At 36.5% G+C, this 61857-nt stretch overlaps 8 protein-coding genes and 1 long non-coding RNA gene across 12 annotated transcripts; 5 read left to right on the plus strand and 4 right to left on the minus strand.

Annotated features, from left to right (window-relative positions):
• The first annotated feature begins 8779 nt into the window (after window positions 1-8779).
• On the plus strand, window positions 8780-11186 carry LOC110841797. Its single transcript, XM_022087494.2, has 9 exons — window positions 8780-8930; window positions 9004-9085; window positions 9177-9251; window positions 9460-9500; window positions 9628-9907; window positions 9981-10134; window positions 10210-10307; window positions 10380-10587; window positions 10812-11186. The coding sequence occupies exons 1-9, from the start codon at window positions 8897-8899 to the stop codon at window positions 10932-10934; spliced, it is 1095 nt and encodes a 364-aa protein (XP_021943186.1). The 5' UTR covers window positions 8780-8896; the 3' UTR covers window positions 10935-11186.
• LOC118434060 lies at window positions 11019-12924 on the minus strand. The gene is made up of 3 exons (XM_035846786.1): window positions 12520-12924; window positions 11770-12126; window positions 11019-11333 (listed from the first exon to the last, which is right to left on the minus strand). Exons 1-3 carry the CDS (start codon window positions 12808-12810, stop codon window positions 11205-11207), a joined length of 777 nt encoding a protein of 258 aa, XP_035702679.1. The 5' UTR covers window positions 12811-12924; the 3' UTR covers window positions 11019-11204.
• A 10466-nt stretch (window positions 12925-23390) lies between these two features.
• Window positions 23391-25329, minus strand: LOC110841902. Its single transcript, XM_022087602.2, has 3 exons — window positions 25173-25329; window positions 24370-24592; window positions 23391-23631 (listed from the first exon to the last, which is right to left on the minus strand). The coding sequence occupies exons 1-3, from the start codon at window positions 25256-25258 to the stop codon at window positions 23428-23430; spliced, it is 513 nt and encodes a 170-aa protein (XP_021943294.1). The 5' UTR covers window positions 25259-25329; the 3' UTR covers window positions 23391-23427.
• A 7999-nt stretch (window positions 25330-33328) lies between these two features.
• On the minus strand, window positions 33329-33700 carry LOC118434085. Its single transcript, XR_004833762.1, has 3 exons — window positions 33627-33700; window positions 33465-33558; window positions 33329-33375 (listed from the first exon to the last, which is right to left on the minus strand). It is a non-coding gene; the product is annotated as an uncharacterized LOC118434085 (long non-coding RNA).
• Window positions 33701-38222: 4522 nt separating this feature from the next.
• Window positions 38223-39708, plus strand: LOC110841882. Its single transcript, XM_022087581.2, has 3 exons — window positions 38223-38576; window positions 38652-38925; window positions 39063-39708. Exons 1-3 carry the CDS (start codon window positions 38359-38361, stop codon window positions 39453-39455), a joined length of 885 nt encoding a protein of 294 aa, XP_021943273.1. The 5' UTR covers window positions 38223-38358; the 3' UTR covers window positions 39456-39708.
• A 318-nt stretch (window positions 39709-40026) lies between these two features.
• Window positions 40027-41573, plus strand: LOC118433830. The gene is made up of 2 exons (XM_035846142.1): window positions 40027-40869; window positions 41024-41573. Exons 1-2 carry the CDS (start codon window positions 40621-40623, stop codon window positions 41399-41401), a joined length of 627 nt encoding a protein of 208 aa, XP_035702035.1. The 5' UTR covers window positions 40027-40620; the 3' UTR covers window positions 41402-41573.
• Window positions 41574-44915: 3342 nt separating this feature from the next.
• Window positions 44916-46761, plus strand: LOC118433905 (arrestin domain-containing protein 17-like). The gene is made up of 4 exons (XM_035846385.1): window positions 44916-44919; window positions 45046-45632; window positions 46277-46337; window positions 46410-46761. The coding sequence occupies exons 1-4, from the start codon at window positions 44916-44918 to the stop codon at window positions 46448-46450; spliced, it is 693 nt and encodes a 230-aa protein (XP_035702278.1). The 3' UTR covers window positions 46451-46761.
• A 317-nt stretch (window positions 46762-47078) lies between these two features.
• LOC118439241 (arrestin domain-containing protein 3-like) lies at window positions 47079-56820 on the plus strand. Of its 3 annotated transcripts, none has more exons than XM_035860390.1 (7): window positions 47079-47338; window positions 51071-52422; window positions 54352-54498; window positions 55617-56212; window positions 56284-56354; window positions 56435-56514; window positions 56591-56820. In XM_035860390.1, the coding sequence occupies exons 2-6, from the start codon at window positions 52320-52322 to the stop codon at window positions 56436-56438; spliced, it is 921 nt and encodes a 306-aa protein (XP_035716283.1). In that variant the 5' UTR covers window positions 47079-47338; window positions 51071-52319; the 3' UTR covers window positions 56439-56514; window positions 56591-56820. The 3 variants fall into 3 exon arrangements, with proteins under 3 accessions (XP_035716283.1, XP_035716273.1, XP_035716276.1); XM_035860380.1 differs by having other exon boundaries at window positions 47079-47330; window positions 51071-51211; XM_035860383.1 differs by having other exon boundaries at window positions 47079-47330; window positions 51071-51211; window positions 56655-56820.
• Window positions 56821-56910: 90 nt separating this feature from the next.
• Window positions 56911-58999, minus strand: LOC110842337 (serine/threonine-protein kinase/endoribonuclease ire-1). 2 transcript variants are annotated; one of them, XM_035860402.1, is made up of 3 exons: window positions 58568-58999; window positions 58321-58412; window positions 56911-58252 (listed from the first exon to the last, which is right to left on the minus strand). In XM_035860402.1, the coding sequence occupies exon 3, from the start codon at window positions 57942-57944 to the stop codon at window positions 56934-56936; it is 1011 nt and encodes a 336-aa protein (XP_035716295.1). In that variant the 5' UTR covers window positions 57945-58252; window positions 58321-58412; window positions 58568-58999; the 3' UTR covers window positions 56911-56933. The 2 variants fall into 2 exon arrangements, with proteins under 2 accessions (XP_035716295.1, XP_035716288.1); XM_035860395.1 differs by having other exon boundaries at window positions 58321-58999.
• Window positions 59000-61857: the final 2858 nt, after the last annotated feature.

Here is a 61857-nt window from a genome sequence, read left to right on the forward strand (position 1 = left end):
GGATCCCCAAGAGGATAATAACAACAGTGAATCTCAACAGAAAGTTGTGGGCAGTAAACGTCAAGCTGAAAATACTACAAAAAATGATAAACGTGGAGTCGAAATTACAGATCGACAAGCAAAAGGTTTCGTAAATCATCTTAAGGTACAGCTGCCCCTTCCCCCATCATGATGGGGATTTTTAATATATAAATAGCACTCTTCTAATTTCTACTAATTCTTACTTTTAGTCGAAGCATCTGGAGTCCTTCAATTTGTATCAAAGCAGCATTGAAACAAAAAATCAGCCCTCTGTTTCAACTTTTGGAACTTCCACCACTAGATTCGTCGCTGACCGTCAAGATGAACGCTACCCGAAATCCCACGAAAAACAGAAGCGCTTTGAAGATGCTTTGCTGGATTTTATTATTATGGACTCCATGCCTTTTTCGACGGTACACGGCGTTGGATTTAACAACTTGATTACTACGGTGGATCATAAACTGGCGGTGCCCTCTCCTCGAACTTTAGGCAGAGCAATGGATGTAAAATATGAGAAGGTGTGGTCATTCATCCTAGATATTTAGCTAGGATGAAATTGATAAATGTTACTTGTCGCTTATTTTAAAGGTTTCATCTGAAGTCAAAAAACAGATACAAGACCTAAACGACGGATGTTTGCATCTCATAATAGACATATGGACTTCTAAACAAAACCTCTCCGTCATGGGCATAACGGCTCAATACGTACATAATTGGAAGCTAATTAAGGCTGTTATCGGATTCAAACATTTTCCTCAGTCGCACACAGGCCGTAACATAAGAACAGTGCTGGACAATGTCAGTCTAGACGAATTGGGAATCTTTCCTTCCAAGGTATTAAATCTATTGATTGTGCCACATCATGATGTGGAAAAGGGTGAATTTGACGAATATTTTATAAACAGGTCGGGACAGTTACAGCTGACAATGCTGGGAACATGCGAAAGGCCTTTACTCTTGATGACAATGAGATTCACCTCGTCGATGATCATGCTGATCATGCTGATGATGTTGATGGAGACAAGGATGGGGATGCAGGAGTCGACACGGCTTCTAAGTTGCCAATGAACACTTGGCAGGTTGACGCAGCGGAAGTGGAGGAAGAGACTGAACTTCAGAATTTCATTGCAACAAATGGACTGACTCGCAATGCTTGCCTTGCTCATCTCCTTCAATTAGCTATCAAAGATTCTGCGAAATCAAGTCTTATTGTCATGGGTTTGGCAAAGAAATTGACGGAAGTTATCACTTTCTTCAATCGCAGTAGTCACCATTACACCAAACTAAAAGAAAGAGCTGGATATAGTTTGGTGAAACCTTGTGCCACCCGATGGAACTCTTTGTATCATGGATTTCAGAGATTACAACAAATAACTAAAACAAATAAGGTAGTATTTGTAATTACCACCTCCACATCATGATGTGGCATCTAATGCTAATAATAATCTTCCCTGATAGGAGGAGACAGTTGCAGCAAGTATTAACGCTATTCTTCAAGAAGCAAGGCCGCAATCATCACGACTTAAAATATCCACATCTACGAAAACTAAAAAACAAGGAAATCAATTAGACGAAGGGAGTCCGAAATCCTCCAAAGTTCCCGCAGGGTTTACTGAAGACGATTTATCCAATTTAACGATAATTGTTGAGCTATTACAACCACTGGCTGACCTTACGGATCAGTTTCAAGCTGATAAGATAACAGCGTCTTTAGTCATTCCAGGCATCATCTCAGCCGTCGCCGGTGATTATTTATTAAATCAGTAACCCTATCATGATGGGGCACAAGTGATGAGTTATTTTAACTAATTAAAGTTATCATCTTGTTTGACTAATTGCAGATATAGAGGAAACTGATGTCGAAGAACATGATGAGTTGGGGAACTTCAAACGAAGTTTAATAGGTTGCGTCGTAGATCGATTTACTCAACCGACTCAGAACAGATCAACCACTAGGAAAAATCAACATAATAAAGACAATGAACAGACTTATGATGGTCAAGAGGATTCTACTACTGTAACAAAAAAGGGTAGCATTTTTTCAGTAGATGTATTTCACGACCGGAATTATATTTTGGCCACGTTGTTGGACCCACGTTTAAAGACTGATCCATTTAAAGGTATGATCATGAACCTTCGCCGCCCCGTCATGACGGGGAAAATTTTAATTTTAATGCTGACACATTTTTAAATTTACTATTTTTTCAGCTGATTTTGTAACTCCGGAATCCGCGCTTAGTGGGAAGGTACCAAGCCTAGATTTCGCAAAGAATCTCTTGAGGGATTACGCCAGGATGGCGAAACCGACATGGGATGACGAACGCAAATCGGAAACTGTGATTGAAAATATAACGGACCAGCCAGTAGCCAAAAAGATCAAAAGATCTGTGTTTTCTAAGATCGCAGCTAGAAAAGCCGACAAAAACCCTGAAATATTAGAAGAAGTGGATCGGTATTTAGATCTTCCTCTCGCCGATCAAAACGACTGCCCAATTTTGCATTGGAAACGTGAGCAGGAACGATTCCCAGCATTAACAGCCTTGTCACTACGTTTCCTATCGATTCCGGCGTCCTCTGGAGCGATGAAAAGATTGTTTTCAGTTGCCGGAGCAATTGGCAGAAGCAGAAGAGCCTGTATTCAAATTAGTACGATGGAAAAGGCTCTGTGTGTTAGGCAACATCTATTAAACAATCATTCTAATTGAAATAGTAGTAGGAGTTGTATTTGTTCATCTTTGTCTCGATCGAAGGCAAAAATAAAATAAAAGCCCCATCATGACGGGGAGTAAATAATAGATGCATGGCGTGGTATTTTTTATTAATCTTTTCGAGTATGGCAATTATTATTTTTTCTCCCTTCCATAAATTACTGTTGATAAGTTTAAGACATAATGACATCCGTATTCATCCAGCCAGAAGTGGCCAGAACAAGTCTCACCTTCCAGTATCAAAATATCCACATCTAGATAAAAAATCTCACCCTCCAGTATCCAAATATCCATATCCAGAAAAAATCCCACCCTCCAGTATCCAAATATCCGTATCCAGAAAAAATTCCACCCTCCAGTATCCAAATATCCATATCCAGAGAAAAAATCCCACCCTCCAGTATCCAAATATCCGTATCCATAAATATCTCTCACCCTCCAGTATCCAAATATCCGTATCCATAAATATCTCTCACTCTCCAGTATCCAAATATCCGTATTCAGAAAAAAGCCTCACCCTCCAGTATCCAAATATCCATATCCAGAAAAAATTCTCACCCTCCAATATCCAAATATCCAATATCCATGATATCCGCCGAGCTCTGTGTTAAACAACTCGCAATGTTTATAAAAGTTATTGACAATTAAATCTTATGGTTCAATTTGTTATCGGGTTTTCGGATCATCCGAAGGTGAATCCGAATCTGAACCCGATAACAATCGGATACCGAAACCATGATCCGTATCCGAACCCTATAACGTTCGGGTACCGAAAACCCTATCCGAATCCGAACCCGAACCCGATAAAGACCCGAAACCCGATAACAACCCGGACCCGTTGAGAAACACTACTGTCAACTGTTTGATTTCGATTTAATGATTGTATAATTATTAAGACCTTGTTTTTAGGCGCTCAAAACTACGTGTCCCAGAAAATTATGGGTGTTCTGACAACAATTAAGTTTTCTTTACACTCTGTTCCGATAATTTATGGTGTAATGGGGGCATACAAGCCGTGCACACCACCGTCAATGTTGGGCTCGTTTCTTTCTCAATGTAAAAATTTGGATCGGATGGAAAACCTTAATGGATTAACGATAACGGTTGCCCTTGTAAACGGATTGTTTCAAACTGGCTTGTTCTACATTTACTCCTCAATTGTGGTTTTTACGCTTGGACATGTCATAGTTTATCCTTCTGTCATGTTACAGTTATTGATTGGCGAGATGGACAGGTAAGAAATAAATTTTATATTTGATTGAATACAGGGTTCGCTACCCCGGGTTTTTGTGGGTTGGGGTTTTTGGGGTTTTTGTGGGTTTTTGGGGTATCAAATCTCCGGAAAAACCCTCATGCTTAATGGGGTTTTTGCGGGTTTTTGTGGGTTTTTGTGGGTTTTTCCGGGGTTTTTGTAAGATTTTGAAGCAGATTGAAACAAAATCCATTTAACTACAACGTAGATCAATGCTAATTAACTTTTCTGCCTCATCTTGAAATTTTAAGAATTTTCATTTGCGACTTGAATTTCCAAGTATCATTGCATATTTCCAGGTTTACATGTCAAACATGAATTTTCTATGTAATAGTCCAAATCAATGATAACGGTTAAAATTACATGTTAAAATTGTATATTAAATTAGTCTTTATCTAATAAATAATTTTAGGAATTCTGGTTCAACCTGCCCCAAAATCTACAAAAACCCACAAAAACCCAAAAACCCACAAAAACCCAAAAACCCACAAAAACCCCAAAAACCCCGGAAAAACCCACGGGGTTGGGTTTTTCTAGAAAAACCCCGGGGTTTTCCGAACGTTGATTGAATACCAAAAAGCTGCATAATTTATGCATTCTGTGAAAAATACGGGGTAGAATTCCAATTCAAATCAATAGTTTATAAAACCGTATGCACAATACAGGGTGGTCCAAGAAGCTGTATAAAAACTCAATCCACCTCACCTTAAAGGCGGGATGATAAAATTCAAATTTATCGTCAAAATCGGATAGAGTAACTCAAAAAATTGTTTTGTGATTTTTTTTGTAAACTTATGTTTGAAAATGCGACCAACCTGCTCAGATGAAGTAGAGGTAGACTGTTCCTGACGAAGCTCCACCGGAAGCGTTATAAAAAGAGCTTAAATTATGTGGTCATGAAATAAATTTGCAATTAATTAATAAAATAGTGCCTGGAGGACATATTAAAAGTCACGCCAAGAGCCTAATATCTTTAGCACCCTTGAAAAACTACCCATTGCCAAAAGTACAAAAAAATCTAAAAATTCGGTTGAACAACTTAACTCACCAAGAAATCCTCAAATCTTTATTCTGCATGATAAATCTATTACAATCCAATAAATCAACTATCTAGAGACTAATTAAAATTGATTTGGGAAATATTATAAGAAAAATGACATGTGTAGGGCTACGCATTTGGAGAAAACAAACTTTTTTTCGCTTCCTTCTGGAAAATCCCAGCATTGCGCAAAAACGGACGACTATGATTTTGATCCGGCAGTGGTAAAAAATCAAGACATCCCTGGTAGGTTATCAGATATTGCCGGATTAGATTATTTCGAATTTTTCATCGTGGAAATACAATTTTTACATTCGACGATTTACGGATTTTCACGTACTTTGGAACGCTTAAAAAAATGACAGCAAATAAAACGCCCTAGAAAAGTCCCTGGAAGCTTTTTTATGGGGTAAAAATCGATGCATTCGTAAAGTTAAGAACAAGGGCCGTCGAATCCTGAAAGTTTTGCATTAAAAAAGATCCGTTTGTAGGTTAGAGAAATTACGAAAAATTTATACAGCTTCTTGGACCACCCTTCTGTATGCATTTATTATCTGATCAGTCCGACAAATCTTCCTGTCTGCGCACAGAGGTTTCTGAAACTCTTTTGTTTTCAGGAGTCTTTCTTTTTTCTTTCACTTTCAAGTGTAAAAAAACATAAAAGTAATGCAAAGGTTTCAACAACTTCAATGCGCGGATGGGAAGATTTTTTTGAGGGATGGTAACATAATAAATGGTCACCCTGTAGATACACATTTTGGCGTATTTTCATTATTATGACATTTCATTAGGTATTTCAACTGTCTTATTCACTTAAAATTACTTAATAATACTTCCTTTACATAATATTTAGTTACATTAGTTTGTATTCGTTTTCCAGGAAACTTCAGGATTCCTCCTTCCGAAAAATTGAACTGATTCTGCATCAATATCGTGTCGCGCAAGTTATGGAAAATCTTGTCAACGCCGTGATGGCCCCACCATTCCTCTCAATTTTCTTGGCCTTCGCCATTATTGGGCAGATTTGCTCGTTGTATATAATTATTACTTCTTGGAGCCATTTGTCAATTGGAATTATGATGGTTTTCATCATTCTTGGGTTTAACCTGTGTAATGTAATTCACGTCTTTTTGCGCTCTCTCAGCTACCCTAATGTCGCGTCGGCGCGATTTATTAAAGAAATGAGCCGCTGGAGGAAATCTGGTTGCGGGAATCAAATAGTTAGAAAATTTCTTATTTCCAGCCCCCCATTGAAAGTGGGGATAGGAGATGGCACATTCTACGATAAATTGACTTCTTTAAACATTTGGCAATTTTGTGTGGATAGGTTGATTAACTTGTTAATTATAAAGTAAAAATATGGATAGTGAAATATCAGAATACAAATATAAATCGCATTTTTATTGTAGGAGAATCTGGGAAATCGTAGGGAATCATGGAGACCTGCTATAATACAATGTCTCTCTTGTTAATTCTCTATGTATTTAAATTTTAAATACCGTAAATACTCTATTTATAGCCGGGTCTCGATCCCAAGTTTGAAAAATTTAATAAGCTTGCTTCTAATTATGACATTCCAATAATTTGTGTTCTTAAATGCTTCAAGTTATGAATGACAGAAAAAAAATTTGCCGGGTCTCAAATAATACCCGGTTAGTAATTATAGCCGGATCTGTGACGAGGTTAGACCCGGCTATAAATAAAGTATTTACGGTAGTTAAATCGCATGAAAGTTATAAATCAATCAGAGTTACATAGGTTACATACGGTTGCGTTATTTATTGAAATACCGAATTATCTCAATTGTAATTATTTAAGCAAATAAACCGTTACAAACCCATGTAACCAAAGGGGAAAACCAGCGTGTCATACGCCAAAATGAATATCATATTGTTTAATATAGCGCCACCGCCCAGAGGTCGACGCCGCCGACCATACGCCGCCGACGCCGGTACTATTTTACGCGCCGCCGCCGCCGAAAAATTTGATTTCCTATACCTTCAACATTGCGACGCCGCGCCGCGCCGCCGACGCAGCCGAAAAATCACCAAAACTGGCGCCGCAACTTAATACGCAAATAGGTATGTGCGACACACTCGAATCATTTGTGTCAGACCAACCAACAGACGCACATAATGAGTATTAAGTTTCATTCCTTATTAGTAATATTCCCAAGTATTTATTTATAAAATGGAATATATTGAAAACACATAGGTATAAACACATATGTACCTACTGGGCCCAGGCTAAGTGTTAGTAGCTAATAACTTCAAAACCGCTGGAGATAACGAAAATCTCCAGCGGTGCGTTGGATTCCTCGTGCGATTTAGCATAAATGCCATGAATCAGTTTTTAATTGCTTGCAAAGCATATCGGCAGGGGAAATCTAGAAAGGACGCGGGCGACGATAATTTTTCACCAAAAAAATGGAGCGAGAATGGCGAATTTGACAAATGTGACTGAAGTCGAACGTGTACTTTAATTTAGTTCACCTGACTATAAGACCTTCATTGAGACGGGATAGACTAAAAACGGTCGAAGAAAAATTTTTTGAAACCCTCTAAGGACCACACCCATCATGAGACCGCTGAAGGACAGAATCCGAAGAAATCCACGAAATTCCAGCGGAAAATAGCCTCACAGCTGACATTGTCGACGTAAATTATCCAACGAGCACTCAAACTGAACCTTAGGCTTAAGGCTTTTAAATTTGGTACTTGCCGCCCCATGATCATACCCAGAAAGAAAACCCTACTAAAGATACGAAGGGCTCTCCTCCCGCGGTACGCGCGAAAAAAGTGAAGAGGATTCTTTTTACAAACGAGGAGATTTTCACATCGAGAAAATATTTTAACTAACGAGTTGAGCTCATCTACGCACAATCGGTCAAAGACATCCCCCCAATATATACAAAAGGTCAAAAAGTCACATTATCCAGGTTTTGTGATGGTTTTGGCAGGTGGGAGCTGATTGGGATAATTCCTCCACATTTTGTTGAAAATGGGGGGAAGGTGAGGGGATCAAATTTCTAAAAATATGTTTTCGAGTCCGTGGTACATCCCCTAAGTGAGATCCAATTCAATGGAATCGACCGGACCTCTTAGCAGGACTCAGCATGAGCTTATAGTGAAAAAAATGGCCGAAGCGTGCCTAAAAAACCAAATTCCGGACATTATCTCTAATAGGGAATGGTCATCCTCCTTGCTGGATGTGAATGCCCGGATTATGAAAAATGGCCCAAGTTAGGGGCAAAGGTGTGTCCTAACCCTTATAGAAGTCTGAAAGCTTCAAAAAATTCTTTGACCACGAAACGGAACAATTTGTCCACGGATTCCGAGCGTGCTCTAATCGAGGGCTGTAGGCCGCGTCTTAAGCTCTGCATTAATGTTGGAGAAGGAAATATTGGAAACCAAAAATTGTTTTCTACTTCAAAATTAACTGGCTTTCCATTAAAATTTACTAGAAATTTGTAACACAAAAACTGGTGAAGCTACAGCGTTTCAATCTACTAACACTTTACTTGGGCCACCTAGTACATACATATGTATGACCACAACTCTGTTGTCAATGCCGGAGGGGACACGATATAAATTGTATGTGTTGGTGTAGCATAAACAATTCTTAACTAAATAATCATTGGTGAGGATGCATGATGATTGATTGACGATAAAATCACATTTACATACGTTTGGATAATACCATACAGACAGGCACCATAGACATACATACATATGTATCTTATGTACATACATGTCATTGTGTTTATGAGATGCAATGAATCGTTTTTTGCCACATTACCGATATTTATAAACCACTGGCTTAAAACCAGTCACTCGTCCGGCTGACATTTTCGTTAAATTAAAACACGTACAAATAATGGAGTGTCCAATTTGCCTCGACCAATTTTCAAGTAAGAAATCTGAAATATTGTGTTACATACACATATTTTATAATTTTCAACCAAACTATTGAAATATATGTAGATGAAGTCGACGACTACTTTGTGACAACTCGAAATGGACACATTTTCCACAATTCTTGTCTCTCCAGAGTTAAAACCAGAACGTATTTAAATATAAAATTATACGTACATACATTCAAATTCTACACAAGAATCTAGACCAATTTAAATATATTTTTCTACGCATGTACATAGCTGCCCGACCTGTCGAGATTGCTCTATCGAAGAATGTGACCTTATCCGTTTAAGAAATGTGGACGCCGTTCGAAGGTGAATAAATACAAAATCTTACTGGAATCCAATTTTGACCTGCAATGACCCGATGATCTTATGGGGGAGGTCATGGATCACAAATCTCGAAGACACGGGTCAATTTTAATAAATTTTCAAAGCGAAATAACAATATACAGTCATTTGTATTTGTAGTTTATTGTTTAATTGTTAATGGGTTACGAGTTTAATTTAATTTATTTTTCAGTGTGTCAGAAAAACCAGCAGCTGAGAATAGTGCAAACCAAGGTTGTCCATTTACATACATTATTATTTAGGATGAAATTAATGACACCATAACATGACAGATTTTGTCCCTAAATTATTTTGTCAAGTCCAAAGAAATTATGTTTCTCGTTATTTTCTGACTTTCCAGAGTTCCAAATTCTCTCTGACCTGATTCTCCTCGGGGACAAGGAGAGATTCAAGAATTTTATGGACACTTCTCAATTCGACGCAAAATATAAGGATGAACTTACTGGAAAAAATTTAGCCCACATTTCCGCTGAAAATGGACGACTTGGAATCCTACAATTTTTACGAGATGGCGTCGGACTAAATATGGACGAGGTGGATGGATCTGGCGCAAAAATTCTGGATATCGCTTTGAGATCTGGACATAATGACATTGTGAGCTTTCTTGTTCCTGATACGAGGTATGAAGAATGATGGATCGGTTCGTTTCGTGGGGGGTTTTTATTCAGGAATATATTTATTTCCAAAAATTAGTTCTGGACCACTTCTAATGATGGATGTCGCAACAAATCCATCCACATCAACGACACACTTTGAGCAAGGTGAAACGCCTTCAATTTCACGATCTGATTTGGAACAAAGTGACAATGAAGATGATTGCCGCACGATATTTATAGACCATAATCCCGTAAAGATTTGCATTATGTCAAAAAATATATTACATATTTGCCCAACATTAAAACAAATTTGAACCATTTTCTAGTCCTCATCTTTCTTAAAATCTGCCTCTCTTAATGACCAAGACAGTGACTACAAACTCGTGATTGTCGGCGTGGGGCAGGCGAAGCCTGTAAAATTTCAGTGAGCAGATTAAATCATTGTTTTCAAAATAGGGAATATTAGGTGAATATTTCCATTCCAAATTATTTTCAGATTTTCCATCGCAATTAAAGAAAGTGGTAATATTTTGTTCCATTTCGACGCTGCGTGGGACGGCGACAAATGCAATTGCAAGTTGAACTCTTGGGCTAAAAATGGGGACGGATGGGGTCGTCCGGAAAAACTTAAGTTGTTCAGTATTCGACCCGGGTCTAAATTTCGGATTAAAATACAGTACAAACACGAGGAAGAGCATTTCTTGGTAAGTTTTTTTACCTCACTTTCCTCAGTGTCAGTTATATTACTGACGTTGAGCAATGTGGGTTGACCCTCTGAGGGCCACAATTCAGTGATAAATTGTTATTACCAAAGCGGTAGAATTATAACAATCTTATCGGTAACAATCTTATTCCCAAATTATTAAGAGTGTAAATATGTGCCGCCAAGTAATTGCTAAATGATCACGAAAAATTATTTCTTCCCCAGGTGCGCGTTAACGATGAGGCCAGGATAACCTTTCAAAGCAAAATTTACCCCCAAACCAGCACACTTTTGGTGGCTTTGACGGCCAGAAATGTGAAATATGAAAGTGCTCAGCTCTACGTCTGATACGTATTTTGTTCACGGTTTAATAAATGACCACGCCATTTTTATGGCGAATATGGCTGGAAATCAGTGTGGTTTAGGATACGATTTTATAAATTTTTTTATTAGTTTTACCAATTAATGAAATATGTATGTTCAAAATGTTTACTTTTTACATATTTATAAGTGATAATGTTACCACGTGCTGGACCACCTCATTAAATTTTGTATAAATCAAGTTAATGAATTTCAATAAATGTGTGGTTCGTTCGTTAACTTGCTAAATATTCTCATTTATGTATGTACGTTTAAAGATCTTCGTGAAAGTTTCATGTCAACTATTCGACGAGGGTATTGTTCGCCTCTCGCACCACTATGAAATTGAATCAGCACCAACAAATTTGTCGTTATGGTTGCCACTATCTGCAAAAAACAAGATATTTACACTATAATTTCACTGTATTATAAATAACAAAAAATCTACCCTAAAAGAATTATGTGACTAATTTTTACCACCAGATAAATCAAATAATATCAGGCTCACGGACAATGATAAATACGTAGTTGGGGATTAATTGTATAATATAGAAATCTATCAGAAACAGAAGTCGACGCCGCAAATATTTTAATCGCCCTCGCCGGAAATCGGACTTCATATTGCTTCAATATTGAGACACCGCAAAAAATCATTAAAATTAACGCCTTGGCAAAATTGAACGGGGTTGACCTCGGATCACAAACTTATTAAAATTGAAACGTTCAATAATTTTGGCGGGGCATATTTAATTGTCCCCAGTTCCAGGCCCTTATATTTACAAGTTTACATAATTTCGATAACCTCTTTATGCACATCCCTTACCGGAATCACAATGCCTAAATCCACCGTCATGAATTTCGTCTTGACCCGAATGCCCCTCAATTTTAATTCCCCTCCTCCATTCAGACCTTCCCGCCGGGCAAGAGCGTCCAAATCGGTCACAATCTCGTCACTCTTCGCCCCCAACTCGGAGCCTCTTTTCGCCACCATGACGACCAGGTAAAAGTAGACCATCACGGTGAGGAAATTCTGGACAACTTGCATCAACCTGGGCTCATCCTTTCCGAGCAGAGACGCGATAAAATAGCCAGAAAAAATTATTCGTAACCCGCTGTGTCCAATATCCACCGTTATCCAGGAGCCGAACAGTTTGCCGAAATCCTTAATTTGCACGTCCACCTGTTCAAAAATATTTCCCAATTCAAAATTAATTCAGTTAAAAAATTTGAAAAATAATCATTTATTCAAAATTTTAAAATAAATGTTTATTCAATGTTCATTTTTTATTCATTTTATCTCAAATTCGCCTTATTACATGGACTTCTCAATACACCCCATTATTAAGCAAAGCGTGAAAAATGAATAATGAATAAAATTATTCATCCGTTATTCATGAATATGAAATGAATAAGTGTTTATTCAGTACTTATTCATTACAAAATTTCGAAAAAATTGTCCACCAATTATTTCTGATTTTATTGAATAATGAATGAATCATTTATTCATTCTATGTTAGATAAATGGATGCGAACAGGTATGTATGTATATAAATATGTATGTATGCACTACTACCTGGGCATAGAGATCGATCAAGTTCTTCGAACTGGCTTCGATCAATGTTTCCTCGTTATCGAAATATGGGTGCAAGTTTGGGGTTGAAATACGATTTCCAACAATTTTTTGTCTCCCTAGATTTCTTCTCGCGCTGATATGAATTTGTTTCAAAATTTCCAAATACCAAATCATCACGTAAACTTGGAGGAAGGCAAAGGTCGAGTGGTAATACCCCACGACGACCGGGGTCACCATGAGAAACAAGTACTGGTAATCGTTCCCAATCTTTGAATACACAAAGTAGTACATTTCCAAACTCCAGTATCCAATTATTCCAAAAAATAGGCAAAATTCAATTATGAATCGTTTATAGTATCGATTCCCCCCAGAAATTTGAGACGTCAGATTGAAAAAATTTTCCCAAAATCGGGCCAATTTTCTGCGTTGGACTAACATGTCCAATTTGACAAATGAAGAACAATACAGATGCGAGAAAGCTTTGAAAATTAGGACGAAATAAAATGTTCCCCGACTTTTTAAAAGAGCCAAAATTTCGCATTGAGGATAGGACGCGTGTCGATAAAAGAAAGTTATGACGACGGTGAAGGAAATGAAGGAGTATGCCAAGGCGGGTAAGTATTGGCAGGAAAGGGACAACAATTTGGAAATCTTGCCATGTTTCTGGGAAGGATTTTCCAATTTTTTTAACGAGATGGGAATATATCCCAGGAATTGGAGGAGGTACAAGAAAAGGGTGGCGTGAGCCATGTCGATTGAGGGAAGTTAGGAGTTGAATGATACAGAAACGTATGGAATTATGTACACTAATAACAATTTTGATTGATTGAAAGTAACCGCGGAACAGAGGGGCAATGTCCCCACCTTTATTCATTGTCCCCTTCATCTACCTCCTTTACCAGAACATGTTAATGTCCCCCGTTGTTCCCACGACTTCTGCGGCTAATGATTAATGAACATTTTGGGTGCTTGAGAAATTTGGAGTCATTAAGAGAATTGTTATGTTGCAGTAGCACGGAGTATGTACAGTATATGCATACATTCATTCATATGCAAAATGCAAATTAATACCTTAATTTCCTCTGTTCTATTCATCACAAAGGAAACAATTAAGAAAACCAATTAATTAGCGGGATGGCAATTTAGGATTAGTACTGCGTATTCCTTTTATTCATCAACAAATCGATTCTCCTCCAAGAGTCAAAGTCTGAATGTAAATAAACACGTAGTAGCGTCATACCATAACTGATGTATTGATATCATCACAATTTGTCTGGTTGTTGACAACATTTTTATAAACTCTTTTTCAATTTTGACCTGACTAAGGATAAGCCCAAATTTAATTTCAGTCGCGCTCCAATGACAACCCAGCCCATTTTGGTGTCCCCTTATTTACGAAATGTGCTTTAATTACGGAAATTAATTTAGTGAACGAAATGATTTCTGATTTTCTTTAAATTTTCATGTCAACTATTCGATGAGGGTATTGTTCCCGCAGTCACAATTTTCGCCTCTCGTACCACTATGAAATTGAATCAGCACCAACAAATTTGTCGTTATGGTTGCCACAATCTGCAAAACAAAAGATATCACTGTGTTATAAATACAGAAGAATTTATTTTAAAAACTTATGATAATAATGTTGCCACCAGTTTGTGAAATTAACTTCATGAATTAGTCATTGGTACAGATAGCTGTAGGACATCGAGGTTATACACTGTTAGAAATCGAGTAAAGTCTCGTAGGTATTGTTAGCAAATATTTACAGTTGCTACCGCTTGGTATTAAAATTATACGAATTCGAATAAATTTGCTAACGAAACTTGTAAAACTTTAACACTGAAGGGTATTACTTACGTATGAATACCACTTTGTACAAATAACGCTTGTTTGGTATTATTTTAATACTGAATTTCTAAGAGTTTAAGATATTAGAACCTTGTCGAAATTGAAGGGGTTTCAGTTTTTTGCGGGATATACTGTAGTTAACACGATGTCACTGGAGTTCCGCGTCCTTGGACAAGCTAGATTTAAAATATATGACATTTTTATGCACGTCCCTTTACTTACCGGAATAACAATGCCTAAATCCAGCACCATAAATTTTGTCCGCACCCGAATCCCGCTCAATTTGAATTCCCCCCCTCCATTCAGACCTTCCCGCCGAATCAGAGCGTCCAAATCGTTCACAATTTCGTCACTCTTCGCCCCCAACTCAGACCCTCTTTTCGCCACCATGACTACCAAGTAAAAGTAGACCATCACGGTTAGGAAATTTTGGACAATCTGCATCAACATGGGATCATCCCTTCCGAGCAGAGAGGCGATAAAATAGCCAGAAAAAATTATACGTAACACGCTGTGTCCGATGTCCATGGTCATCCAGCAGCCGAACAGTTTGCTGAAATCCTTAACTTGCACCCCGACCTGTTCAAAACCATTTCTTCATTCAAAATGCATTCAATTTAAAACTTCGAATTTTTTCATTTGTTCCTTCAAAATTTGAAAATTAATACGCACATATTAATTATCAATTATTCATTATTTATTCATTTTGTCTCAAATTCCCATGGGCTTTTCCCTGCACCCCATGTGTTAAGCATATCGTGAAAATTGAATAAAATTATTCATTTTGTTCTTTGTTTATACGAAATAAATAATTTACTCAAAACTTTTGACAAAATTATTTCCTCATTATCCATAAATTTATTGAATAATGAATAACTAATTCATTCTCTATTGAATTAATGAAAGTGAGCATGCAGTTATGCTTCACCCTCACCTGTGCGTAGAGATCGATCAAATCCTTCGAACTGGTTTCAAGAAAAGTTCCCTCGTTATCCGTATTTTCGAAATATGGGTGCAAATTCGGGGTTGAAATACGATTTCCAACAATCTGTTTCCTCCCCCTATTTCTTCTCCCCCCAATTTGAATCCGTTTCAAAATTTCCAAGTACCAGATCAATACGTAAACTTGGAGGAAGGCAAAGGTCGAGTGGTAATACCCCACGACGACGGGGGTCACCATGAGAAATATGTACTAATAATCGTTCCCAAGCCGGTTATAGGCAAAATAGCACATTTCCAAACTCCAGTATCCAATTATTCCAAAAAATAGGCAAAATTCAATCATAAATCGCTTATAGTATCGATTCCCCCCAGAAATTTGAGACGTCAGAGTGAAAAAGTTTTCCCAAAATCGGGCCAATTTTCTGCTTTGGACTAACATGTCTAACTTGACAAATGAAGAACAATACAAGTGCGAAAAACATTTGAAGATCAGGACGAAATAAAATGTTCCACGACTTCTTAATATAGTCAAAATTTCTGATTGCGGGCAGGATGAGTAACGATAAAAGAAAGTTATGACGACACTGAAGGAAATCAAGGAGTAGGTCAAGGCAGGAAAGTACTGCCGGAAAAGGGACAGCAATTTGGAAATTCTAGAATGTTTCTGGGAAGGATTTTCCAATTTTTTCAGCGAAATGGGAATATATCCCAGAAATTGGAGCAGGCACAAGAAAAGGGTGGCGTGAGCCATGTTAATTGATTGAAGGAAGTAAGGAGGCGAATGAGACAGAAATGTACGGAATTGTACTGATAACATTTTAGAGAGTTTATGAAAGTGGCCGCGGAACAGTAGGGACTGAGGGACAATGTCGCCTTGGTTGTTCGAGGTCCACATCATCTGCCCATGTTATATAAACCCCTCCCTCCCCTCTTGTACAATGTTAATGTCCCCACGGCTTCCGCGGTGACTTGTTTAATATTTTGGTTTGATGCGAAATTCTGAGTCATTAAGGGAATTGTTATGTTGCAGTAGCACGGAATTTGTATAGCACATTCATTCATATGCAAATTAATGCTTGAATTTCCTCTGTTCTATTCATCGCAAAGGAAACAATTAGGAAAAACAGTTAATTAGTGGGATGTCAATTTAAGATTAGTACTGCGTAGTCCGCCTATTCGTCAACAAATCGATATTCCTCCAAGAGTCAAAGTCTGAATCTATATAAATACGTATTAGCGTCACAACTGATATATTGATATCTTTACAATTTGTTTGTCTGGTTGTTGACCACATTTTTATAAAGATCAACTCCGTTTCAATTTTGATAGAACTAAAATTGAATGGGACTTAAATTAAATTAACCCACGTGTTTTTTATGTCACCGTTACTTACGAAATATGTTTTAATTACGGAAATGAATTTAGTGAACGAAATGATTCATGAATTGTCATAACTTATTTCAAACAACGCCATAAAGGTGGATGGATACGAATTTTTATCAAGCTTAAATGGTCCCAATGTCTGAAAGAGGCTGTGATGTTGTTGTAAATGTCTGGGACATAATGTCCCCCAAACCGACCAGAAATAAAATTCCTTTTGTTCCTATGTACTTCTTACATAAATATGTATGTATCTACATAAACTTTAATTGATAGCAGTGCGTTAATCGTATACCGATAAATCGTAAATAGTCCACATATGCCATATATGTAATAGTTCCGTTTTGTAGATTTTGTCATGCCATAAAAACTAAATCCGGTCACACCCCCTTTCAAAGTTGTAACCCTCGTACTCCTCAAAGTCCTTTTTCGACGACGGATCTCCCTCTGTGACGATATTTCGCATATCATTTTCTTCGCCCCGATCAATATGCGTTCCGTCCCCGTGTGCAGATCCACGTTAAATTGAACAATGACCATGACAACGTAAATTAATAGAACGGATATCGCCGGGAAGAATGGATATATTAAGGGCGGGATATTTCTATCATGACAATACTAGCGACATTGAACATGACCCCGCCAACTAGAGAGACCAGCATGGAGCAAATGGTGATTTCGTACGAAAACGGTAAACCAAGTTGAACCGTGATGTGAAAGATTACATAATTTGAGATGAGTTTGTCCCACGTGTCAATCTTATTGAATTTATTGACAATCTTGCGAAGGGTTCGGGTAGTCGTGACGTTAATTATTAATGTAAGAAGAACGACTAGGTTCAAAATTTCGAATGCACATACGGCCGTAATAGTGACGCGAAATGTTGTGCACGGTTGGTACAAGTAGGAAAAATATATTGGAAGGGATCTATCTCAAAATAGAGGAAAGAACATGTTACACTTGGACCCAAGAGGAAATATGAGACCACCATGATTAAAAATATGAAACCGACGGGGTCGAATTTGGTGGATGGAGTATCTGAAATACAGCAGTAAAAGCACAATTAATGACAATAGAGGTCTCCCGGATTGATGGTCGACAAACGACTCGTCGACACCTGCTTGTTCGACAAATTTAGTCGTCAATAACTAGTCGACGACAAACTTAATTGACTTAATTTATTGACCCTAACAAGCCGGAAGTTATGAACGTCCCCTCACCATGTTGTACATATTTTGTATGTACCTACCGAGTTGCCATTCTTGAAACAAACAGGTTAATGTCCGCCACATGAAACAAGTCCCCCTTTGTCACAAATACCGTGTTTATCCACAAATTACACATTTTCAGTGCTGCGAGGATGATGCGAATAATGAAAATCTCATGAAATATGTATATTTGGTTGAGAGCATCGCAATTATTAAGTGGTGAATGAAATCCCTCTATGTTACGTCGGTCCGTTCGTCCGTCTGTCTGTTAGTTTAATAATAAGAACGTGAACACAAAGAGAGTGAAAGTCTGGGCACAAAATCTCTCCGGGAAAATGTGCCATGAGAAGATGTGAAAGGGACAAAACGGAGCTTTTAGCTTCATATAACGCACTTCTGTAGGTACTTATTTGGATATTATGTACCTATGCACGTATGTACATAGACGTACATATACCCACTTCAGTCAGCTCCACCCAGCTGGGAAAGTTACATAAGTCCTTTTACCCAATTTTGTAATCTTACTTCCATCAAACCGGAAGTGGAATATTATTTGAATTGTGTACAATTTGCACCCTTCCTAATCTACGTCAACTTTGACCAATTCACACAATGAGTTCAAGTAAGTACATATGCACGTTTATGTATTTAACAACTATTTTACAACTTTCCCAATTTTATATTTAAGGAACGTTCATAAAATGCAGTACTTTATGAACGTTCGCTTAGCCACCGATCAATACATTGAATACATACATACATAATATTTATTTAATATAATTCATTCGAAAGGTTCATCCAGTCGCCGCACCCTACAAAAACGTATCGGATACCATTTCCAAAACGAAGATATTCTAGTGGAGGCTCTAACTCATGACAGCTGCCGCGTGGACGACCCAAATATAAAGACTTATCAACGATTAGAACATTTGGGTGACTCGGTAATCAATTTTGTCATAACGAACTACCTTTTTGCAAATATCATGACGCAGATGAAGGCACCCTGACAATGCGGAGGATCAGTTTGGTCAGAGGAAAAAAACAAGAAGAAATTTCGGATCAACTCGAGCTACACAAATTTGTCAAGATGAACCAAAGTGTTCGGGAATTTTCACGATACGACCGGTTCTTGGAGGCTGTAATCGGTGCGGTATTTATTGACGCGGGTGGTGAAAGCAAAGGGGGTTATGACGAAGTGAAGGAGGTCATTTACAATTTGTGGGAATTGAGCGAAGACGAGATCGCCAGCCAGGGGCTGCGGAAGCGTGGGGGCAGACCGACAATGCCCCCAAGGTTATTTGATGTCCCCAGCGTATGTCCATCTGGTATAAACCCTCCCTGGTTTACTACACACTTAAAACCAACAAACCCGTACCGAGTAATAGTCAATCCGTACAGTCGTAAAAAGGTCGACGACGCTGTACAGGGTTAACGAGCCCAGAAGGGCAAAGGGGCAACCAACTTTAGTTCACGTTGAGTTGGCGATCAACCCAAAAAGAGGTAATTTGTTTTACCCTATTATGTGTAAACTTTACTCACAAGGGACACTCACGACCTGTCGTTTGAGTCCAGGGTACCCACTATGTTTTTTAGAACCTACTAGGACCCCTGATGAAGGATTCATATTTCCGTGTAAAACTCATATTTGGCCCAATGGCGTGGCGCTAAACTTAAAAATTTGCATTTTCGACCAACTTCAAACCCCCATAACTTTTGCAGTTTATGTCGGATTTTTAAAATTTTATGCTTAAAATGATCAGAAAAGTCCAAATTTTAAAGAAAAAAATAAAAATAAAAAAATTTTAATTTTTGAGATATTTTTAGCATTTTTTCGACGAACCCGAAATTTCGAAATTTTGCGAAAAGTTAAAAGCGATAATTTTGGAAAAAAATTCATAAAATACGAAAGTTGAACTCCTTGTCATGATTTTTGCCAAAAATTTTGAAAATCCGTCCAGGATTTCAAAAGTTCTGGCGGTTTTAAAATGAAAAACCATCAAATTTGGCGAATTTGGCGCTACGCCATGGCGCCAAATATGAGTTTTACACGGAAATATGAATGAATCCTTCATCTTGGGTCCTAGTAGATTCTAAAAAACATAGTGGGTACCCTGGACTCAAACGACAGGTCGTGAGTGTCCCTTGTCAGAAAGGTGCCTCTAACACAGGTCGGGTTACTGTTACTTTTTTATGGGTTACAATGCCAGATGCGCCAAATGCAAATAAATCAAAATTTTTAAATTATTCATTTATAATTTATTATGATGAAAGCTTATTATACCAAGATGCACCCGCAGTCATGAAGGAGGGCCAGAGTGGAAGGATTTTTGAAATTGTGATCGGATCCGTACTTACTCTTGGCATAATAGTGATGTTCTTTTTGGCATGTGCGATAAATTATGTGGTGCAATTGTAAGTTTTACAGAAATAAAGAATTACTTTGTCATGTGTACATAGTACTTATACAAATGTATTTATACATGTACATACATAATCATCAGGGGGTGGATATGTATGTATATAAATTCCGCAAAATATGTATGTATTACATATTAAATATGTACTTAAAAAAACCTGAAAATGTGCAAATAAAAAATGTTTTTCAACTTAAATTTTCTACTATATATGTATTTATATGAAACATAATTTTGAGGAAACCTTCATTTCTGAATGGCATTCAATTTTAGCGACTCTTAAATATAGGTAAACTGTCTCATAAATAATATTCGAGTTGCCTACATGGAAAACGTCTCTTAATACAAAAAAATGTCTCATTAGTATTTACATTTGTCTCATAATTGGGTAATTATGTAATTGTGGAACTTCGAAATATCTACTAAAAAATGTGTATTTTGAAAAACACTCGAAAATGTATGTACGAAAAATCCTTAAAATATGTATGCAATTTGCATAATGCAAATATGTAATATATGTATGTATATACGTTGGCGAGATGTACATATTTGAGGAGAGAGGAGAGAGAGAACAGTTTATTACTCAGGATCAGTAGAGTAGCAAAGACGGAGTGAGTAATACAATAAGAGATTCGTACGTAATGATGACTAAATACGTAGGCATACCTATGTGTGTACATACGTACATTACTAACATTACTAACATTAGATGGGATGTTGGTACACGAAGTTTTAGTACGATCTGATTTGGTATGAAAGAGTTATATGTAATTTACATAATGTAAATACATACATATCCGCCGTCTGGTAATCATTCGTACTAAGAAGTTCTTAGTAAGAACATTACTTAGATTAATTTATGTACGAAAAATTCCATGTCAATAATCATTGTTATGTCATGTGAGCGTGAGCATGTAATACAGTAAATATGTATGCATGTATCTGTGTGTGGGTGTGCACCGTGATAATGTGACATTTCCAATGATAAGCCAACCAATTAGTAAATTGGTTTACAAATGTAACAATTAAGATCCTCCACATTAACCTAAATATACGAACTTACTATTTTCTATTAAATTGAGAAATTGCTCGTCTTACACAAGCAATTTAATTAGTACCTACGTAAATATTTTTGCTACTTTCACAAATATTCGCAATTTACAGGACACATCATACATACATGCATATTCCTACCTACTCCTTCAACCCAATATTTGAAATATTTTCTTTAAATATTATACTAAATCCCGAAATGAACTTAAACTCACGCACGAGAGTGAAACCATTCTCAGAAGAATCCCAGAATCTAATTCAAGCTGCAAAACTTCCATTCAGAATATTGCAATTTTGCGGTTTCTTTCCATTATCAATTTCCACCGAATTTTCACCCCTCCAAATCTACTGCAAACCATGGTACCATTCACCCTCAACAATTTGGCTTATCATCCTCATCCTCACTTCCATTCTTCCAACCGCCCTCCGACTAATGGTAGAATCCAACCAAGAAGTTGAAAGTACGACGACCCATTTCTCAGGAAGGGGACGAAACACGTATTATTTAATTAGTTTGGGCTGGAATATATGCACTATTTTATGTCCGGTAATCATGCGGATAAACTTGGTCTCGATAAGGCAACAAATCTCCACTTTTTGGACAAAGTTCACTAATTTGACTACCATCCTAGAAAATTTGAACGTGTCAATACATTCTGAAACGCATTGCAAAAATTTGAAAACCAAATTTTTCATTCATTTAATCGTGACCACGATTTTGATGTGCGTCCTCTTCGTGGGGCATGTAACGTCGACAAATTATACGTTTAAGGTGGAAGAAGATTCTTCTGTGAGCGTCAATTTTCTCGGGCTTTTTCAAGACGTAGGTTTCCTGGCACATTTTTTCTTTACAAGTTGCGGACTCCATGGTGTGATATATTTCGTGGAAAATTTTGCATATTGTGCGATCCGGATGGTAAAAGTTTTAGAGGAAAATGAGAATGCAAATATGGAACAAATTTTAGACTTGTATTTGAAATTGGATCAATACGTGACAGAATTTAGTACCCTTTTTGTCATACAATTAAACACCTTTGTAATCTATACGGTAGGATATTTATTATTCTGCTCGTACTACGTCGTTATGACGATTCGAATAAAAAATTATGTATTAAGTGGAATATTCACGGTGCAAGTGGTCGTCTTCACGACTTATTTTTACTGGGGGGCGAATTGCGCAAGTGTGCTGGAGGATAAGAGTAAATTGTTTTTTAAACTGGCAAAATTTAGAAAATTTGAGGATTTATTGGGGAGAAATAATTCTATGGTTTGGGAAGTTTCGAGTGTGTCGAAGTCCATGATGCGAAATTATGTTGAAAAGGTAAATACGTTAAAAAGTATCAAAAATTTCGAAATTTTTGACGTAAATAATGACAATTATTTAACAGGAGGGCAAATTTATTTCACTGGATCCAATTCATGTAGGAAATTCCGTTTTGGAATTAAATGTTAGACTTCTCATCACTGTAAGTTTCTATTTAAATATATAAATATGTAACGTGACAATTGAAAGTGTACTAATTTTTATAATGTCTCAGATAATAACAGGAATTATGACGTACTTGGTAGTTATTGTGCAATTTCAATCTGTCGATGCTTCCTAGTTTATCGTAGAATATTGATAAGCATGCAGATTTATTATGACCACAAAACAATCATCACCACACGGTGATTCTTATTATTACCAGTTCCGATAGGGTCATGTAAATAAATACTTACATACATCTATGTAGACGACGGTTGGTAATAATTTTGTACCAAGGTAACGACAGTATAGATGCATACAGATGTATGTAGCTTATGAAATATGTATTCACATGCATACATAAGCTTATGAAATAAAAAGATACCCATTTTTTTGCAAATTTGGAGGAAAAATTACAAAAGTTTTTCCTAAATGAAATTTTGTAAGTAATTTATCCTGTTATGCTTTTCAATTTATGTTTTAGCTGATTTATTAATTTCTGATAATTTATTATGCTCCAAAAAAATTCACTGATTACATCAAATTTTGTACGCCTGTATATTTTTTTTTAAATCTTAGAGTAATATATTTTCAAAATCTAATAATACGTGATGTCCCAGTGGTCGATCTCTCGGGCGTAAATGTTTCCAGCGGCGGATTGGTATTGCGGGGCGTTGTCGCCTGGTCGGTTGCCGATGAAGGTGTACGCGCTGTAGATCCAGTTGTCGACGCACGAGTTCAAAGAAATGTCAATCTTGTACCCGTTCCAGTGCGAGAAACCAGCCCCGTTTCCGTGCCCGGTCTGTGAAAAAATTTAAGTTCAATTTTGAAATTAATATTTCTATTATGAATGTTCATAAATTATGTGCTATACACTGCTAGAAGTCTGGTATACATAGTCAAGCAGTTGTTATTAAACTTGCTGCCACTCGTTATTAAGTAAAACCGTCCGTAAAAATAAGCTACCAAAATTGTAGAGCTTTAGTAGCGAGCAATTATGTATAACATCATGCAAATTACTTATCAATATCAATTTGGTAGGGAAACATATCAACACCGCTTGGTTATTACAGATATTTTGATGCTGGATTTCTAAGAGTGCATGTAAGGCATTAATCCCCGATATAACTACATAAATATGTGCACACATTTGTGTAACTGGTATGCAATGGAGACGATTTCGTGCGTAAGAGAAATAATTTTTCTACACAAATGTATATAAATAATTTGTAGGGAAAGTAATATTTGGAATAATAGAGTGGTAGTAAAGCAATAAAAAATCGTTACACAAATATCCGTAATTTAATACGCAACCGAATATTTCAAAAAATTAACTGGTATTTAAGCCTGGAAGTTAACTGAACCTCAGTTTTTCCCATTCACATATTTATTATTTATTTGGACGGTTCTTATTTATTCCAAAGTTCTCCCGTTTTTCAACTTTCCCCACTTAATAACCGTTTATTCTAAATTATTACCACTTTACCACGTAATATACTACACGTAATATACTTGCTTTGTGACATATTTATGTACGTACCTCAGTCCCTCCCGTGATGGTGACCGGGCATCCCGACGCGGATTTGAACACTGTGATCCCACCTGAGCCAGAATCGATGGAGTTGGCGTTGACCTGCTCGAGGGACGTGCAGCTCGGGTTGTACCGATCGCTGCACCCACCCGAGGACCAAATAGGAATCCCGGCTGCCTGAACCTTAGCCACCGCCACGTCGTGGGAGTACTTCACCTGAGCGGAGGCCAAACTACGGAAATTAAACAAAATATTTTTTTGTACCAATTTTTTATTAATATTCACAAGTTCATTGAGTGTATTCATTACGCATTCGCATGTGCTCATCCCAACATAATTTTGAAAAACAATTGCGAACTGCATACATAAATACTAGCTTTGGAGATGCGCAAGTTCACAAATGAATTTGCAACCCATTTTTTCGCAAACTTGCAAACTTGATTGTTTTTATTAACGTCGTTAACGTTTCGACCTGGAAAAGAATACCCCCATTTACTCGGTCGTATTTTCAATTATTCTTTATACGCAATTCACGCAGTCCTTGGTAAGTTTGTAAAATTCGGGAAATCTATAAGCTTACAAACTTTAACAAATAAATGCGATATTTCCAAAGAAAATTATCTGGCCCACAAATGTGTGCAAGTTTAACGGCATCTTTTCGTAAAAGCTTGTAAAATTATTTTTCAAAATTTACGAATTTTACAAAGTTACCAGGGACACCCTGCCGAACGTGCATCATTCACGAATTCTTTCTCTTTTAGAGATGATTTATGAATTAAAGTGATAACTTATTTCCTCGTGTATTTTCCCACCTGGCACACCCCACAAGGCAGACGAGGATGAGAAGGGTCTTCATTTTCATAGTTAGTTGAAGTCGAACTGGAGCAGAACTGACCATGGTTACCGGATCAACGCGAATTTATACCAGTTCTGCCGATCGTATAAATAAATCCTTTCGTGCTGAATAACAAACAATTTCTTACCTAATGACTGGTGGGGTGAGGATTGATAAGCAGGCTCAATACATATTTCTATACAAGGCTTATATGCCAGACTACTAGACGGTCTGTCTGTTCGAGCGTTATTTGGTAGAGTTGGTTATGGAAGTTTTTAAAAATACACACTTATATAAATTTTATTACGATGAGTGCACATAATTCATATTCATTCCCGAGCAGGATTAAAAAATTCAATGCTTGCTTGTAAAAATTGGTTATATATTTATATTCAGATATCAAATTGAGATATAAAATTTTGTTAAATAACGACTTTGATACTTTTTTATATGTACGTATGTATGCAGTCATATTTACGTATGAACACTCTAAATAAACTGGAGACAAATCGTCACCTGCGGAGGCATTATAATGCTCCAAGTATTTTTGGACAATATTTAAAAAATCAGACCAACATATCCACTCAACACTGTAATTTATTTGGTAGTAATTTCCTACCTGATTTTACCATAACATTACCATAACATTGCTAAATGATAATTATTACCGTAGCGGTAGAGTTTTATACATATGTACTCACAATGGAGGTCTCCCAACGTATGCTCACAGATTTGGACCAAACTAGCGTCAATCGATCACAAATATAATTAGTATGAAATTTGCAAATGGAACTATCTGCCAATGCGCAGGTTTGTCGGAGATATTTGCATCCAAAGCGGGATAAATGTGCAGCCAATTTGGAAAATGAAAAATTTGCCAGCCTTGGAGGTGAGTTTTCTCCTCTTTTTATGCAAATATCTCAGCCAAACCTGCGCATTGGCAGATAGTCCCATTTGCAAATTTCATACTAATTATATTTGTGATAGATTGATGCTACTTTGGTGCAAATCTGTGAGCATACGTTGGGAGACCTCCATTGTCAGTAGTGTTGCAGGCAGTGGTGGCCGAGTGGTCATCACACTGTGCTTCAAGCCGAATATAGGTTCTGGGTTCAATTCCCAGTACTGGTAGAGAGTTTTTCCCTTGTGGTTTTCCCCTTTGACTTGTTGCACAGGTCTGTGCGGTGTCCATTGCACTACGGGCACCATAGTTAGGAACCTGTGACCATCTATTTCTCACTTATGTGAGGTTTGGTTCACTTGTAATTCAATTGTGCTGGCTAAAATTGGGAATCAATGAAGACGACTTTTTTTTTTACTCCGGCCATACATACATACAACATATGTATTTATCTCGGGCTTAGCGAACTTGCGGTGTGTGGCGTGACTTGAAGAATTGAGTAACTTACATACGCCTTACATACTACATAAATATATGCTAACCATTAATGTAACAGGTAACAGTTGTGTATAACAGATAAAAACTTCACGGTGACAAAAATATTCATGGTGCCCATCCATGCATTGCTACATAATTGCGTTACATCGGAAGATGGGCGAACAAAAGTCAATCGTCCACCTATCGACCTCTGAACTCGGTAAGCATGTGTTTGACCTTATCTTTCTCTCCGATAACGATCCATCCATTAGTTATCTTCTCATCCATCAAATCGGTTGTCAGATTGTGTACTATTTATCCAAAAATAAATAAGTTTTCACGTACCTAATTCTCCAACTTTATAAGTCATTTGAATATTCCCTCGACTTTCTTCAATTTATAAAATTCATAGATGCAATTTTGTGAATTAAAAAAATACTAACGCAAATGAATTTACATAGTGGGTACTTATGTAATGTAACGTATAAATAATACAGATTGAGTCTCCCCGTTTTGTCCATACACTAAAATATTTTTATTACAGGGTGAGCTACTTCTAACGTTACAGCGGTTTATTTTAGAAATACTGGTCCTGAGATGCACCTCTAATTTTGACATTGTTACAAATATATATTTACATACATCTTTAACTATGGTTTTAAATACGATGTGCATAATGAATCAATCAATAAACGAAATTATCCTCATCCGGATTGGGAACATCCCTCTCATGCATGTCGCCCCAAAAACAAAAATCTTTTCGTCTTAAATGCATATTCTTTCTTCATTCAATAAAACTACTACATGCGCCGTATTCATAATGGTCCTCATACCCAATTTTTAATAGCTCGACACTTTCGAATTTTCCAATTTTGGCGTCATGCTCACACACATGGAGGTATTCCTTGCCCTCAATACTTGTAGCTACTTGGTGTCGAAATCTTGTCAGGTTTGGAAATAAGTTGAAAATTTTGCGAATAAATTCAGCATCAGGGTTTTACCGTGGGGAAAATAGGGTGGGGAAAATGGGTGGGTAAAATGGGTTTTAGCCACCCACCCCAAAGCCCCGCAAGTGGGGAAAATGGACAAAATGGGGAAAACACTTTTTTGGGGCAAAATGATTCACTTTTTCAATCCCAACTTGAAAGATAAAATAATTCATCATATTAATAACACGAGAGCACTGAAATTTTTTTAAAAATATAGATAATTGCTGACTCTCTCTGTATTTCTTTCTTCGAAATTGTTTGCATTTCCTTCTTCATGGGTAAGGTTATATTAGGTGCTTGATTCATAATCGCTATCACTGTCAAAATCTAATGACAAAAGATAAATTGTTATACTTTATGAGAGATTAAAATGAATGCAAATTGTTAGGATATTTCGTATTTATCCAGAATTTACCCAGAGTGTAGTTTTGTTTTTACTAAATTGGCAATTTTAAACCTAATGAATTACTTAACGGTAAAATCAAAAATCGAGTGGTTTATTTAATAAACAATAAGAACAAAACAAGGCAAATAAACTACTCCCAATGGTGGTGGTGGTCCACCACGTCACTATAACCCTTCATACCCATTTTACCCACTACCCACCCATTTTCACCATTTTTTCCATTTTACCCACTGGGCTGGGGATTAAGCTCAAAAGGTGGGTAAAGTAAAACCCTGTTCAGCATCACAGTCACAAATCAGTGAGATAAGTAATGACTTAATTTGTGGGATTGTCTCCCCATCCGGGATAAGATCGAAGGGGAATATGTAATCCCAAACGTCATAGTCGTTCTTTCCCAGCATTATTAAAAGTAAATGTTCCAAGGCTGGTAGAGTTGCGGAAAAATTTTCATGGCCACCCTCCAAGACAATAAAATGCTATTTATTACAAATTTTTAGATAACGGGCGTAGTCACGCTTTTTCGCAGTTAGCAAACTTGCGAAAATTGAAAAAAGTACATATATCGTGAAGGGATTCGCAAAACATGGCTTGGCAAATCTGCTACTAAAAAACCCATTTTGATACTGCTCCCATGAATTTCTGTAATTTATCTAGCTGCTGATGGCGAGGATGAGATTGCGAAATACATAAGAACATCTCGTGGGTAAATTTGCGAAAAAAGTCCTATGGTTTTGCAGCAAAAATTTTGCGATATCGGAACGCAAAACTTGGCAAGTTACATATGTTGCTACGCTAAATTTGCGAGACATGCTAAAGTTGACGTGAGTATGCTCAATATTTTTAAAATTTGTTTCATAAATTTCTTACCAAAATAAGTTTCCGTATGTTTAGCACGTCTGGTATTGCCGGTGCCCAGTTATCCGTGCGAGACCGCTCCCGTGAGTAACTCGTCAAGCCAAGATATTTTAATTTTGGCATGTATGGAAGAGTAATATCGTAACCGGAAACATTCCCAAAATGATACCATATATAATCCAACGTCTCTAAGGAATTAGAATTTCTAACAAGTAGACGTAAAATTTCATACGATACCTGGAAATTTTTCGCGTAACTTCGCAAATACTGCGTTATGCGGGGATATAAATGTTTTAAGGTCTTAAATGTCTGAACCTGTCCCAAATTTTCGCACAAAGAGTCTGTAAAAAGATGCAACCCTTCTAAATTTGGGAGAGCAGAGGGATTATTGGAAATACTTTGGGTGATAAACTTTAGGCAACGATAGTCATAATCATGGCAAAGTCTGGGTCCAACACTTCTCTGCCAACCCTTCGTATCCAGAAATTCTATCGTGTTGAATAGATGTAGCAGAGTTGAAATCCAATCATCCAAGACGGGATGGTAGTCCTGCTCAATTTCGACTGATTTGATACTATACACTGCAAAAAATATCGTCACCAGATTTACACCAAGAGATGTGTATATATGACCCCCGTCTTGGTGTGAAATCCACACGGGATGGTGCAAATCATTAGTTACACCAACGTGGGGTCAAATCATCACTGTCTAGGGACAATGTTAACACGGTCTCGGTGTTAATACTTAACATAGCGTGGTGTAATTTTTACACTGTGTGGTAAGTATTATGATGCAAATTTGGTGTTAATGAATTTAAATCGCATAAAATTTATTTAAGTATATTTGTTTATTAACCTTATAACAAGTGAATTAAACATTAATAATACAAATTAGTTATAAATGACATACAGTTTCGAAAACTAATTACACATGGTGTCGTAAAACTACATACATACCATCTAGATTACAATTTTTCTGAATTTCCATGCCATCATGAATTAGTAGATTGCTAATATTAATTAACTTAAAACTTTCTTCCACCGGAGAAATCTTATAAGCAAACAGTTTTCGACAAAAATAATCTTTGAGCTCTTTAAGAAGCAAGAAACAACGATTGTCATTTAGAATAATGAATTCTGAAATTAAGCCAAATTTGGGAAAAATCGCTCCCATCTCAAAACAAACAATATAATTACATTTATAATTATACCCTCTAAACCAGATTTGGTTGGTCGTAAAAATTGGGGTGCTCTCATTAACATCTTCATAACTTTTAACTTCTCTTAATAATTCAATCAAATCGAAAGCATCAGAAAATTGTGACAATGAAGAAGGAAAAATGTTGTCAACTTTGAGGTCATCATTCGTGGAAAAATTAGTTTGCACATGTGAAATGTGTTGCTGGTGTCGTGTGGCAAGTGAGAGGCATATATTTTTGTAATTTTTAATCTGACCAGCTAATTGTACGAAATAATTATGTTTGCCTTCAAATCTCATAGCCCAAAGAGAAATTAACGGTCCAGATTTTCTAATTACGTAGGAATAATGTGTCATAAAATGGTGTTTAGGAATCAATTTTTTTTCGGGGAACAATATTCTAAACAACTCATGGTGCTTAATTATTGCTGCATGTAAAGTCTCAATTGTTCCCTCAGAAAATTTTAGGCAAAAAATCAAACTCATGCACTCTAGCAGCTGCAAAATTAATTCCCAATATTTTAACTGCTCCTCACTTATAATTAAGTCACCGATTATAACTGGAAGGAATCTGATTAAACACCACGCCTGAGCAGCCTTCTGTGCAATCTTATTTCCAACTAAATCTAAACGAAGAGGACACGGTTTGTTTCTGGATTCTAAATAACCATAATCATGACACATTAGTCTATTATTAATATCTTCCAAAGTAAAACTGCCTAAATTTATCAACTTCTGTAAAACTAATTTAAGTTCATATGGAACAACTCCTTCTAATAAATCGTGCATTATGTCCACGACTGGACTATCAATAAAATGAAAATAATTCAAATTATTTAAGTCGCACGACCCAGTAACACCAAAACTTTTCGTGCCTAATTGTTCCGAATAATTGTCCCGGTTCCTAATTATCATTTCCTTATGATCATAAATATTTTGAGCTTCATTTCTGGATGTGCAACAAATGCGACAGTACTAATTCGCACTAAACGATTCCATAAAACCTAGTAAAGTATTGCCACCTAAATTGTCATGAATAAGACAGCAAATTGTTCCTAAAACCCGTACATTTCCTACTAATATTCCAAGAGTTTCTAAAATCTTTATATCGGGAATAATATGTTTCAAAATTGAGTTTAAACCATATTTCTTAGCATCTTCCGTATGGAAAAGAGCCAAGAGGTGAATGTTATTGAGCTCGGAATTCACATAGTCTGGAAAATTTCTTAAAATAAAATAAAAAGCCCCAATTTTATGTATTCCTCGTTTAGACCCTAACGGATTTACAGTTTCAAAATCATCATAAAAAAGTTGAATTTGAATTGAGCGTGGGAAATTTTTAAACAATGCATTATTCTTGAAACTCTGCGTGTCACAAAATCTTTCATAGCAAGATGAACTTTGCTCAGAACAATTTAAATACTTGGAATATATATTTAGAGAAAATATTTTTTCTAACGTCTTGAGAATTGGAACATACATAAACGTTTCGGGCACTAAAACTTGCTTCCTTTTGTTGTCTTTTAGTTTTAAATCTATCCTTGTCCCTAAAGTAATCTCTACAGGTTTTACGATTTTGTTATTTTTTTCGTAAAGATTCTGCCTGCTATAACTAGTTCTTAACTTTTTAAAAGCCGACTCCACTTGCACCGGGAAGTTAGCAAAGTCTTCACTAAAATTTGCCAACCTAATAATTATCTTAAAAACTTGGGAAAATGTATAATCTAAATCTTTGACTACATAATCAACGATAGAGTTACTCACTCCACGCGACATCAAAGAAGAACAGAAATTGATTAACAAATCTTGAAATAGTTTTACAGCCCTATCACGAGACATAAAATCTTCACTAATATCGCTAATCTCTTCCTCGTCCGGAATATCAAAACTAATATTATTTTGTAAACCTTCCTCAGAAGGCTCGACCTGAACTCGTTCCACATTTTCGTGGGACTTTATATGTCTTAATAGACCACTCCAACTACTTAACGAAACTAAACAATTAATATGTGGGCAAACTATTTCTTGAAAATTGGACTGAGAATAACTATGTACATATTTAAAGTGCAAAAAAATATCATGCCCCGTTAAGCACCATTTCGCACAGTCTGGGCAGCTGAACATTTTTGAAATTCTAATTAATTTTATCCTAAATATTATCAAACAAAATAGCAACTAAAACTCGAAGGAACTGCACAGTTGGACGTACACCTCTTTGGCCTTCGGTGGAATTGTCGTTGTGTTGACATCCAATTTGTAGACATAAACTTGTAAAAACTTCCAGAGACCTATCAAACTCTTGTCGTATTCAGTGGCGAAGACAAAGTGAGCCTTGAAGAGTGAGTCGATAGCTGCCAAGGATTCTGTCGCACTGAGGGGAAGTAAACTCCTGTCAAGGGTCAAATAGAAGGAGGAAATCGTGGCACTGTTGTCCCCGATGCAGATTAAGTTGGGCTGTGTTTTCTCCGGGCTCCACGTATCCAAAATAGATTGAAGCGGCGTTCCAGTCTACGAAAATAAGTTCCAATTAGATTAATTTTATCATATTTAGTATGTAATCTTCTAATCTATAAATTTGGCATATTTCACTTTATGGAAAGTAACAAGTCGTTCTCTGGCCTGCAGAATGTTGCATCTAATTCCTTTCCCTCTGCCCTGAGCAGCAGGTGGAATGAGGTGCAGGAGGAAGAAGAGTGCCCTTAAACTTGGATCCCAATTTCCTGTATAAATATAATAAATTAAAATATGCACTTATATAAATATTTCAATGTAAGCTTAATTGCTAATTTTTTACATATTTTTACCCGACTCTTCGTTAATAAATTTATGAAGGGACGGAGACTTGCTCAAACTTCTCGCCTTGTCAATAATATGTGCAGATAGGGCCGGCCAGATGGTCAAAAAGTTTGATTCTTCAGCTTGATGGATGAGAGAAAATTCGTAGTTCACCTAGTTTAAAAAACAACTTAAACCAGTGACATATAAGTTAATATTTTCAAAAAAAACTTACCAGAAAATCGCACTCAGTAAACTTATTATAGATTTTGAGAATGGACTGCGCGTTTGTCGAGCGAAGCTGATTTCTGTGAGGGAGAGTAGCCTCCACCAGCGCCTTTATCTCGTGATTTTCTGATTTGGACGATAAACCGTTCAATTTATTTATTGTTTCTTCCAATGCCGGCTGACAGTCTTGATCGGGAGAGATTTGTTTTGATGTCGGACCACCTGTCATAGCCGGCGCTGCCCGTTTACCCTTCACTTTGACGTCCTTATTGTCTACTTTCAAGTTCCGATGAACCCAGCGAAGTCTTGACTGAATAAGCCCGGTGCGATTTACGTCGTCAAATAACAAATCCTGCAAATCGTAAAATATATTCTATTAACTATATTGACTAACTATAGACGATTAATTTTAATATATTTAAACCTAAAGAAAATTCTTACAATTCCTTCAACACTTGATGGAAATCTCCAACAGGGCAAAATTTTAATAATTGCCAACGCCAGTAATTTTTGATCCTTGGGGGATGGTGACTCACTAGAAAAGTCACAGATGTGATTATCCTAAATAGTCAAATAATACACTTACTTTCAAAATTAACTCACCCTTTGAGTTGCACCAACTTGGCAACAAATTCCTTGATCAAAGTTGACGAGGAAGTAAAGTCAACAAAACCATTTTTGTTGCACTCACTGACGACTTGAGACAGATCCTGTCTATCTTCCAATAAATGTTCCAGTACCTGGTTAAGAAATTATTTTAATTACTTTCAGTCGTTTGAATATATTTCCTCGCTCACCTGTTGAAACAAATCTTCGTTTTGCCCTCCAACCGAAAATGAGCCTGGAGTTAGACTGACACCTGATAGTTTATGTAAATATTATTACTTAAATAAGTATGAATTAATGGGCTATATTTTACAACTATTAAATTACCTGCAAATGTAGATGGAATCGTCACGACCTGCGAAGTTGTCGAGACCAATTCCTCGCCATTCAGCAAAAAGATAAGATTAGGGGTGGTCGCTTGGTCGAGTAGAATGGGAAGAACTTGCTCGTCGATCTCTGCGCCTTCTTCGTCCTGCAGGGATAGTTCCACCTCCTCTGTCAACAGAAACTTTGTCTTAACTGCATAAAATAATAAAAATATTGGCTCTATTAAATTAAAACACGAAACTAATTATTTAATGATTTGATGAAAACTTACCTAAATTTATAAAATCTTCATAACCTCGTGTTTCACAAACAATCAACTTTTTTCCTCTCATAGGATTCGAAACTCTTACTAACTTGGCCATGCTGTTTCTTGAACTTGGAGAAATGGCTGCCGGGGATGGACTGAGAAGCATGCGCAAAAATAAAAACGTTCCAAAAAAACTCTTCCAACAAGGTGTAAATTTACACTATCAGTGTAAATTTTTACACGGCTAAAAATAAATAATGTAAACACATGCTTGGTGTGAATTCAACATTCCGCGGTGTCGAGGGTAGGGGCGATCTGACACCAGAGCAGGGTCAACAAGCCTCACCAACGCCTTGGTGTAAATCTCAATGTGAATATTAACACCGGATTATTTGCAGTGTAGTTGTCCTTTTCGTCCTTCTATAGCAAACAAACATGTAATTAGGGAACTTCATAAATTGTGTAGTGTAAAAATCCTAATTTTCTAGACCGCCGCCCCCCTTTAACATGTGTAATATAAGCATGATATCGTTGGAGCCCTAGACCCCCTCCAACATTACATAATTTATGAACGTCCCCTCATGACACAATGGTTTCATCACCGAGCGGTATGCGTATGTGACTAATACCGCGCGGTGATAATGTAACTCAGCTAATGGTCATAACAATTTTATCACCATTGATAATTTTATCATAAAATTATCACCATGTTGGGAAAAACTTATTGCCATGCAGTGAAAAACATTATCACCATTTGATGAAGCCATATACATATGCACACCGCCGGGTAACGATTAACACCGAATTTTTAAGCGTAACAGTGTAGCTAAAACTCACATTATGAAATTGTAGTCCAAGAATGTTTAGAGAGAAGGGTATTTTCCTACATAAATGTTTCAACCCTTCCTCCGTCCAGTCAACGAGATCCAGTGACAAAATCTTTAAACCGGGCATCCCTTGAAAAAGTTTGGACAACAATTTCCCATCTTCTGCATTGCGGACCATAATTTCAAGACGCAGATCCCGAACTAGCTGCAGCGTTCCAGATAATAAATCCACGATTGAAGATGCCGAACCAGTAGAGACATTTATGCCTTGAGTGTACACGTGGTCGACCAAACCCTCGAAGAAGTGTTTTCTCTTATAATAATTCCACAAACTTTTTGGGAGGAATGATAGTTGCAAGTTATACTCGATTTGGTATTTATGCACAAAGTTGATGAGATTTCTGGCCTTAGCTTTTTTGAAGGTGGATGGTGTTATGAAAATAGTTACTGGGAAACACTTTGCTGCCTCGTAATCCCATAGTTTGCAAACGAGCCGTGCAGTTTGTAGAGTGGTTGGTGATAAAAATTTGAACAGGGTGTTTAGTATCTAGAAGATAATTGATTTTATTTATAAATTGCTTACAGATAACTTGTGTATGACACCGAATGACACGAGTATGTACATATCGTTTGAAAAAACATATGAACTTACCAATCTGTTGTTTAAAGGGGATGCATCCATCACTTGCTTATATGACTTGTAAGTGAGGATTTAATACAAATTATAATTAGACGTATAATGAAGGTCTCCCAGGCATACCTGTGCAGCTTCACTCAATTTACGAAAATTGAGGCTTCATTCGCGATGAAGGAGTGAAGGAGAGTGAAGCTGAGTGAGGGAGTTGAAAACTTTCATCGAGTGAGTGAAGCTGAGTGAGGGAGGCCCAAACGAGAAATGAGTGGAATGAAGGGTGAAGGAGTGAAGGAGATCTCCTTCACTCCTTTATCTCCGGGGAAGAAAAATGAAGGAATATAATTAGTTTACACACTAAACTCGCCCTCGCAATATTAAAACAGTGCGTCTCTAATCACCCCAGGAAAGTCTTACAGTACCCCAGCCCAGTCTCATGTGGTCCCAGACTAGTCTAACAATGCTCCAGCCCAGTCTCACATTGTCCCAGCCTACTCTCACATTGCCCCAGCCCAGTCTCACATTGCCCCAGCCCAGTCTCACATTGCCCCAGCCTAGTCTCACATTGCCCCAGCCCAGTCTCACATTCCCCCACTACATGGCGCCAAAATATTTAAATTATGATGACACGAGGGACTTGATTGAATGACAGAAAGAGTGAGGAAAATAGGTGAGTGAGGGGAATGAGTGATGTGAGAAGAATGAAGGAGTGAAGGGAATGAATGAGTGAGAATGGGATTGATGAGTGAGTGAAGCCTCACTCAGCCTTCCTTCACGCGAATGAGGGGAGTGAAGGGCTACTTGGCCCGAGCTGAAAATGAGTGAAGTTGAGTGAAGAGAAATTCGCTTGCACAGGTATGCTCCCAGGGTATGCTCTCCGATTTTGAGCAAACTGATATCAATAGAGCACAAATTTAATCAATATGAAATTAGCAAAAGGCACAATCTTCCGATGTGCAGGTTTCGCAGAGATATTTGCATCCAAAGAGGAGAAAATGCGCCATGAAGTTAGCAAATTTTACAGGGTCCAATTTCTTCGGATGCAAATATGTCTGCTATTACTGCTCATTTGGAAATTTTGCATCTCGAAATTTTCTTATTAATTTAATTTGAAATCGATTGGCACTAGTTTGGTTAAAATCGGAGAACATACACTGGGACACCTACATACATTGTTAGAGCAGGTCGAGTAAAAATATATGAAATATTTTCTACTTTGGATTATGAACTTAATAATGTAACGAACGAGCAGATGGATTTAGTCTGCTTCTTTACTTTCGTCTCGTCTCGTTTCGTGCATATGTGCAAGTCACTGCAAGTACATATTTACATATATACATACATATGTAGCTATTCTAAACATTAAGGGAGAAAGTGAAAGGAAAGTCCCGTTGAGGCAAACAAAGGTCGAAACGGTTCTTATGCATGAAATAATTTTTGTAATTTGGCAGGGAATGAATGAATTACATATCCACGTTGATCCATTGTTCATGTTCACGTTCCACCTTCATCGAAAACCCAGAAACCAAATGCAATCTAATCAGATTAAAAATATGTCATGAGCGGTTGCATAGAATATGATTTCACAAATCTGAATACATTTCAAAAACAACAGTCTTCAGTGAGGACCCTTAAAAACCTTAAAACGAGAGCATTGAGCAATACTTAAATTCATGGTTCTTTCTCAAAATTCGACGATTATCAAGTCTGAATCATATTTTACTTGGGGAAATGTATGCACTGTAGGTATCGGTGCGTTGAGAAATTTTGTTGACCTTTTTTGACCGTTCCCTTCCACCTTATCGTCATCAGGGTTAACGCTGTCAGTGTATCATTTTATGGAACGGTCGCCCACCTCGAAAACTTTTAAGCTGGCAGTCTGTGCCGTCTTTTAAGCAGTCTGTCAGAATTTGTTTCGCTATTTGTAATGTTGGTTCCTATTGTACGTAAGGACATACTAATAAATGTATGCAGCGTGGATGTGCGTAAGTATGTACATACGTTTCTACGCCCATATGTACAGATGTGGTACATATGTAGCTGTGCTTATTAATTTCATACATTAGGAGCATGGATCAGTTTAAAATACTAAACATACTTAAATTTTCTTAACTAAATACTTGTACAGAAATCTGTATCCATTATAGAATACATATGCATGTATCTAAGTAGTTGATAGAATATTCATTCCCTTTCTATTAGATTGAGGCAAATGCGGCTGGACATGAGCGTCGTATCCAGTTGTAACAAGTTATACATACGTGAGATGAAAACATGCTCAACTTTTAACAATTGAATGTACATATGTACGTACGTAAACCTTCCTCCCAAATCCAAACTTGTTCTTTCAGAGTGTAAGATAATGGGCATGCAGGTTATAACCTGTATGCCAATTATCTGCGTCATACATACTGCATACAATGCTTTGCAAAATATTCGCATATGTAAACATCTTACACTTTATGCATACAGATTTGTATTGCATTGTATAGATGTGGATGTAAGTTAAAAACTGAATAATTTGTGTATGGTATTATTTTTAATTGTTAGAAAACCCTGGTCTCAAATATGCACACCAATTCCCCGAAGCCAGTGTGAAACTTGCTTTAGGGACGAAAAGTTCAAAATACTATTCGTTGTAAATATTTAAATAACTAAATAAATAAGCACAAAAATATAAGCCACTAATTTAGCATTATGTTCGTTCCGATTATTTCCATACTTTTTGTACTCCTTGGTAAAGCAAATGGTAACGGGGCCCCTAGCCAAATGCATGCCGGATTGGCAAAAGCATTGCTAAATGGGGACAGTTTGACAAAAACTCAACTCTGTGAAGGTATCGAAGTGGATGAATCGTTTCTTCAAAATCGTACAAATGAACAAGATGTCCCCGAAAGTAGTCCGGGATGTCCTAGGTTGAAATTTTTTAAATTACTAATTTTATCGCATTAAAAATGTATATAAAAAATGCCTAATTATTATACCCACAGTCCAACCGACGGTTACCCATGGGTCAAGTTTGGCACGCCGGCACGTTGCTACCTGGCCGGTTTCCAAGGCCCGTGCCCTCTCTACATGAAATTATTCTATAATCAAACCGCCCCCGAATTCGGGTATTGTTCATGTGATTGCTTCGATAATGATCCATCCTCTCCAGTGGAATATTACTGCATGCGGAAGGCGAAAGAATGGCATTCGGATGCAGAATTTCGAGCGTATGGATTTTCCTCGGAAACCAAATCGTGTTACGCACTATTTTCTGAGGTAAAATTATTATAAAAAGGGTGGATGCTAAAAATGTGACAGACTGTTATCATGTTTTTTGTTGAATTTAATTTTTTGGTGTGAATTTTAACATCATTTTTCAATAGTAACATTTATTGCAAATTGAACCTGCTCAGGGTCCCTGCCAATCGGACGAGTGGTTCACCCTGGATCCTTCGGGGACGAAGGCTATCTGCGAGAAGCGACGCTGTAGAGACCCCAGCAAACGAGATGGAGTGATATTTTACTCCAACAAGACGCAATCTTGTCTCGAACTTCATGCGGAATGTGTACCTGATAAAAACGATGATCGGGCCTACCATGATTCCGAATTTGGCATAATTCCCACTTATAGATACACTTTCATAAAAAGTGATTGGATTCCGCAGTGCACGTATCGGGAGGGGGTACGTCACTTAAGTACTGTCGCTCCAAGGGGTCAATTTCGCTGTTATGAGGGAAAATTGTTTTCGAAATTGTTGAAACGGTGTATCAACCCTTTTAGCAAAATGAGTGGAAATGTTGGCTGAGAAGGTGACATTTTTCAAAATCAGAGTGAGGAAAATTTTAAATTGGCTTAATAATTATTAGTTGGTATATTGAGATACATAAATTCGATGCTAGACATGGAAATAAACAATTTCAATCGTGTCCAGTTGTAACAACTTAGATGTACAAGGGATGATAATAAAAATGCTGAACGTTTACAATATACGTGTATACAATATATGTACATTCATGCAAATTCGTAACAATACAAACCTGTTTTTGTGTACGGTGTAAGATACTGGAGGTTATTAATACTACGCATATTTACGTACATACATACATACATATGAATATACGTAAGGTATACATACCTTACGTTTGTACATAGATATGTGTGTTTAATTGCATTGCATATGAATATACGTCGTATCTTCTCTGTTGTCTTCGTACATATATTTATATACATAAATACATATGTATGCATTGCAAAAATATTGGCAAAAATATCCACGACACAAACATGTACATATAAATATGTACCTGCAAGTTAAGAATTGAATAATTTAATTTATGTATGTACGTATTCTTAAATTGTTAAAAAACTGTGTCTCAAATACGTACATACATATATGTATAAATTCTCCGGAACCAGTGTGGCACTTGTTTTAGAGGTGAAAAGTTCTAAAACTGGTTAAAGATTATTCGTTGTGAGTTTATATGTATTTAACTATATAAATAAAAGCCACGCATTTATGTAGCATTATGTTCGTACCGATTATTTCTATGATTTTTGTACTACTTGCTGAAGCAAGTTGCGGCGGTCCCCCTCGGCAAGTGCATGCCGGATTGGCGAAAGCATTGCAAAATAGGGACAGTTTGACGGAAAGTCAACTCGGTGAGGGTATCGAAGTGGATGAATCGTTCATTCAAATCCGCTCAAATGAACCAGGTATCCTTTCAAGTAGTCCGGGATGTCCAAGGTTCAAGTTAAATATTTTAATGAGTAATTTTAAGAAATTAAAAATTCACATTCAACACCATGGCTCCAAACAAATATATGGTGGCAACTTGATTAACATTGAATCTGATATCTGATCCGATATCTGATACAATCTTAAGCAAATTGAGACAAGATATCTGTTCGGAACCATATTCAACACGACTAATTATCGTGCCCACAGTCCAACCGATGGTTACCCATGGGTCATGTTTGGCACGCCGGCACGTTGCTATCTAACAGGTTTTCAAGACCCGTGTCCCCTCCACATGAAATTATTCTATAATCAAGACTCTCCCGAATTCGGGTATTGTTCATGTGATTTCTTCAATAATGATCCCTCCTCTCCAGTTGAATATTACTGCATGCGGAAGGCGAAAGAGTGGCATTCGGATACGGAACTTCGAGCGTATGGATTTTCCTCGGAAACGGAATCGTGTTACCCACTATTTTCTCAGGTATTTAAATTATTACAAAAGGGCGGATGCTCAAGGTGTGTTTTTTGAGTCGAATTGGATTTTTTGGTGAGAATTTTAAAATCATTTTTCAACTCTCAAATACTTAGTTTGCAAAAGTCAAATTATTAATAATTAAATTAGATGTGCTTCGTAGGGTCCCTGCAAATCATACGAGTGGTTTGTCCTGGATCCTTCAGGGACGAAATCCATCTGCACCAAGAGAAGCTGTCGAAACTCGCGAGATGCAGATAAATTGATCTTTTATTCGAGCAAGACTCAATCTTGCGTGGAACTTCATGCCCAATGCCCACCTGACAGAAATAATGGCCGGTCTCAGACATACGGAACTTATAGATACACTTTCATAAAAAGTAGTTGGATTCCGCAGTGCATTTATCGCGAGGGCGAACGTCCCTTTACTGCCGCTCCTGTCCCGATGGGTGAATTACGTTGTTCTGAAGGAAAATTGTTTTCTAAATTGTTGAAACGGTGTGTCACCCCTTTTAGAAAATTGAGTGGGAATATTGGCTGAAAAGTAGCCATTTTTAAATATGGAGCATCACTGCATCAGATTAAAGAAAATGTTGAATTGACTTAATAACTATATACAATTGAATAGAAATAAATAAAAGTATCAGTGCGGGAAGTATTGGGTTGAATGCAACTTATGCATGCATGAATTTTGGTTCGATACGAAATTTGTTATGCAAATAAAAGTGATAAACCTTGGAACACAGACATGGAATCAATTTAAAAAATTATCAGCTTCTTTCATGGATCATATATTATTAGTTCGATATAGCGACTCGATCTCTTTGCTCAAGTAGTAAAGAGGGTGATTCCTGGCCCAGACCGATCTAGGGCGCCTTTGTGCCATGTAGAAAGCAATGGAGTAAACTTACATACGTATATCCCAAACCCTTGGTAACTTGGTTAACAAAACCAAGAAGTTCGCTCGGCCATAGGTCCATATCCCATATCTCACTTACGGGAATTAAGCAATAACCACGTAAACTTGGCTGAATGGTGATTCCATACGTGCATACCGCAATAACAACACTGTCACCGCATTCAAAAACCAAATCAATCGCATAACCAGTATTTAATTTATTACAGTGATATTGGCCCAAAATTATTTACGATACAAAATACTCTTTAAACAAGCTCTTCGTGCTTCATTACTGTAATAGGAAAGCAATATTTGCTGGTAAAATTGACCACAAATGCATACTCCACTCACGGTAGGCAGCTTTTTGTTCCCTGTAATTTGCAATCTGCGTCACACTCCTCAGTAAGATCTGCGCAGTGAAGTTTTTTCCCCTGTTGAGCTGATTGAGCTGCACAGTCCTGCGTCAATATGGCTTCCGCATGCCCGTCAATGCAGCGATATCCGGATTCCTTAACGCAAGTCCCACCTACTTTTGGATTCAATTCATGTCCACAAAGGCTATAGAAGGAGCCCTTGGTGTTGAGACTGGGTGGGCACATGCAGCCAGTGTACCTGTCGTCCGTATTTGGTCGCACTTTTATAAGGCTGTCCAGATGCTTCCGGGCAAATTGTTTTAGCTTCAATTTGCTGTAGTCCCTGTTCTCGCATGTACAGTTTGCCATCAGTGCCAGGATAATGAATGGAATCAAGTATACCATCTTGTTCCCTGAAAAGGTAGAAAATTTTCCGTTATTTTTCAATATGCATGTCTTCTGCATTCTTGGAATACTAAAGTTAGTTTAGTTATAGAAAAATAAATACCGAACAGATATCCAAAACGTCTACTTTTGGACGAACTATCTAATTGAATAGTTGGAAACTTTGTATGTATGCAAACGGCATGTATGTATGTACGAAGGGTTTTCGACAGATGTAAGTTGGAATGGTATACAAGTTTCCACGATTAACAAATCCAGTCACCAATTAATTTTTACAATGCAGGAAATTGTCGGTAGTAAAACTGCGTATTGTTCCATTGTTTGTTAGGTGCTATGGATATGTACGTGGCGATGACGCCTGCATGTTTATTTTCATGCAGATTTGGTGCGAAACTGAAAAAACTGAACTGGACCCGGTTGTCAGGGCTAACAACCCACAGAAAATCGACACTGGAATCTCTTTTCCAGGGACAACTTTAGTACCACTAACTAAAACACGATAAAATTACATTGCATAGTTCTAGATATGCAATGTAATTGAACAAGATCCTTCTAAGGATCATGTTCAATTTAGTCACATTTTCCTAGGCAGATAAATATACATGCACAAATTAAATTTTATTAGCACATCAAGCGATTTGTTTACCTATATACCATGAAAATAAGCATCGTTATCTTGCATACTTAATTCATCGATGCGACCAGATTTAGGTTGAGGCAAACTTAATCAGCACTGGGAAAACATTATCGTAATAGATAATATCTATTAGATATGCACAAACACTGCTAGAAATCTGGTATAGTCAGGCACGTATTGTTTTCTCGTGATTAAAGTGTTACCGCTTAGTGTTATAATTATACTGGTCCGTAAAACTTTGCTGCCGATACGGTAAAACTTTGATACCAAGGTATTACTACGCGGTATTACTTATTAATACCACCTTCGTAGAGTCGTACATATATGAATACCGCTTGGTACAATTTTAATACTGGATTTCTAAGAGTGCATGCTTTTGTGTTGAACATATCTATTTAATTTAGATATCCAGTTTTGCGCTGTGTAACCGAATTGTAGCTATTGATTCGTAACATTCGGTTTTGCATATTTCATCAAAAAATACATAACTGCCCATTTAAGCGTATAAAATACACATAAATCTTAATTTCTGATCATTACTTCGAAAAAAGATGTTGCATATCATTTTGGATAGGAAGGACGAAACTTACGTCCCTGGAGAAATTGTTTCCGGCAAGGTCGTGATGGTCAACCAGGGTTACAAGTGATATATATCACTGAGTGAGATTTAGTGAGATTTAATGATTTATATCATTTATCTCAGTTGGGGCTGAGTGAGAAATATGAGAAATAATTAGATAAACTTGTAGTTCATAACCCCGTCCGCTAGGTGGCGCTAGTGCATGGCTCATAAATCTCACTATTTCTCATATTTCTCATGTCTCACTATTTCTCACTATATCTCAGTGAGATGAGATTTATGAAGGTGAGATGAGATTTCTGCAACCCTGTGGTCAACTTTGGAACAAATGTGTCAAAAAGTATCAAACGAAATAAAATTTTAAATTGAATTTCATTAGATTTAACTTTTTAATTAGTTAAATTCGAATTAAATTTTATTTTACATAATTGTGCTCAGCTAATTTACCTACATACGTACGTATTTATTAGTCGTTATTAATCACATTTTCCTTTTTGTGCAGATATTCGAATAAAATTTGAAGGAAAAGCTCTCGTCCAGTGGACAGAGACTATGCGTGCAGGAAGGAGCATCATCGCAATATACGTTACGGATGGAGAATTTTTTTTAAAGGCGAAGAAACTCTACTTGAAAACGGTTAGGCACAATATTGTACCCATTCACCAAATCTCATAATTTCACCAAATTTCCAAATCATGCTCGTTACTAAATATATGCACGACCTCATCATGAACGTGCAGATTGTCAGCAAGGCAAGGCACGCATTCGTAGATAACTTGTAAAATATGTAAATTTTGTAAAAAAAGACGTCCTTGATCTGATTATGAAAAAGTTTTTAGTTAAAATTGTCAAAATTTTCCTTAGAAAGATTTATAAACTGTAAGTTTATTTCTAAACTTGTCTGTAGAATTTATGGATTTTACAATGTTACCAAGGCCTGCGTGAATCTCACTATAATTTTCCGAAATTTAACACATTTGTACGCAATTTGTAAGATTATTTCCCAAACGTTTTATTAAATGAGTTATGCATAACACATTGATATGAATACGCCCAATATATATATGTATATACGTACAAATAGTGAAATTTATTGTGGGTCACCTCATCTGCATAAATCTCACTGTACCCATTTTCGGCGATATGGCATTCCATGCAGAATAAACTCTGTGCCTCTCGCGAATGCGTTAAAAAATGCGAATGAGGTGATTAGCACAAATACAAAAATTCGAGTATAGATATTCCTACTTTTTAATCCTCAAATCTCTTGCGTGAATTTTGTTTATAATTTTCATACGTAAAATCAATTTAGCCGAAAAAGGCGACTCACAAGGTTTGAAATTTCCCTTCACATTCCAACTACCACGTGACCTTCCATCCTCCTTTCGACGCACCACGGGACGTGTGGTGTACACCATCGATGCCTCCGCCACCGACCCATCCAATCCCAAGAAGGATATCACTGCAAATCTTATCTTAATTGTAAACGGCATGCTAAATCTGTCCCATGAAATGGCTTCCAATCTGAATAAGCCGGTGCAAATCGAAGATAGCAAGAAACTCGGTCTTTTCAGTGGGTCGGGAAATATTGGCTTCACTTTCAAACTCGATAAGAGTTTATTCGCTCCTGGTGAATTTATCGGATTTTCTGCAAATTTGGAAAACCACTCCAAGCAGAAGATTGAACCTGAAATAACGCTGGTTCAAGTTATGGAATTTCATGTGAAGCAAAAGATGAAAACACAAACGAGAGAAGTTGTGAACGTCACAGGACCGGAAGTTCTTCCGGGAAGGGAGGAAGTCTGGGTGGGAAAAGATGTCCTGAAAATTCCGGATTTCGTGCTACCTACGGGATTGGGTGGTCCCTGCAAAGTTATTAAGTTACAGTACACTTTGAAGGTTCGTAGGGGGTATTTGTATATTACGTCATAAAAAACCCTATTTTTTCCCAATCATTCGCCCATTTCCTAGCCTATGTATACATGGTAAGCTAAATAGGAGCAAGATAGTCGACCCAAAACCACCTACCCACCTTTTTGACAACGTAATATATGGGTGTCCCCATATTGGATTAATTACTTGTTTGTACGTGAAATTTTATATAAATCGGCTAACTAAATATCGTCGTACTAATTCATAAAAGACCTAAGTGCAGGCGATGCTAAATTCAGAAAAGACCTAAGTGCAGTCGGTGTTTAATTCAGAAACGACCGAAGTGCAGTCGATGCTCAATTCAGAAAAGACCTAAGTGCACAGAAAAAAAGTAAAAAAAGACCTATGTGCAAGTATGTATTTACTTATGGCTAAATCTTGCCAAAACTATTTTTCATATATATCGCGCGATTTAGCCATAAGTAAATACATACTTGCACATAGGTCTTTTTTTACTTTTTTTCTGTGCACTTAGGTCTTTTCTGAATTGAGCATCGACTGCACTTCGGTCGTATCTGAATTAAACACCTACTGCACTTAGGTCTTTTCTGAATTTAGCATCGCCTGCACTTAGGTCTTTTATGAATTAGTACGACGATATGTGGTTTCAGATTAAAGTGGGGACATTATGCCGAGATGTGCCCATAACGATTGGAGAATCAGAAGTTAAACGTGAGGAAAATATTGATAAAGGTTTAATTACTATATATGCAAATAAATTTGCAATTTGTGCTCATTTCACAGTTGACCCTCCTCCACCGTATGAAGCTGTGATGAAGGAATAAATATTGCTTATTCACATTCGTTATGATATTACAAGCCAATAAAATTGTTTACGGTTAAAACTAATTCACAAATCTATCTGTAGTTCGCATCGTTAATAAATATTAAAAAATTTCGAAACCTATCAAAAAATTCCCTTTAAAAATGGCTTTACCGCAATAGCTAAAAAATATCCAAATACTTTTAGAAGCTGAGCAAAACATTGTATTTGTGTTCCCAAGTTTCCTCAGGAAACGAACGTGTTTTTATTCAACTTCAGCTTATTGTTAAATTATTTGTGATGCAAAATAATATGTATATATTTATGTTGAAGTGAGTACGCCCAATAAATGTATGTTCTTACACTCTAAATAAAGTTGTACAAAATTTATGTACTTAAGCTTGAATAGAAAAGAGGATGACATCAATTTAGCAAACTGTGTCTTAATTTTACTCAATTATTGTATCATCCTCCATTTTGAGTATAGATATTTCTACATTACAACTTAATTTAGAGTATTTGCATAAAAAGGATGTGGTCTGCAATGTTAGCAATGCGGTCAAATTCACCATGCCTTGTGCATAGAAAGCTTTATTATTTACCTATACCATAAATTTAGCGTGTTTAATATGAACCAGTTGTCAATACGTTGCAAGCGAATTGAGGCTGAATTACATATTAATTGCCTCCCAAATATATCAATATTGGTCACTTGCATCTTTCATCACTAAATAAATACGTTACCCTTGCAATGCAAAATAAAATTTAAGTCCTCCTCGTGTTTTTGTGTAGGAAAAACATGCCGAAAATCATTTTGGATAAGCAAGACGCAACCTATACCGCTGGAGAAAGCGTATCTGGTGTGGTCGTCGTGCCCAGTAATGTAACAAAGAGGCCAACAAGTAAATATGTAAATACACAAATTAAATAAGTAAATATCACTGGGTAAGATTAATGTCCATACATAAGTAGTCATGCATTATAAATACATACTAAAATTATAAGTATGCAATACTTTCATCACAATGCGCATTCGTCAGAGTTACTACATGCACATTGACATAAATATAATGTTCTGCTGGTAAACTGTAAAGTACATTATACAAATTTTTTGGCGAAACTCAAATTTAACCCGGTCCAGATAGAAATTGGTTATAAACTAAACCCTAAAAAGGAAAGCTTAGATGAGACCAACAAGTGCGATGAAAAGTATTAAATAATTTTTTTCTTCTGTGAATGATATAGAATTTTAATATCTCCAGCACCAGCGTCCCATTTCATTTTAAGCTAACGAAAGTAAATTGCTCGTAGCAGGTCAGCTCTCATATGAACAACACTAACGATTCTATTTAATACTAAGAAATAATAATATTTAAATGCTAAGAAAGGTTAACAACAAATTATGATTTATTATTATTTCTGCATACGTAATGCATACATAATATCCGTACATATATAATTAAGGATATTATGTAAGCATATGTTAATTGAGTAGAACAGTATCAACTCTATGATTACATTTATAAGAATTCATAATTTTTAGCGAGAAGAAAAATTATTAAATGATGTACCATTTACCATCAATAATGTTTTGATAATTATGGTATTATGCATACCTATGTACGTGGTAGTGAATTGAATGAAATGGGGCGCTGATGCTGGAAATATTAAAATTCTATATCATTCACATAAAAAAAATTATTTAATACTTTTCATCGCACTTGTTGGTCTCATCTAAGCTTTCCTTTTTAGGGTTTAGTTTATTTGGTGGTTTTTAGTCGCATTGGAAAGTAATTTATTAATTGCTTATCAGGGATGGGCAATCCCAGGATTACTTTAATCAGATTAAGTAATCAGATTACATTGAATGTAATCCGTAATCCAGTAACCCATGAAAAATTCACATTTTAAAGTAATCCGTAGTCCGTAATCCCAACTAGATCTGGAAATTATGTGTAATCCGTAATCCCCAATTTACGAGATTGGAAAATGTAATCAGATTACGGATTACTTGGTTGGATTACTTTGCTCCTGTGAACGGCATGACAGCTCCATCTTGCAACTTCTCCAGAGTCTAAGTCACTTTCTGAACTTGAGTGCATAAACTATCTTCTGGATTCTTCAGCAGAGGTGCAAAGTTTAGAGAATTTTGGAACAATTAAGAGGGGTTTATTTACTACAACATATCTCTGTCATCATCTTCACCTGCACAACATCTGTTTAGTTCTGCCCTAAGATAATTTTGTCTACCCTACGAAACCGACTGTCGGATTCAAAGCTCTTGTATTTTAAACTAATCATCATGAAATATAAGTGTGACGCTATTCAGAATAAACCGTTGCAAACGAAATGTTGCAAAGGGGTGGAGCGAGATGGTCACGCGGTCATGGCATGCCAAAACTGAATATGTCTACATTTTATTTTTTAAATCCCCGCCCAAAACTGTCTAAAACTGTCAAGACAAAAATTCGACATTTTCGACCTTGGCGTCGTCGACACGGTCACACGGTCATGCCCCGTCAAAACAATCCTCGCCCGAGATGTCTAAACCGGCAAAAACAAATTCGACACGTTTCACCACTGGCGTGGCGCCGTGACCTTATGACCTACAATTCCAATTACTCATCCGTACCTCGAGAATTAGAAACCCGTTGGCGAAAACCGCATGTTGAAATTCGAAACCGTTCTAAATCGTGGATACAGACCAACAGACAACACTTTTACATAAATTGATTTTGCTTCTCTTCACCCCTTAATACATAAATATAGATTTTTGTAATCCAGATAATAATCCGTAATCTGATTACTGTAATCCGTAATCCGTAATCCACATCATTAATTTATCCCAGTAATCCAACAAGTAATCCACATTATTTCAGGAACGAAGTAATCCCAATCCAGTAATCCCATGGTAATTTTTAAATTAATTAATCTGTAATCCGTAATCCATCGAAAGTGTTGGGATTGCCCATCCCTGTTGCTTATTGTGATCTTTTTGTTCGTCCGTCTGTCATTCCGTCCGTGGGCAGATATCTCCAGAACGACTCATAGTCAAGCGCGGTTATCGCTATTGTGCTTCTAATTTTTAGTTCTCGGTCGAGTTCGATAGTATGATTAATAGGTCCACCCCCCATTGCGCTAGAGAGTGTGGTCCAAAATTAAGTTTCACCTTAATTTTCATGTGGCGTATCATTTAAAAAAAATTTCACCACGAATATTTTTGACCTAATGACCGTGAGGACGAGGTCAAAGACCAAAACCACTTAATTCTAGTTGAAACCTATGCTCCAACATATGTGACCTCTGACTTCCCATACACCGTTCCTGGGGTGTTGTATGTAGGTCAAAACTGGTATAATACTCGGGCTCAGCGTTCAAAATCTATCTGAAATGTTTCGACATTTGTGGCAAATTTATGTAATTTAACATTTGGTGACATTTTTGTGACTTTTGCTGACCTTCAAGGTCAATATCGAGGTAACCGTTGAACTCGGAGTTAAATTTCCTAAATTGACGTGTATGCAATTAGTAGCCTTTTTGACCTTCATAACCGGGGGTGTGTTCCGATTCTAATCAGATCAATTAACGTAAGAAACCTACATATAAATATGTTCAAAGTTTCATTCAAGTCTGTACATATATCGCTGCGTTCACATCGAACCGGCAGACGGACGGACATAACGATCTTATAAATGGGTTTCGCCCTTATATTAATAATCACTTTACTGTGTGCTTGGTGGGCCTTAGCAACTAAACTTGGTGGTGGTGGGAATGGTGATATTTGACCACCATCAAAACTTTCTCAGGTTTAAACCGATTTTGGGCATTTTAATTTTGTATTTTTCTAGAAAATATTTATCAACTTTTTTCCCATTTACATTTTGCATACATGTCTTCATTTTTTTCTAATCTCCCAAAAACACATTTTTGATGGTGTTTTTGTTGCATATCTCAGAAACAGGTTAACATTTTAGCCTCCCGTTCGGCAGTTCAATTCTAATTTGCCATAATTAACTCTGGACACTAATTTCATTAAAATCGGATGGAAATTCACCTGGATCTGAAAAAATTAAGCTTTTCAAAACTGTAGTAACTGCTTACTTAGATTATTTTTTTCCTACAGTAACTATAGCCTCATCTAAGAAAAATGAGGTAATGTAATGCGTAATAAATAAGAAAGAAACTCCTGGAAATTATTGAGGGTATTCATTGTTTATTCGTATCCTTAGTATTCTTCGTATCATAAAATAACTTATATATGACGCTTACGTGAGTTTGCAAGATCTTGTAAGATTATGTCATCGAAGATCACGTTACTACGCTTACGATTTTTACTAAACCTGACCCCTTGTTTTACCTGCGTAAACTATTTTATTTACGATACTAACGATACGAAGAAATAACAAATGAATACCCTCAGTGTTGCCATAATGCAGTCCAAAATATTTCCCAATAAGGTAGACCCCCTTCTTCGCTACATACGTACATACATATGCCTAGATGTATGTTTACCATCTATTATACCAGCAACTATTTCTAGTGTAGCAATTTATGCATGTGTGTATATATGTTTATATGTACATACATATTTATGTATAAGAATTTAGCTCTTTAATCGTCCTTATACATCTTTTTTATGCAGGTATTCGGATAAAATTTGAGGGAAGGGCTGCCGTGAATTGGCCAGTGGTTCAACGAACGGGTCAGACATCGCACTACTACACGACTTGTGTGACTGACGAAGAAATTTATTTCGTAGAGGAGATAACTGTACTCCAAAGCGGTTCGGCATTACTATACTTTATATTCAGTAAATTCAAATATGTGCCTAGTTACATGATGGACATACTCACGATAACTTCGGGAAGAGAAATCTAGAAAATTGAGGTTGCATATGTATAGATTAATATAACTTCAAAAGTTATACGAAGTTTGCCACCATTCCTAAAATTATTTCGAAACCTATCTACGCAAAATGAGACGCAGGCGTGTGAGTACGCCCAATATGCATATACATGTGTTTGTAGATATGTAAATACGTACATATCCATTCACGTTTGGAGTTTCGTGGCAGATTTCCTTGTCTACAAATTTGGCTTTGGGCATATTAAGTTAATCCGTGTGATCGCATCGCAACAAAATTTTGGAAACAGATTGCAAACTAAATACTAGACTTGGACATGCTCAAGTTCGCGAATATTTTTTTGAGAACTTGAGAATTTTGCTATTTGCTAACGACGCCAACTCGTACAATGAATGGGTAAAAAACTATACTTACATATGTATGTATGTTCCTAAATTTGAGCAGCAAACGAACATGTTTTTAATGCACTTAAGCTAAATTAATTTGTGATGCCAAACATTATTTATGTTGAAGTGAGTACGCCCAATATATGTATGTGCACTCTAAATAAAGTTGCATAAAATTTACTCCGCTTGAATAGTAAAAAAAGGAGGTGACACATCAACTGGGTAAAATTGGTCCAACGGTCGGATAAAATTGGTCGGATAAATTTTACTGAATTGAAGTGTCATCCTCTCTTTTATGTACTCAACTTTGAGTAAATTTTGCACAACTTTATTTATAGTGTTTGTACATATGTGTGTATGTTCATAGAAGGGATGCGGTCTACAATGCGGTCAAGTTTAACATTCGTAATTAAGGCACCTTATCACCACTGTATATGTAAAGCTTTGTCACACATATTTACATATCCCATTTAAATTTGTTGTAATGTGAAATGAACCAGTTGTAAGCGAATTTAGGCTGAACTACATATTAATTACGTCCCAAATACACCAGGATTTCGGAACTTGCGTTTGTTATCACTACAGATTAAATACATAAACCCTTGACATCCTTGAAAATATAAATTTTAATAATTTTAAACATGCTGAAAATCATTTTGGATAAGCAATACGCAACTTATACCGCTGGAGAAAGCGTATCTGGTGTAGTCGTAGTGACCAGTAATGTAACAAAAGATCCAACAAGTATGTAAATAAATAAGTACATAAATTATCGTTGGGTACAATTAATTAATATAAGAAGCTATGCATCGTACTCAAAATAAGTTTGTAAGAAAATTGTCACCACGTGTAGGCATTATTGACATGTATGCATGCATGTATGTAGGTAATGCTTTACCACGCTGGTAAAAATTTGGCACTGTAAATAGCAAAATTTGTTCGCAAAACTCAAATTTAGAAATTAAGTAACATATGGTAGTAAATATCTAATTGTAAGTAATAACTTTGAATTTCCTGGAAATTATTGTTCCAAATATTTCCCAACGAGGTAGAGCTTCATATTGGTTATGTTAATATGTGCATACGCGTGGTAATAATTTTGTTACAAAGTGTTTTGTGTGCAGTTATTTATACAGTATGTAACAAAAGTATAGCTACGATGACAAATTTTTTATCTCGACATGATGCCGTAATGTCAAACCTAACTGCCGACAATTTCCTCGTCGCTGATTTTTAATGTCGCAGATAGGTCCAAGGTCAGGATTATTTTTCTAAAAAAATTTGAGGCGTCGAAAAAAAACTTCGTGGATATTTTTTTTGAACTTTGCAATATTTTTTACTGGATGCGGCATGCGTTTTGAAGAATAATGAGCTTTGGTTGGACCGTGTACGATTTGTTTGACGCCCACAGGAATTTTTCGCCAAAAACAAGTTTGAGGGCTAAAATCGCCACCGAGGCAAAAATTCGAAAACTGAAATATACGTTTGAATATAGACACAATAGACAGTGTGGATATTCAAACGCATATTTCATTCATACATATTGTACATACATACATAACCCCATGACTATTTATGTATGGGCAAATATTAATGGTGACCCTAAGTGACTGAATGGGATACCCTAAGAACTAAACCCTACGGTGGACTGAATTTCCTTCCCTAACTTGTCAATAACCATCCCTATTTATCTTAAACTTTACCCTAATTTCCCAATATATTTTATTTAAAAATAAATACAATTTACTCAAAGTTGAGTAAAAAAGAGGATGACACTACCAAAAGTTAAAAATAACCAACTTTGTGCAAAATTTACCCACCCGTTGGACATTTTACATATGCACATAACTTTGAACAAATTTTACACAATGATTGGATAAATTTTACCTTTTGGTTGTGTCATCAACTTTTTAGACAACCCTGAGTAAATTTTACCAATTTTTGTTTAGAGTGTAATTATTATATAATCAATAACAATGATCGATTATGATCAATATGTACATGTGTTTCGAAAGTTAACTGGAAATTATCTCAGGGAGGTGCCAAATTAAATGAGAAGCTGGGTTATAGCCCTCCATTGGGTTTAATTAGACTTGAGTAAATTTTACTTATTTTTATTTGGAGTGTATGTAATCCGTACGCACAGACAAAAGGACAAGAATGAAATTAGTTGATTTCTCTATGTAATTGTAAAATATTTAAAAACCAACATGTTTGTGAGCATTTAACCACACTAGCATACATCTACAGAGATTTTAATATCTCTGATACTTGCAAAAATGTACCTCTTGGGTTAAAACGTGGACCAGGGAGCCCAAAGAAATGCAAGCGAGCCTTTGCTGTTGAATTTTTTATTAATTTAAGAATCAATTCTGAGAAATGGTCTTAACAATTACTAATCGAGATCTAATTACCTAAAAAATGATGTAAATCAACGATTTTTAACTATCAGAACTTTAGGGTCGAGATTCAGTTATTAGCTATTTTTTTCGACCTGTTAGGGTAGGCCATTCAGTCCACCGTATGGTTTAGTTCTTAGGGTATCCCATTCAGTCATTTAGGGTCGCCATTAAATGCGACCCTTTATGTATACCAGATTTCTTAGGATTCCTTAGTGTGTACATATGGATGTACATATTTAGATCTTTTCTCCTCTACGTCTTTTTTGTGCAGGTATTCGGATAAAGTTTGAGGGAAAGGCAGCCGTGAATTGGCCAGTGGTTCGCGTTCAACGTATGGGCGAGAAAGTGCACTACCTCACGAATTATGCGACTGACGAAGAACTTTATTTTACAGAGGAGATAACTCTACTCCCAAGCGGTTCGGCATTATCATATTTTATTTTCGACACTAAATGCAAATGAATGTCTGAAAATATGATGGCCATGTTCAGGATAACGTCGGAAAGGAAAATCTGGCAAACTGAGCTTGTATACATTTTTATACATACCGTAAAAACTCAAATAGTAGCCGTTGCTCTAATAGTAGCCGTGCTCAAATAGTAGCCTTGCCCAAATAGTAGCCTTGCCCAAATAGTAGCCCTGCTCAAATAGTAGCCTTGCCCAAATAGTAGCCCTGCTCAAATAGTAGCCCTGTCCAAATAGTAGCCTTATTCGAACAGACGCATCTCTATTTCCTTACTACTAATACACTTCTTGACAGTTCATTAAGATAATTAAATTGTAATTCAATATAATCGCAGTTGCACGCTATCGAAGCGATAAGTCGATGACAAAATACGAATTTAGCTCATCGAAGGAATCATTGAAGAGCAGGTCGAGCAGAATAATATTCCAATGAACTACTACTCTAAAGGCAAAATTTGCATTGTTCTTAAATTTAGTTTGAGCTTGATTCAGGAAATGAAAATCATAGCCGTATTCAAATAGTAGCCGTGTCTCTCTCCATAATTTTAGAAATAGTGACCTTGCCCAAATAGTAGCCTTGCTCAAATAGTAGCCGGGTCCTAGCCACCGATTTTATAAATAGTAGCCCCCGGCTACTATTTGAGTTTTTACGGTAAATATAACTTCCAACACTTTACAAAATTTGCCAGCTTTTTGCTAAAAAGCTGTATATTTATTGCAAAATTTATCAAGCAAATTGACATCCTAAAATTATTTCTAAACTGCTTATGCGAAATGCGACGTGAGTATGCCCAACACATGCACACATGCATATGTACAGATTTTCATCAATTTACGTTTGAAATTGCATACCACATTTTTTTGTGCAAAAATTTGGATTTCCATTTTATTCACTTCGCGGATCGCATGGGTATATTATTTCGGGAGAATAATTCGAACTAAATATTTGCCTAGGAGATGCACAAGTTCGCAAATTAATTTTTAAGCCAATTTTTCGCAAATTTTTCAACTTTTTTATTTGCTAATTTTGCTAACTATGCGAACTCGTAATGAATACACTCATTTTTTAAGAAAATGACAAACCATCGGAGCATTCAGGATTGCAATTCCCCTTCACTTACCAACTTCCACTGGGACTTCCTACCTCTTTTAGACGCCCCAAGGGACGCGTATTTTACACCATCGAAGCAATTCCGACCTCAGACCTGTCACTCAATGAAGACATTGCCCCTGCAGAACTTGCCTTTATTGTGACTGGGAAACTAAATTTGACCCGTGAAATTTTGTCCAGCTTAAATAATCCTGTGCAAATCGGGGATACCAAGAAACTCGGTCTTTTCCGTGGGTCAGGAAACATTGGGTTCACTTTCAAACTAGAGAAAAGTTTATTCGCTCCTGGTGAATTTATCGGATTTTCTGCAAATTTGGAGAACCACTCAAAGAAGAAGATTGAGTCTGAAATCAAGTTGGTTCAAGTGATGGAATTTCATGCGAAGGGAAAGATGAAAACGGACACAAGTGAAATTGTTAGTGTCATTGGACCAAATTTTTTTCCAGGCAGGGAAGAAGTTTGGGTCGGAAAAGATGTCCTGAAAATTCCGAAAGATGTGTTACCCACGGGATTGGGTGGTCCGTGCAAAATTATTAGTTTGCAGTACAACTTAATGGTACGGTAGATTAATTACTTGTTGATAAATTGAAATGATATAATATGAAATTTTATATTTTTATGAGCCAGATTAAAATGGGGACTTTATGTCGCGATGTACCAATAACGATTGGGGAAGTAGATATAATCATGAGTGAACTGTAAGAAGACATTAAATACATTATTATTAGTTTGTATGTAGTCCGGATGCAAAAAATAGGAATTTGTGCCGATTCTACAGATAGATGACTACCGTCGTATAAAGATATTTTTGAGGAATAAATAAATGTTGCTTGCTAAAATTCATCATGATATTACAAAGTAATAAAATTTTCCCCAGTTGTTATTTTACTTGGGTGATTTGGACATATAATGACATCTCTGTGTATGTATGTAGGTATGTTGCAACGTTTTCAAACTCATGACGATGGAAAATTTGAAATTTCGTGCATTTTTTACAGCCAAATTTTGGAAATTCTGGAAATTTTGTAGTTTGAAGAAATACATGTTTCACATTTTTAGAACAGTATTTTATATGTTAATGCTGTCTAGTGCGTATGTAAAACGTATGTAACAGACTTCTTCATATTTCGCACACAATATAATAAAAAATAAGTTTATTACAAAGATATTTTCGTGTTAATTTTTTCATGAAGATTTTTGTATTTCTAAACTAATTTATTAAAAATTTTAGCTAATTTATAAATAACAAAAATCACATGCATGTATAAAATATATTTTCAAGTCAACATGGTAAAATTTTTTCTATCGTCAGTATAATAGTCATATTTGAAACGTCCTTTTACCTTTATACTTTGCATTGTACAATAAAGAAATATAATCAGGTGTGGAACTTTGCTGGTAAAGAATTTAATATATTTTTCATCCGAAAATTCTCCATTTTCTCCAAAAAAGTCATCCATCAAAAGAAGAGTATTTAATTCTAAATAATGTTCATTTTTATCTCTAATTAATGCAACAAGCTCCATTATTCGTGAAGTTTTGTACTTTCTCTTATGATTTGCCGTAAAAAGTTCTAATGAAGCATCTTCAATGTACTGCCGCCAGTCTCCATCCATCATTGTTTTCGACATTTCGTCGCTGTATTTGCTATTAATTTGTTTAATTTCAGGAATATTCTTATCGGAGAATGATTTTGCCAAGGACATTACGAACCTCAAGTCTTTTTTGTAATTCCAGAAAAAGGGGTGGTTTAGCACCGCCTCGATATTTGGTCTGTCCTTCCCCTCGTATTTTATCATGGCACTAACTAAACTTTTCGCTCTCACCCCCATATCTCCCCCCACAAGATTTGACCAGTCCATCCGACCACTTGTAATGTTTAAAAGCCTTCTAAATACAGAACCGAAAATATGATTTCCCTGCGCCAAACTGTTATGAATTGTGAGTCCCATTGAAAAAATATCAAGGCTGGTGGTATTTACAAATGCTTGTTTTGTGTCTATCGCCTCTATTACTTCCGGTGCCAAGTAATCGCCAGTCCCCCTCCCCATAGAATTTGTCCCTTCAGTGATTGACGAAATTTTCTTGCTTATCCCAAAGTCCCCCAATTTGGCTATTCCGTTGTCAAAAATCATAATATTTGCAGGCTTAATATCTCGGTGAATGACTCTTTTCCCATGCAACCACTTAAGTCCTTTGCACGCATCGCGAAGATAGTTTTTTATCGAGACGTAATCTTGTGGGTTTTGTTCTACAAAATTTTGCAGGGACGTGTTTGCCAATTCCATCGCAAAATATAAATTAATACCTGTTGGTTCTTCCCACTTGAGATATTTGAAACAACGGATTATGTTAACATTGTCATCGACACTGCTCCAGATCTTAAGCTCGTTTTCAAACACGTCGTAATACTGGACAAACACCCGTTTGATGGCTGCCTTTTTCTCGGGGACATCGAAAAATCCTCGGTACACGATTGCAGTCGCACCATTACCAATTACATCCGAGTCGTAGTAGTTAATTCCCAAGTTGCCTAAACGAGTCTATCGGTTGTCATCATTTTGTTTTCGGACGATTGCAGGTTTCCGTCGAGTTTCTTTTTAGAAAAGGAAATTTGTTTATTGAGGGGTTTTTATTATAATGATGAAATTATCAATAACTTACTTGTAGAGCTTGATGGCTCAATATCCATTGGTTCCATGTTTTGTGAGTGTGTCGCTCTTTATGTATCGGAAACTGAAGGATAAACTAAATAACTATAGAAAATTTAGTCACTTATTTAATGTTTGTTCAAATACAGCTTAAGAAGGAAAATGTTATGCCGTATTTTTAAAATTATTTAAAAATTTCAGATTGAAATTAATGTAGGTATATACATACATGGAATAACAAATATTATGTTAGACCTTACCAACATTTGAAATTTCTTGATGAAATATTCGCGTGGTGAGGTGTATAGAATTAATTTGTTCACTCTTAGGCAATTGGTATTGAATCATTACGAATTATTATCGGACGGAGTACATATATGACTCTACCGGCATCGGTAATATCGATTGTTACGGCGTAGTAATGTTGTGGTAATGAAATCGCTCCCACTCAGAATTAAACTATAACCAATCCGATAAGAAATTATTACCAAATCAATACCAGTACGGCGTACATATGTGACTCTACCGGACGCTTTACAGTGTTGTAAATTAATGCCTTTAAATTTAACTGGCAACGAATATGAAATTATAGTAGGATATTTGAACTTTTGAAATATCGAATATTCTTATTGAGACCCCTTGGAAACCAGTAATAATTTCCTCTAAGACTGGACCAATTGTGGAATTCAACGCCCTTGAGGCCCTGTGTAAATAGATGGTATATGATCCAGGGACGCTATTCTAATTATAGCATAGGACATGTGGCACCTAAGGGTCAAGCCTGTCCAAAATTAGATCACCTATTTTAAGCATGGTCCGAAAGAATGCTTCAACTAAAAGCCAGCTAAAAACTCGTCTTTGTTCATGAATGTTTTCGCCTTGTGCATGAGTTTAGCATTTGGCCATGAATAAATAAAGATTCCGAGTGATTTATTCATTGGAGTTTAAATTGCATTTTGCATTATTATCGTAAATAAATAAGTGTCATCGCATCATCGTAAAATTTACGGTATGTATTCATGTCGGTAAATATTGTGGGGGCATAAACTTTAGTATATCGGAGATGACTGGTTTTATGTGACAAGGTGTTTAATCCAACATTTTTCAACTAATTGAAATTAAGCTAACTTATTCACAAAAATACCTTTTACACCGATACATATAGGTATGTATGTACATACGGAAAAAGTAAAGAATGTGGGGAAAATATGTGTATGTATGACCAGATTTTCAATTATTAAAGACAATTTCTGCAATGAACTCAAATTTTTTGCCAAATTGTTTAATTTTTTCTTGAAAAACTAAATATAAATGTACAAATTGTTTCTTCTTCCTTCAAATAAATTATATCCATATGTATCTTGTCCGGGTTCACGAATGCAATTTAGATAATGAAATAAATCCTTATTTTCAGCATCCATCCATCTGCCCATCAACGACCTTAACTTCCTCTCTTATTTTTTTACTGTGTAGTTCATATCTAATTAATACCCCGCGTCTGGATTAAGCCACAAAATCCGCGGCGTAGTAGTTCATACTCAGGTGGATCATTATATAATTATCACTTACACCTGCAACATCTCCACATGTACATATCCATCTAGCTATACCCGTATTTTTCTTGATTCTGTCAGAATTGATGGGCTGATAAGTATTTGCAGAGGTTAAGCCATTCTGGTCTGGTGGACGGGACGAGGGATGCGTATTTTCTGCTCAAGATAAACTTCGGAATGAATGTCCATGAACTGTGCGTATCAGACTTGCCGATCAGTATGAAATGGAATGGATGATGCAAGTTTTAAAGAATTTTTTCTAGTTTTTAAATAAGTTGAGAAAGCGTTCGTTTGTATATTTTTAATTTGAGGGATTTTATTAGCAAATTTTATTCGTGCCTGGATATCCGTGACTGACGGAGGGAGTGAGGAGGGAGGCTTGTTAGTAAAATTGAATGAAACGTGTTTCGAGAAAGGATTTATTACTGGGGGGGTAAGTGCGTTAAGGACGATAGAATTATGATTTTAACTTGTATTACCATCCGGTGATAATATTACATATGCTAAATTAATATGGATGGCTTGACCGGAAATAATCCCCTCAAATCTGTCAGACAACTTGTATGCACGGTCCCTTAATATGATTCGACGACTACTGGGCATGAAGTTGTAAACGTGTACTGTGTGAAATCTTAATGTGCATGTCCAAACAACTTTGTTTCATGTGTGTTACTTGCTACATACAAATGTATGTATGTGCATATGTACATACGTATTTATATGTATATCTACATGCCTACATATGTACATGCATCGGGTATCAATTCATTGAGTGTTTTATGCTTTGTATGTAATAATACAGTCGTAAGCATGTAGGAAAGCATTTGACAGGAAAATAATGCTAAATTTTGCTTAGTTTGGAAATTGGAAAAAATTTGGACAACATATCTAGAATTATCCAAACTATTTCCAATTTTTTATGTACTATACTATATAATTTCTATATTATGTACATATGTATATTTGTATGTTGTTGTGTTAAAGGAGATACCAAGTTAGTCGTTAGCCAACTGGTAAATACATGCACACATGTTAAATCATCACTGACCGGAATAAATATGCGTGTGACTCTTCCGGGCGTCGTGAACCGGGCGTTACGGTATGGTGATATGGTGGTAATTCAGTACTTGTCACTAAAAAACAAACTATTGCCTTAGTACTTAATAAATACCAGGACGGAATATAAAGTCGTGCATGTGACTCTTTTTGTAGATTTTTAACGCTGTAACTGTTGAATTTTCACTAAATCCAAACTAAATCTACGTACTCAATAAAAGAATATCAGTATATATACATATATACGTATGTATGTACCTAGGTAGAAGGATTTAAAAGTGTTTTATTCATCCTGAGTACATGTATAAATGTGAGGCCGCCGGGTAAGGCGAGCTGAAAAAAGAACGAGTGTCGATAGTAATCTTTTTTATACATCCTCTCAGTTCGTATAAATATTCATGTCGATGAATTTTGCAATAGCCACTTTGAAATTAACACTTTCTGAGTAAGGACTAACGAAACAATATTCTTGACAATCCTTCGGGCTGATATATTCAAATAGGAGAACAAGTGGTACTTTTTCAAAACCTGCTTTTGCAACTTATATACTTAATTGCACTTTCATATTGCATCCATAATGCACATGTGTATGTACGTATGTATGTACATAGTGATTTCAGAGCACAGACTAGAGCCATTTTTTAAAGTAGTAAACCTGTGTGAATCTTTGTTACATCAAGGAAAGTACCACCCTATTAGAAATATAGTATTAAATGGTATTGATACGTAAGCAATTCCGTCTTGTAGTAACTCGGTATTAAAATTTGTCCATATCGGTAGCAAGTTTTTACGGCTCAGTACAATTTTAATCCTAAGCAGTAGCAAGCCTAATACCGAGAAATCAGTGCCTGCGTGACTATTCCATATTTCTAACAGTGTACACAAGCCTTAGGAAAAGCCCGTCCACCATCTTTTACATGCATCTCTTTCTTTCACTTAAA

This window comes from Folsomia candida, unplaced genomic scaffold, assembly GCF_002217175.1.
Source record: "Folsomia candida strain VU population unplaced genomic scaffold, ASM221717v1 Fcan01_Sc001, whole genome shotgun sequence".
Lineage (NCBI taxonomy): Eukaryota > Metazoa > Arthropoda > Collembola > Entomobryomorpha > Isotomidae > Folsomia > Folsomia candida.

Coding starts and splice junctions, on each gene's coding strand:
- LOC118434060 (XM_035846786.1), bottom strand. CDS start 12,810: ATGTACTACTTTGTGTATTCAAAGATTGGGAACGATTACCAGTACTTG. Junction 12,127..12,519: donor TGATCGATCTCTATGCCCAG/GTAGTAGTGCAT, acceptor ATTTTTGAACAG/GTGGACGTGCAAATTAAGGA. Junction 11,334..11,769: donor ATTTAGGCATTGTGATTCCG/GTAAGGGATGTG, acceptor TGTTTTTTGCAG/ATAGTGGCAACCATAACGAC.
- LOC110841882 (XM_022087581.2), top strand. CDS start 38,359: ATGTTCGTTCCGATTATTTCCATACTTTTTGTACTCCTTGGTAAAGCA. Junction 38,577..38,651: donor AGTAGTCCGGGATGTCCTAG/GTTGAAATTTTT, acceptor TTATACCCACAG/TCCAACCGACGGTTACCCAT. Junction 38,926..39,062: donor GTTACGCACTATTTTCTGAG/GTAAAATTATTA, acceptor GAACCTGCTCAG/GGTCCCTGCCAATCGGACGA.
- LOC118433830 (XM_035846142.1), top strand. CDS start 40,621: ATGTTTGGCACGCCGGCACGTTGCTATCTAACAGGTTTTCAAGACCCG. Junction 40,870..41,023: donor GTTACCCACTATTTTCTCAG/GTATTTAAATTA, acceptor TGTGCTTCGTAG/GGTCCCTGCAAATCATACGA.
- LOC110841902 (XM_022087602.2), bottom strand. CDS start 25,258: ATGGTCAGTTCTGCTCCAGTTCGACTTCAACTAACTATGAAAATGAAG. Junction 24,593..25,172: donor TGCCTTGTGGGGTGTGCCAG/GTGGGAAAATAC, acceptor TAATTTCCGTAG/TTTGGCCTCCGCTCAGGTGA. Junction 23,632..24,369: donor CCATCACGGGAGGGACTGAG/GTACGTACATAA, acceptor ATTTTTTCACAG/ACCGGGCACGGAAACGGGGC.
- LOC110841797 (XM_022087494.2), top strand. CDS start 8,897: ATGGAGTGTCCAATTTGCCTCGACCAATTTTCAA. Junction 9,086..9,176: donor TCCAGAGTTAAAACCAGAAC/GTATTTAAATAT, acceptor GCATGTACATAG/CTGCCCGACCTGTCGAGATT. Junction 9,501..9,627: donor TGAGAATAGTGCAAACCAAG/GTTGTCCATTTA, acceptor CTGACTTTCCAG/AGTTCCAAATTCTCTCTGAC.
- LOC110842337 (XM_035860402.1), bottom strand. CDS start 57,944: ATGGAATTGGCAAACACGTCCCTGCAAAATTTTGTAGAACAAAACCCA.
- LOC118433905 (XM_035846385.1), top strand. Junction 45,633..46,276: donor AGTTACAGTACACTTTGAAG/GTTCGTAGGGGG, acceptor ATGTGGTTTCAG/ATTAAAGTGGGGACATTATG. Junction 46,338..46,409: donor TGGAGAATCAGAAGTTAAAC/GTGAGGAAAATA, acceptor CTCATTTCACAG/TTGACCCTCCTCCACCGTAT.
- LOC118439241 (XM_035860380.1), top strand. CDS start 47,228: ATGCCGAAAATCATTTTGGATAAGCAAGACGCAACCTATACCGCTGGA. Junction 47,331..51,070: donor TGTAACAAAGAGGCCAACAA/GTAAATATGTAA, acceptor TTTTTTATGCAG/GTATTCGGATAAAATTTGAG. Junction 51,212..54,351: donor GATAACTGTACTCCAAAGCG/GTTCGGCATTAC, acceptor TTTTTTGTGCAG/GTATTCGGATAAAGTTTGAG.